The sequence below is a fragment of the Arachis stenosperma genome, chromosome 9 (genome assembly GCF_014773155.1).
Source record: "Arachis stenosperma cultivar V10309 chromosome 9, arast.V10309.gnm1.PFL2, whole genome shotgun sequence".
Taxonomy (NCBI): Eukaryota; Viridiplantae; Streptophyta; class Magnoliopsida; order Fabales; family Fabaceae; genus Arachis; species Arachis stenosperma.
Window position 1 is genome coordinate 43,586,056 of NC_080385.1, and position 70,348 is coordinate 43,656,403.

Below are 70,348 nucleotides of genomic sequence, written 5' to 3' on the forward strand. Positions count from 1 at the left end.
CGCCCACATGGTGCATGTTTTGGGCGTTCAACGCCCACAAGTTGCTTCTCCTGGGCGTTCAACGCCCATCTGGTGCTTCTTTCTGGCGTTGAACGCCAGAAAGTCCTTCGTCACTGGGCATTGTTCTGAACGCCCAGGATGCTAGCAGACTGGCGTTAAACGCCCAGAAGGTGCATCTTTCTGGCGTTTAACGCCCAGAAGATGCTCCTTTCTGGCGTTAAACGCCCAGTGGGAGCTTCTTTTGGGCGTTTAACGCCCAAAGTATTTCTTACTGGCTTTTTCACGCCAGTGAGCTTCCAAAATTTCCTGTAACTCTGTGACTTCAACCAATTGCTATTTCACCTTTGAAGATACTTGGACTCAAACCTGTAAAGAAAAGAAAATTTATTTAATTAGTAAATAAATTTTGTAAATGGCTGGGTTGCCTCCCAGCAAGCGCTTCTTTAATGTCATTAGCTGGACTGTCACTGATCTTCAATGAAGTCTCAGTCTTGAGCATTCTTGCTCGAAATTATCTTCAAGATAGTGTTTAACTCTTTGTCCATTAACAATGAACTTTTTGTTAGAGTCACTATCCTGAAGTTCTATGTATCCATATGGTGATACGCTTGTGATTACATATGGACCTCTCCACCGGGATTTTAATTTCCCAGGGAATAATTTGAGCCTAGAATTGAATAGTAGAACTTCCTGTCCTGGTTTAAAGACTCTGGATGACAATTTCTTATCATGCCATCTTTTTGCTTTCTCCTTGTAAATTTTTGTATTTTCAAAAGCATTGAGTCTAAATTCATCTAGCTCATTTAACTGGAGCAATCGTTTTTCTCCAGCTAACTTGGCATCAAGGTTTAAGAATCTGGTTGCCCAGTAGGCCTTGTGTTCCAGTTCCACTGGCAAGTGACATGCCTTTCCATACACAAGCTGGTATGGAGAGGTCCCTATAGGGGTCTTGAATGCTGTTCTGTATGCCCACAGAGCATCATCCAGGCTTCTTGCCCAATCCTTTCTACGGTTAATTACAGTCCGTTCCAGGATTCTTTTGAGTTCTCTATTTGAGACTTCAGCTTGCCCGTTAGTTTGTGGATGATATGGAGTAGCTATCCTGTGGCTAACTCCATAACGAACCAGAGCAGCATAAAGCTGTTTATTGCAGAAATGAGTGCCCCCATCACTGATTAACACTCTAGGGATACCAAATCTGCTGAAGATGTGTTTCTGGAGGAATTTTAACACTGTTTTAGTGTCATTGGTGGGTGTTGCAATAGCCTCCACCCATTTGGATACATAATCCACTGCCACCAGAATATAAGTGTTTGAGTATGATGGCGGGAAGGGTCCCATGAAGTCAATGCCCCATACATCAAACAACTCAATCTCCAAGATTCCTTGTTGAGGCATGGCATAGCTGTGAGGTAGGTTGCCTGATCTTTGGCAACTGTCACAATTAAGCACAAATGCACGGGAATCTTTATAGAGAGTAGGCCAGTAGAAGCCACTTTGGAGGACTCTTGTGGCTGTTCGCTCACTTCCAAAATGTCCTCCATACTGTGATCCATGGCAATGCCAAAGGATCTTCTGTGCTTCCTCTTTAGGCACACATCTACGGATTACTCCGTCTGCACATCTCTTGAAGAGATATGGTTCATCCCAAAGATAGTACTTTGCATCTGTGATTAATTTCTTTGATTGCACCCTGCTGTACTCTTTGGGTATGAATCTCACTGCCTTGTAGTTTGCAATGTCTGCAAACCATGGCACTTCCTGGATGGCAAACAGTTGCTCATCCGGAAAGGTTTCAGAGATCTCAGTGAGAGGGAGGGACGCCCCTTCTACTGGTTCTATTCGGGACAGGTGATCTGCTACTTGATTTTCTGTCCCTTTTCTATCTCTTATTTCTATATCAAACTCTTGCAGAAGCAACACCCATCTGATGAGTCTGGGTTTTGAATCCTGCTTTGTGAGTAGATATTTAAGAGCAGCATGATCAGTGTACACAATCACTTTTGATCCTACTAAATAGGATCTGAATTTGTCAATGGCGTAAACCACTGCAAGTAGCTCTTTTTCTGTGGTTGTGTAATTCTTCTGGGCATTATTTAGAACACGGCTGGCATAGTGAATGACGTGCAGAAGCTTGTCATGCCTTTGTCCCAACACTGCACCAATGGCATGGTCACTGGCATCACACATCAATTCAAATGGTAATGTCCAGTCTGGTGCAGAGATGATTGGTGCTGTAACCAATTTAGCCTTCAGAGTCTCAAACGCCTGCAGACACTCTTTATCAAAGATAAATGGCGTGTCAGCAGCTAGCAGGTTGCTCAGAGGTTTAGCAATTTTTGAAAAATCCTTTATATACCTCCTATAGAATCCTGCATGCCCCAGAAAGCTTCTGATTGCTTTAACATTAGCAGGTGGTGGTAATTTTTCAATTACTTCTACCTTAGCTTGATCCACCTCTATTCCCTTGTTCGAAATTTTGTGCCCAAGGACAATTCCTTCAGTCACCATAAAGTGACATTTTTCCCAGTTTAAAACCAGGTTAGTCTCTTGGCATCTTTTCAGAACAAGTGCTAAATGGTTAAGGCAGGAGCTGAATGAGTCTCCAAATACTGAAAAGTCATCCATGAAGACTTCCAGGAATTTTTCCACCATATCAGAGAAAATTGAGAGCATGCACCTCTGAAAAGTTGCAGGTGCATTGCACAGGCCAAATGGCATCCTTCTGTATGCAAATACTCCGGATGGGCATGTGAATGCCGTTTTCTCCTGATCCTGGGGATCTACTGCAATTTGATTATAACCTGAATATCCATCCAGGAAGCAGTAGTATTCATGACCTGCTAGTCTTTCTAGCATCTGGTCTATGAATGGTAAAGGAAAATGATCCTTTCTGGTGGCTGTATTGAGCCTTCTATAATCAATGCACATACGCCACCCTGTAACTGTTCTTGTAGGAACCAGTTCATTTTTTTCATTATGAATCACTGTCATGCCACCTTTCTTAGGGACAACTTGGACAGGGCTCACCCAGGGGCTGTCAGAAATAGGATAAATAATCCCAGCCTCTAGTAATTTAGTGACCTCTTTCTGCACTACTTCCTCCATTGCTGGGTTCAGCCGCCTTTGTGGTTGAACCACTGGTTTGGCGTCATCCTCCAGCAAGATCTTGTGCATGCATCTGGCTGGGCTAATGCCCTTAAGATCACTGATGGACCACCCAAGAGCTGTCTTGTGTGTCCTTAGCACTTGAATTAGTGCGTCCTCTTCCTGTGGCTCTAAGGTAGAGCTTATAATTACAGGAAAGGTATCACCTTCTCCCAGAAATGCATATTTCAGGGATGGTGGTAATGGTTTCAGCTCGGGTTTAGGAGGTTTCTCCTCTTCCTGAGGGATTTTCAGAGGTGCTATTATCTTCTCTGATTCCTCCAAATCAGGCTGAACATCTTTAAAGATGTCATCTAGCTCTGATTCGAGACTCTCAGCCATATTGACCTCTCTTACCAGAGAGTCAATAATATCAACACTCATGCAGTCATTTGGGGTGTCTGGATGTTGCATTGCTTTGACAACATTCAACTTGAACTCTTCCTCATTGACTCTCAAGGTTACTTCCCCTTTTTGGACATCAATGAGGGTTCGGCCAGTTGCTAGGAAAGGCCTTCCTAGAATGAGAGTTGCACTCTTGTGCTCCTCCATTTCCAGCACCACAAAGTCAGTAGGAAAGGCGAATGGCCCAACCTTGACAATCATGTCTTCAATCACGCCTGATGGGTATTTAATGGACCCATCAGCAAGTTGAAGACATATCCTGGTTGGTTTAATTTCTTCAGTTAAACCAAGCTTTCTGATAGTAGATGCAGGTATTAAGTTGATACTTGCCCCAAGATCACATAAAGCTTGCTTGGTACAATTACCTTCTAATGTGCATGGTATCATAAAGCTCCCAGGATCTTTAAGCTTCTCAGGTAAGCTTTTCAGAATGACTGCACTGCATTCTTCAGTGAGGTAGACTTTTTCAGTTTCCCTCCAATCCTTCTTATGACTTAAAATTTCCTTCATGAACTTAGCATAAGAAGGTATTTGCTCAAGTGCTTCTGCAAACGGAATCTTTATTTCAAGAGTCCTGAGATAGTCTGCAAAGCGGGCAAATTGCTTATCCTGTTCCGCTTGGCGGAGTTTTTGAGGATAAGGCATTTTGGCTTTGTATTCCTCAACCTTAGTTGCTGCAGGTTTATTACCTACAGAAGTGGGTTGGGAAGCCTTTTTAGAAGGGTTATCATCAGCACTCGTAGGTGACTGATCCCCCACTGGCATTTGAATGCCAGAGGTGGGAGCTGGAGTGGCGTTAGACGCCATTTCCTTGTTTGTTACTGGCGTTTGAACGCCAGAACCATGTTCCCTTTGGGCGTTCAACGCCAGATCCATGCTTGTTTCTGGCGTTGAACGCCAGGAATGAGCATGGGCTGGGCGTTCAACGCCAGCATTATTCCTCTTTGGGCTCTGATTGTCCTCAGAGGGATTTTTAGTATCCACCTGTTCATTTCTTGGTTTCCTGCTACTTTGAAGTGAGGTATTTAATGTTTTCCCACTTCTTAATTGAACTGCTTGGCATTCTTCTGTTATTTGTTTTGACAGTTGCTTTTCTGTCTGCTTTAATTGTACTTCCATGTTCCTGTTAGCCATTCTTGTTTCCTGTAATATTTCCTTGAATTCGGCTAGCTGCTGAGTTAGAAAATCTAATTGCTGATTGAATTCATTAGCCTGATCCACTGGGCTGAGTTCTGCAGTTACTGTTTTAGCTTCTTCTTTCATAGAGGATTCACTGCTTAGGTACAGATGCTGATTTCTGGCAACTGTATCAATAAGCTCTTGAGCTTCTTCAATTGTTTTTCTCATGTGTATAGATCCACCAGCTGAGTAGTCTAGAGAAATCTGAGCTTTTTCTGTAAGCCCATAGTAGAAGATGTCTAATTGCACCCATTCTGAAAACATTTCAGAGGGGCATTTTCTTAGCATCTCTCTGTATCTCTCCCAGGCATCATAAAGGGATTCCTTATCTCCTTGTTTGAAGCCTTGGATGTTTGGCCTTAGCTGTGTCATCCATTTGGGAGGGAAATAGTGATTCAGGAATTTTTCTGATAGCTGTTTCCATGTTTTTATGCTGTTCTTAGGTTGGTTATTTAACCACCTCTTAGCTTGATCTTTTACAGCAAATGGAAACAGTAATAATCTGTAGATATCCTGATCTACTTCCTTATCATGTACTGTATCAGCAATTTGCAGAAATTGTGCCAGAAACTCTGTAGGTTCTTCATGTGGAAGACCAGAATACTGACAATTTTGCTGCACCATGATAATGAGCTGAGGATTCAGCTCAAAGCTACTAACTCCAATGGAGGGTATACAAATACTACTCCCATATGAAGCAGTAGTGGGGTTAGCATATGACCCCAGAGTCCTCTTGTCTTGTCCATTCATACTTACTTCCATAATGGAATACAAGAGATAATTTATATGTTGATTTTATTTATTTTATAGTAGTGGAATAACAAAAAATGGAATATATGAAAAATATTTTGAAAATACTTTGTGAAAATTTTTCGAAAAATTTGAAATTGAAATTTGGATTTTATATTAAAAATTTCGAAAATGTAGTTTTAAAATTGGTTAGAAAATAAATTTTTTTTTTTTGAATTTTGAATTTTATGATGAAAGAGAAAAACACACAAAAGACACAAGATTTAAAATTTTTAGATCTAATGTTCCTTATTTTTGAAAATTTTTGGAGGGAAAACACCAAGGAACACCAAACTTAAAAATTTTAAGATCAAGACACAAGAAAAACTCAAGAACAACTTGAAGATTCACAAGAACACCAAGAACAAAAGAAAGAACACCAAACTTAAAATTTTTAGAAAACCAAGACAAATTTTCGAAAATTAAAGAAAACTTAACAGGAAAACACCAAACTTAGAGTTTGGTACAAGATTCAATCCAAGAAAAATTATTTTTGAAAAGGTTCCAAAGGGTATAACCAATTATCAAGAACAACTTGAAAATCAAGGAAGAACCAAGAACACTCAACACGAGAATTTTAGAGAAAATATAAAATATGCAATTAACACCAAACTTAGAATAAGACACTAAACTCACGAAAAATTAACAATTAATTAAGAAAAATAATATTTTTGACAAGAAATTTTTTTTTTGAAAATAAACTATCCTATCAGAATTTGATGACTCTATAACAACAAAAAGGAATTATTCCTAATCTAAGAAATAAAATAAGCCTTCAATTGTCCAAACTCAATAATCCCCGGCAACGGCGCCAAAAACTTGGTGCACGAATTTGTGATTCGCACAACTAACCAGCAAGTGCACTGGGTCGTCCAAGTAATACCTTACGTGAGTAAGGGTCGATCCCACGGAGATTATTGGCTTGAAGCAATCAATGTTTATTTTATTAATCTTAGTCAGGAAGCCAATAGGATTAAAAGTGAAATTACAAGATTTGATTATAAGAATAAAAGGGAATAACAGTGGTACTTGTTGTGCAGTAATGAGAAACATGTTGGAGTTTTGGAGATGCTTTGTCCTTTGACTTCAACTCTTCCTTGAAATCCTTCAACACACGCAAGGCTCCTTCCATGGCAAGCTCTATGTAGGGTGTCACCGTTGTCAATGGCTACTTCCCATCCTCTCAGTGAAAACGTTCCTATGCTCTGTCACAGCACGGCTAATCATCTGTCGGTTCTCAATCAGGTTGGAATAGAATCCATTGATTCTTTTGCGTCTGTCACTAACGCCCAGCCCTCAGGAGTTTGAAGCACGTCACAGTCATTCAATCCCGGAATCCTACTCGGAATACCACAGACAAGGTTTAGACTTTCCGGATTCTCATGAATGCCGCCATCAATCCGGCTTATACCACGAAGATTCTGATTAAGGAATCTAAGAGATATTCATTCAATCTGATGTAGAACGGAGGTGGTTGTCAGGCACACGTTCATGGATTGAGGAAGGTGATGAGTGTCACGGATCATCACCTTCTTCACAATTAAGCGCGAATAAACATCTTAGATAAGAACAAGCGTGTTTGAATGGAAAACAAAGGAATTGTATTAAATCATCGAGACGCTGCAGAGCTCCTCACCCCCAACAATGGAGTTTAGAGACTCATGTCATCAAAAGGTATGTAATTCAGATCTGAAAATGTCATTAGGTACAAGAAATGTCTGTAAAAGTTGTTTAAATAGTAAACTAGTAACCTAGGTTTACAGAAAATGAATAAACTAAGATAATTGGTGCAGAAATCCACTTCTGGGGCCCACTTGGTGTGTGCTGGGGCTGAGATTAAAGCTATCCACCAGTAGAGGCCTTTCTTGGCGTTAAACTCCAGGTTATGACGTGTTTTGGGCGTTCAACTCCGGATCATGACGTTTTTCTGGCGTTTAACTCCATACAGCAGCATGAACTTGGCGTTCAACGCCAAGTTACGTCGTTTATTCTCGCGCAAAGTATGGACTATTATATATTGCTGGAAAGCCTTGGATGTCTACTTTCCAACGCCGTTGAGAGCGCGCCAATTGGACTCTTGTAGCTCCAGAAAATCCATTCCGAGTGCAGGGAGGTCAGGATCCAACAGCATCAGCAGTCCTTTTTCAGCCTAAGTCAGATTTTTGCTCAGCTCCCTCAATTTCAGCCAGAAAATACCTGAAATCACAGAAAAATACACACACTCATAGTAAAGTCCAGAAATATGATTTTTGCCTAAAAACTAATAATATTTAACTAAAAACTAATTAAAACATGCTAAAATCTACAAGAAATTACCCCCAAAAAGCGTATAAAATATCCGCTCATCAACCATTCTGTAGGTGGATCTATTCACCTAAAGAAAATGCCTGAAGAGGCTCAAGAACTCATTGACATGGTTGCAAACAACCAATTCATGTACACTTCTGAGAGGAATCCCGTGAATAATGGGATACCTCAGAAGAAAGGAGTTCTTGAAATGGATGCTCTGAATGCCATATTGGCTCAGAACAAAGTGTTGACTCAACAGGTCAACATGATCTCTCAAAATCTGAATGGATGGCAACATGCATCCAACAGTACTAGAGAGGCAGCTTCTGAAGAAGCTTATGATCCTGAGAACCCTGCCATGGCAGAGGTTAATTACATGGGTGAACCTTATGGAAACACCTATAACTCATCATGGAGAAATCATCCAAATTTCTCATGGAAGGATCAACAAAAATGTCAACAAGGTTTTAACAATGGTGGACGCAATAGGCTGAGCAATAGCAAGCCATATCCATCATCTTCTCAGCAATAGACAGAGAATTCTGAACAAAACACTTCTAATTTAGCCAATCTAGTCTCTGATCTATCAAAGGCCACTTTCAGTTTCATGAGTGAAACAAGATCCTCCATTAGAAATCTGGAGGCACAAGTGGGCCAGCTGAGTAAGAAAATCATTGAAACTCTTCCCAGTATTCTCCCAAGCAATACAGAAGAGAATCCAAAAGGAGAGTGCAAGGCCATTGACATAGTCAATATGGCCGAATGCACAAAGGAGGAGGAGGACGAAAATCCTAGTGAGGAAGACCTCCTGGGACGTCCCTCAAGTAAGAAGGAGTTTCCTATTAAGGATCCAGAGGAATCTGAGGCTCATATAGAGACCATAGAGATTCCATTAAATCTCCTTCTGCCATTCATGAGCTCTGAAGACTATTCTTCCTCTGAAGAGGATGAAGATGTGTCTGGAGAGCAAGTTGCTCAATATTTAGGAGCTATCATGAAGCTGAATGCCAAGTTATTTGGTAATGAGACTTGGGAAAGTGAACCTCCCTTGCTCATTAATGAACTAGATACTTGGATTCAGAAAACTCTACCTCAAAAGAAACAAGACCCTGGCAAGTTCTTAATACCTTGTACCATAGGCACCATGACCTTTGAAAAAGCTCTGTGTGATCTGGGATCAGGGATAAATCTTATGCCACTCTCTGTAATGGAGAAGCTGGGGATCATTGAGGTACAACCTGCCCTGTTCTCATTACAATTGGCAGACAAGTCATTGAGACAAGCTTATGGAATAGTAGAGGACGTGATAGTAAAGGTTGAAGGCCTTTACATCCTTGCTAATTTCATAATCTTAGACACTAGGAAGGAAGAGGATGATTGCATCATCCTTGGAAGACCTTTCCTAGCCACAGCAGGAGCTGTGATAGATGTCAACAGAGGTGAATTAGTCCTTCAATTGAATGGGGACTACCTTGTGTTTAAGGCACATGGTCATCCCTCTGTGACAAAAGAGAGTAAGCATGAAGAGCTTCTCTCAGTTCAGAGTCAAGAAGAGCCCACACAGTCAAACTCTAAGTTTGGTGTTGTGAGGCCACAACCAAACTCTAAGTTTGGTGTTAAGATCCCATATCCAAACTCTAAGTTTGGTATTGGGACTACACAACATTGACCTGATCACCTTGTGGCTCCATGAGAGCCACTGTCAAGCTATTGACATTAAAGAAGCGCTTGTTGGGAGGCAACCCAATTTTATTTATCTAATTTTTATTTTTATTTTATTTTATTATTATTTTGTGTTTTATTAGGTACATGATCATGAGGAGTCACGAAAAAATAAAAAAAATTAAAAACAGAGTCAAAAACAGCAGAAAAAAATTCGCACCCTGGAGGAAGCATAGGCTGGCGTTCAACGCCAGTAAGATGCATCTGGCCGGCGTTCAACGCCATAACAGAGCATCATTCTGGCGCTGAACGCCAGAAACAAGCAACATTCTAGCGCTGAACGCCAGGAATGTGCCCAGAGAAGAAAAGCTGGCGCTAAACGCCAGTAACAAGCATGAAACTGGCGTTCAACGCCAGAAACATGCTTTACATGGGTGTTGAACGCCCAGAATGTGCACCACACGGCGTTTAAATGCCAGAATCGTGTGCAAAGGCAATTTACATGCCTATTTGGTGCAGGGATGGAATTCCTTGACACCTCAGGATCTGTGGACCCCACAGGATCACCTCAGGATCTGTGGACCCCACAGGATCCCCACCTACTATACTCCCACCTTACCTCCTAATCCTAGTTTTTGTGATCACACTTCCCAACACTCTTCACCAATCACCTCACTTCCTCTTCCCAATTACCCCCTTCACCACTCACATCCATCCACTTTTCCCCATAAACCCCACCTACCTTCAAAATTCAAAAACATTTTCCCACCCATTCCCACCCTAAATGGCCGAACATACACTCCCCCCCCTCTCCCTATAAATACCCTTCCATTCTACTTCATTTTCACACAACACAAACCCCTCTTCTCCCACTTAGCCGAACCACCCTCTCTCCCTCTCTACCATATTCTCTTCTTCTTCTTCTTCTTCTCTTCTTTCTTCTCTTGCTCGAGGGCGAGCAATATTTTAAGTTTGGTGTGGTAAAAGCATAAGCTTTTTGTTTTTCCATTACCATCAATGGCACCTAAGGTCGGAGTATCCTCTAGAAAAGGAAAAGGGAAGACAAAAGCTTCCACCTCCGAGTCATGGGAGATGGAAAGATTCATCTCCAAGAGCCATCAAGACCACTTCTATGATGTTGTGGCAAAGAAGAGGGTGATCCCTGAGGTCCCTTTCAAGCTCAAGAAAAATGAGTATCCGGAGATCCGACATGAAATCCGAAGAAGAGGTTGGGAAGTCCTAACCAACCCCATACAACAAGTCGAAATCTTAATGGTTCAAGAGTTCTATGCCAATGCATGGATCACTAGGAACCATGATCAAAGTATGAACCCGAGTCCAAAGAATTATCTCACAATGGTTCGGGGGAAATACTTAGATTTTAGTCCGGAAAATGTGAGGTTGGCATTCTACTTGCCCATGATGCAAGGAGATGAACGCCCCTACACTAGAAGGGTCAACTTTGATCAAAGGTTGGACCAAGTCCTTATGGACATATGTGTGGAAGGAGCTCAATGGAAGAGAGACTCCAAAGGCAAGCCAGTCCAACTAAGAAGACTGGACCTCAAGCCTGTAGCTAGATGATGGTTGGAGTTCATTCAACGCTCCATCATTCCCACTAGCAACCGATCTGAAGTTACTGTGGATCGGGCCATCATGATTCATGGCATCATGATTGGAGAGGAAGTAGAAGTTCATGAGGTCATCTCCAATGAACTCTACAAAATAGCCGACAAGCCCTCACCCATGGCACGGCTAGCTTTTCCTCACCTTATTTGCCATCTATGTTACTCAGCTGGAGTTATCATAGAAGGAGATGTCTCCATTGAAGAGGACAAGCCCATCACCAAGAAGAGGATGGAGCAAGAAAGAGAGACCCTTCACGGTTCTCAAGAGATGCATGAGGAAGCTCATCATCAAGAAATCCCTGAGATGCCTCAAGGGATGCACTTTCCTCCCAACAACTATTGGGAACAACTCAACACTTCCTTGGAAGATTTGAGCCACAATGTGGAACAATTAAGGGTGGAACATCATGAGCACTCCATCATTCTCCAAGAAATAAGAGAAGATCAAAGAGCAATGAGGGAGGAGCAACAAAGGCAAGGAAGGGACATAGAAGAGCTTATGAACATCATTGGTCCTTCAAGAAGAAGACGCCACTAAAGGTGGATTCATTCCTTGTTCTTTATTTCTTTCTGTTTTCGGTTTTTAATGTTGTGTTTATCTATGTTTTGTGTCTTTATTTCATGATCATTAGTATGTAACCATGCCTTAAAGCTATGAATAAAATCCATTAATCCTTCACCTCTCTTAAATGAAAAATGTTTTAATTCAAAAGAACAAGAAGTACATAAATTTCGAATTTATCCTTGAATTTAATTTAATTATATTGATGTGGTGACAACACTTCTTGTTTTCTGAATGAATGATTGAACAGTGCATATGTCTTTTGATCTTGTTGTTTATGAATGTTAAAATTGTTGGCTCTTGAAAGAATGATGAACAAGGAGAAATGTTATTGATGATCTGAAAAATCATGAAATTGATTCTTGAAGCAAGAAAAAGCAGTGAAAAAGAAGAAGCTTGCAAAAAAAAAAAAAGAAGTGGCGAAAAAAATAGAAAGAAAAAGAAAAAGCAAGCAGAAAAAGCCAATAGCCCTTAAAACCAAAAGGCAAGGGTAAAAAGGATCCAAGGCTTTGAGCATCAATGGATAGGAGGGCCCATGGAAATAAAATCCAGGCCTAAGCGGCTAAACCAAGCTGTCCCTAACCATGTGCTTGTGTCATGAAGGTCCAAGTGAAAAGCTTGAGACTGAGTGGTTAACGTCGTGATCCAAAGCAAAAAGAGTGTGCTTAAGAGCTCTGGACACCTCTAACTGGGGACTCTAGCAAAGCTAAGTCACAATCTGAAAAGGTTCACCCAGTTATGTGTCTGTGGCATTTATGTATCCGGTGGTAATACTGGAAAACAAAGTGCTTAGAACCACGGCCAAGACTCATAAGTAGCTGTGTTCAAGAATCAACATGCTTAACTAGGAAAGTCAATAACACTATCCGAAATTCGAAGTTCCTAGAGAAGCCAATTATTCTGAACTTCAAAGGAAAAAGTGAGATGCCAAAACTGTTCAGAAGCAAAAAGCCACAAGTCCCGCTCATCTGATTATAATTAATATTCATTGATATTTTAGAATTTATAGTATATTCTCTTCTTTTTATCCTATTTGATTTTCAGTTGCTTGGGGACAAGCAACAATTTAAGTTTGGTGTTGTGATGAGCGGATAATTTATACGCTTTTTGGCATTATTTTTAGGTAGTTTTTAGTAAGTTCAAGCTACTTTTAGGGATGTTTTCATTAGTTTTTATGTTAAATTCACATTTCTGGACTTTACTATGAGTTTGTGTGTTTTTCTGTGATTTCAGGTAATTTCTGACTGAAATTGAGGGACTTGAGCAAAACTCTGAAAAAGGCTGACAAAAGGACTGCTGATGCTGTTGGAATCTGACCTCCCTGCACTCGAAATGGATTTTCTGGAGCTACAGAACTCCAATTGGCGCGCTCTCAACGGCGTTGGAAAGTAGACATCTAGAGCTTTCCAGCAATATATAATAGTCCATACTTTATTCGGAAATTGATGACGTAACTTGGCGTTGAACGCCAAGTACATGCTGCTGTCTAGAGTTAAACGCCAGAAAAACGTCATGATCCGGAGTTGAACGCCCAAAACACGTCATAACTTGGAGTTCAACTCCAAGAGAAGCCTCAGCTCGTGGATAGATCAAGCTCAGCCCAAGCATACACCAAGTGGGCCCCAGAAGTGGATTTATGCATCAATTACTTACTCATGTAAACCCTAGAAGCTAGTTTACTATAAATAGAACATTTAACTATTGTATTAGAGGTCTTTTGACTGTTTAGTCTTTGATCATTCGGTCTCGTGACCACATGGGGGCTGGCCATTCGGCCATGCCTGAACCTTTCACTTATGTATTTTCAACGGTGGAGTTTCTGCACACCATAGATTAAGGGTGTGGAGCTCTGTTGTACCTCAAAGTTTCAATACAATTACTATTACTTTTTATTCAATTCTATTTTATTCTTATTCCAAGATATACGTTGCACAACACTTTGATGAATGTGATGATCCGTGACACTCATCATCATTCTCACCTATGAACGCGCGTGATTGACAACCACTTCCGTTCTACCTTAGGCCGGGCGCATATCTCTTAGATTCCCCAACAGAATCTTCGTGGTATAAGCTAGATAGATGGCGGCATTCATGAGGATCCGGAAAGTCTAACCTTGTCTGTGGTATTCCGAGTAGGATCCTGGGAATCCGGAAAGTCTAACCTTGTCTGTGGTATTCCGAGTAGGATTCCGGTATTGAATGACTGTGACGAGCTTCAAACTCCTGAAGGCTGGGCGTTAGTGACAGACGCGAAAGAATCAATGGATTCTACTCCAACCTGATTGAGAACCGACAGATGATTAGCCGTGCTGTGATAGAGCATTTGGACCATTTTCACTGAGAGGATGGGATGTAGCCATCAACCAAGGGTGATGCCTCCAGACGATTAGCCGTGCAGTGACAGCGCATAGGACCATTTTCCCAAGAGGATTGAAAGTAGCCATTGATGATGGTGATGCCCTACATACAGCTTGCCATGGAAAGGAGTAAGAAGGGTTGGATGAAAGCAATGAGAAAGTAGAGATTCAAGAGGAGCACAGCACCTCCATGCACTTATCTGAAACTCCCACTATTGATTTACATGAGTAATTCTATCCCTTTTATTTTCCTTTTTATTATTAATATTCGAAAATCCATAAACCAATTTAATCTGCCTAACTGAGATTTACAAGGTGACCATAGCTTGCTTCATACCAACAATCTCTGTGGGATCGACCCTTACTCACGTAAGGTATTACTTGGATGACCCAGTACACTTGCTGGTTAAGTTGAACGAAGTTGTGAACCATGGTATTGGCATCATGTTTTTGGCGCCATTGCCAGGGAATGAAAAGCAATGAATTTTGCAAAATGGAATAACACATGAATAACAATTTCGTCCACCAGTTTGTTAGCAAGTAATTTAGATAATTGGATAGAGATAAATTTCAGAAAAAGAATATGGATGGCTGTGGCAAAAGCAAAAGAAACATGTCCTTAGATGAAAGAGGCCTTAGATATATTAGTTCAAAGACAAATTCAGTTGTAGATTATAAAAATTGTAGGCATCACTTGCTTTTGGAATCTACAAAGGTGTGAAAGAGTAAGAAATTAGAAAGGGGATCTGAGATTTTTGGAACTGAATGAGTCAAAATTGATTATCAACTTGGAAAATTATAATTCATCATGGTTGCAACTTGCAATTTGTCCCCTGTAGTTTGTTTTCTTTTTGTATATATCTGTGTTGATATAGTCAAAATCAAAGATTGAAATTGAATATAAAATGTAGAAGTAGTTGAAAGATATAGTAAGTATGAGTGTATGAAATGTAATTCATTCTTTTATTCATTTGATTATTTTTGTAAGAATGACAAATAAATAACTAGAAGTGTAACAAAACACTTCTGTCAAGTCTGTTTGGCAAAAAGATATTGTATTTTTTATCATTTGTTACATGTTTAAACATTGAATTATATACACAATAACAACAAAATTTTTATTCTTATTACTTATGATTGGATTATAAGCATATCTTAAGATTTAGAGAAGAGTGTATGCTAGTTTAACAATGTTTTTCATTGCTCTTAGATTTTTAACAAAATATTGTAACAAATTTGAGTTTTAAAGTCACATTACGCTAGTGATTAGGAATAGGTCACAATTAGATACTTTTTTGCGTAGAAGCAACTCTATTATTTTCTTTTCATTTTATGTTTAAGAACTAACAAAAATCAACTACTAATTGTGAATAATTTTGATTCCATCATCAAAATAGAAGAATCAATGATGCCAAAAATCTGTGTGATTATTGTTAGTTAAATTGTAATTAATTTATACAAATCATCATTATTAATCATTCTATTAGAAAAAAATCATCATTAACTAACATGCATGTGATGTTCTGTGTTTTGGTTTTGTTTTTCACTTATGTGGGATAAGCTTTTTTAATTTGACATTCACATGCTTTTATTAAAGTAACATCCATTTAGTATAGAAAAAGAACATCCTAATACTTGACAGAAGTAACATCAACTTAGATATTTGCAAAAACAATATGTATCTACACGAAGAAACATGCCGAGTAGGACTTAAAAAAAAGGGTCATGCAATTTTTAAAGAAATACAGTCATCCACAACTACAACGTAAGAAAACTCGAAAAATGTATAAAGTAACATCCATTTAGTAAAAAAAAGAAACATCATAATGCTTAACAGAAGTAACATCTATTTAGATCTTTGCAAAAACAATCAAGTATCTGCACAGAGAAATATGCCAAGTAGGATTTTAAAAAAAGAGCTTATGCAATTCTAAAAGAAATATAGACATCCACAACTGCAACACAAGGAAACTCAAAAAACGTATAAAGTAATACCTAGTTAATATACAAAAGGAATATCCTGATGCTTAACAGAAGTAACATCTACTTAGATCTGTGCAAAAACAATCAAATACCTATTCGGAGAAACATGCCGAATAGAATTAAAAAAAAAAAAGAAAAATGCAACAGCCCCAAACTCAATAAAGAATCACCCACATACATAGCAAATCGAACATCCTTTTGATGTGAACAGAAACATCTACAAATTGAAAAGAAAAAAAAGGGTTCAGATTCACCATCTTTAGATAATTGAATCAATTGTGATTGACATACAACATAAAACCTAAGTGAGCATATACAAGTAGAGTCAAAATTATAGCCATTTCTAATAAATCTAAAACCATCCATACATGGAGAAAGCAATTACTTCTTAAAAAAAGCCTGTGCAATGTGTGCATGCAGAATCCACAAATTCATGGAACAAATAACAGTATGGAAAATAATTTAAATCATCAACATTTTGAATTGGAAAGAACAAAAATTTCTTCCTAAAAAAAGCTATACAATCTATAATAACAATAATATTCAATTTATAATTGCTTCTAATTCAGTATAATTAACCACAAATCAAATGAAAAAAACCCTATTTATTTCTTCCCTTCAATATAGGATTTGAAAAAGAAACAGATACATATTCAAACATGGTAAAAATAAGGATAGGGGACTCATGGTAGGAGGGTGGCGGTGCAGCGACAGGTAGCACGGCAAGGAGGAAGGTCGGCGACCACGGTGGGCACGGACGTCGCTCGAAACACGCGTGGAGGCGCCGGCAAAGACGACGCTTGGAATTGGGTGGAGGTGGCGGGTTGGTCGACGCGGCAACAACGTTGGTAGTGGAAGTCTCGGTAATGGTGGCCGTTCCACGTTGGTGGTGACTTCACCAGCGGATGGCGGTGGCGTAGCAGGGATGTCGAGTGAGGTAGGAAGAGGAAGGATTGTGTGGTGAATTTTTGAATTCTACTGAATGTAAACTTGAAAGGTGAGGTTAGGGTAACTAGTGGGTAAATATTTGGGGGTATTTCTTCAGTTGTTTGGGCTTTTTGTTAGGAAACCCATTTGAATTGGCTGGTAGTTGGCAGATACTGAATTGGTTCCCTAGTGGAATTGTTACAAAAATTGTAGATAAAACGACTCAAATGAGTAGCTTTCCCTGCAAGGTCAACTTCAGACAACATGAAAACTGCAAACTGTTGAACACTTTCATCCAATCTTAATCAATTGAGAGTAGGAATAAACCTTGAAGATTTTGCCATCAAATTGATAATTGCAAAATCTCTTCTAATAGATTCTCCCGCACCAGCTAAGTGAAAATTAAAAAAGAAAGATATATGAGAATGAATGAGCTAGGAGCGAAACTGAACCTGAGAAGGAGAGGCAGGACAACATGCTAGAAAATGAATGGAGATTTCAATCTATGGCTTCTCGAAATGGGGGCGGCGCCATTGTGCCTTTAACTTCTTAGTTCATATAGGAACAAAACCTCAGTGGTAAAAAAAATGCTTCAGATAGGAAGAAAATTGAAGAGGTCAAGGACTCATCACAAAACGACATTATTTTGAAGTCTAAGAATTTATCCGTCTTCGAACTCTTTTACAACGGACTACGTAAACACCGTAACGGATATATGGACGACACATCAGCTCAATTCGTTACGTTTTTATTAGGTAATTGTACAAAAAGATTTAAATGTCATGCATTTTGTAAGATGAGAGATGATTTTGTATTTTTCAATTTTAAAAGACAAATTTATCTTCGAATTAAAAAGTTAAACACCTATTTAGTTATAATAAGATACACATCATTTTTAATTCTAGTTACAAATTTTAAGTGGGGCAAGTACTTAGAATTCAGATAGCAATGAGACGGATATATACTATTCGATCTCCGTCCCAGTTTTATATCCGTTGGATATTCATTTTATTTTTATTCGTCCATGTCAAATGTAATTTACTCACTTTATTGACTTAAATTAATAAAATTTAATTTATATAAAAAAAATATATATCAATAAATGATAAAAATATGTATGTATTTTATTAGAATTATGCTAAGTATATATTAAAATTAATTATTAAAATTAGTTATTAATATAAAATATATATTAAAAATATTAAAATATGTATAAAAAATTAGCTAAATTACTTATATATAAATATATAATACTTAATTTAATAATTGATTTTTTTTGTACATATCACATTTTTTTTACTAAAACCTTAATATATAATAACTCAATATATTTTTAAATTTATTCATTCTATTTTTATATTTAATAATTATTGTAGCCGTATATTTATTTATATTTGTTGTGTGTAATAACTATGAATAATTGAATATATTATTGAGATTAGATATAGAAGGTTCTTTTATAGGCATAAAATTGATGAATAGAATTGATGTTATGACCGTTTGGTCATTAAGATAGAAATGATGGTCATTAAGTCGGTAATGAAGGTGTCAGTTACAAGCAAAAGAATGAATGATAGTTAACACCGAGTTATAACTCATAATGCATAATAAAGACTGAGTTATAAGGTGACGGATCACAGCCCCCAAGCTTTGTCCGCCGATCATATGATCCAGACTAAGCTTAGAAAATAAAATGAGTTATAACTCGATTAAAAGATGAGTGAATAATGATATGGTGAAAAGTATCCCCACACAACTATCTTGATTGAATGACTCTTATCACTCAATTATTGTTTGAATAAGTGCCGACATAATAACCCGGCTAAACTTGGGGGCTCACCATATCATTATTCACTCATCTTTTAATCGAGTTATAACTCATTTTATTTGCTAAGCTTAGTCTGGATCATATGATCGGCGGACAAAGCTTGGGGGCTGTGATCCGTCACCTTATAACCATAGTTGTAAAAATCGGACCGGACCGGCCGGTTCGACCAAAAAACCGGTGAACCGGACCATGTACCGGTCCGGTTTAGCATATTGACCGTTTGAGGAAATGAACCGGTCAAAACCGGTACGGACCGATCAAACCGGTCAAAACCGGCACGGATCAGAACCGAACCGGTCCAGTCAACGGTCAACCTGCGCGGCGATGACGTCACGCTGACGTCAGCACGCGGGTTGTTAAATTTGAAAAAACACAATGCAGAGAGTGGGAGTCGAACTTGGGTCTTCTGAATTGAAAACCAAGTTGACAACCACTACGCTACCTATTTCTTTAGTACTACTAATGCTTTTTATAATATATATTTCAATTTTTAATAACTAATACATATATATATATACATGAAAATACTTAACTCAATATTTTTTAAATTAATTATTTTTTAATTAAAGTATAAATTAATTAATTTTAAATTAAAAAATAATAATGAATATAAAAATAAAATAAAAATTATTTATTCTAAGAAAAAAATTAATTTATATAATCATTTAATTATACAAAAATATTTAGACCTTGAAATTATTCTTTGGATATAATTCATAGATTGTTATTCTTATTGTGTCTAATTAAGATACTATATAGTAGTATGAACTAATTATATGTCTATTTTTGTATTAGTTATTTATAGAATTCGACTTAATTATTCTTAAAATGTTAGTAAAAATATGTATTTTTCAAAATTTAATTTTAGGCTTTTGACTATTTTTATTTTTTATTTACATAGTACCGAGTCAACCAGTTCAACCAGTGACCCACCGGTTGAACCAATGACCCAGTGACCCAGTGACTTGACCGGTTCGATTACCGGTTCGGTTCTGACAACTATACTTATAACTCAATCTTTATTATGCATTATGAGTTATAACTCGGTGTTAACTATCATTCATTCTTTTGCTTGTAACTGACACCTTCATTACCGACTTAATGACCATCATTTCTATTTTAATGACCAAACGGTCATAACATCAATTCTATTCATCAATTTTATGCCTATAAAAGAACCTTCTATATCTAATCTCAATAATATATTCAATTATTCATAGTTATTACATACAACACATGATAATTTCTATTTCATGTCTTACATTCTATATTCATAGAATTATAGAATTATTCTTATATCTCTTAAACACTTACTGACTTGAGCGTCGGAGTGTCTTTTGCAGGTACCCACCCCTTGTTCTCTCTTTGTCGACGTATAACTCATCCCGACGAAAAATTTGAAAACATTTATCGATAGACGAGCTATACACCGGCCAAACTCAGCAAGAACAATATTATATATGTCCTGAGATAGATAAACGCCACTAAATATTAAGCTCGACTTTATTCGTCTCGTAACAAAACCCGCTACAGAGACAACACGCCTCGGTGCAAAGGGGTAAATTACTCACTCTAAATCTCCAATAGGGATGAAGTAAATATATGTGAGTAGGTGGTATTGTCATTCTTATTTCTTACCACTTTTGATTAAGTAATCGGTTCGTCTCTACGCGTACTTGATATGATTGGTTAAATTAAAAATTTTTATTAATATAATAAGAATTTCGTTAATAATACTAAAAATTAAAAATTTTAGTAAAAATAATATTTCTTTATTTTTAATATATTAAATTAATTTTTCCGATAATTGAAATATAAAACTCAAAGTAAAAGGATAAATATATAATAAAAGTACAAAGCAAGTCTATCAAAACTTATTACATGTACTGTATATCAAAACTGCATTCAAAATTGATATTTTAAAAAAATTTTTAACTTGTGTTTTAAAGTACTATTTAACTGTAAATTCATCATGATTTTGTGATTAATCCCAAGAAAAAGTAAAAGAAAACTCTCACTATACATATCAATCAAATTGAATTTTCGTTTTCATACTAATTAACAAATATGCACGACTGTTATTCAACGTATGCCAATATATTCCTAGTAAATACTTAGTATATAGGCACACAAAATACAGTTTTTTAGATTTTAGAAGCAGTGAAGTACTCATACTTTATTTAAAGTCAATGCAACTCTATATAGTTCAATATATATGATCAAAATTTTAACATGTGATGAGAGATTATATTATTGAAACCTCAAATTGAAAGAACTTATACACAGGAACATGATTATATTATGACGGCCCAGAAATCAAACCACAACTTTTGGAGCATATTGAAAGCAGCAAACTCATCAGGACGGAAATGCATGTGCAATGTTTTAACTAATTTATAATTAAGTAAAGTTTGTAAATGTTTTGTCAATATATTATGAAGTTAATCTTGATGCACCGTGAGTTTAAAACAATTTTACATAAATATTTAATTACGTATTATTACATAATAAGTAAAAATAATTATATTTTAAGATAATTATATAAATAATTATTTAAAAGATTGAATGTGATTGAATAAATATATAAAACGTTTTATTATTAATACATTAAAATTAAATTCATTAATTTTGCTGTATATGATACCGTAATTGTTTTTTATTTATTTTATACATTTTTAATGTAGAATAAAGTAATAATTTTGTTCTCCCAATGTTTAATATATCTAGCTAGTATCCTAGCTATTTCCATCCCAAAATATTTTAAATTAATATTGTCTTATTATTAAATTTGACACGAATAATTAATAAATTAATAAATATAAATATTAATATTATTAATTAAGTTATATCTTCTTATTTTCGTATGATAAAAAATATAACTAAAACTGTCTTATAACATTTTTTTTTGTTTTCCTTATAGTAAAAAATATCAAATCTTAATAATCAAATTTCAAAGCTCCAAACTAAAAAAATTATATTAGTAAGTTGATTTTATTTACATATTAAAATTGAATGTTATTAACTTTTTAATATACTAATTGTTTGTGTCAAATTTAATGTGAAACAAAATTTAACCTGTTTAAAATTTTTTGAATTAAAATAGAATGATTGAAATATTAAGAATTAAATTAAGATTTGATCTAAATATTGAAGACTAAAATAATATTTTTTCTTCAATAAAAAATAACGTATAAAATGTATATTTTTTAATATTTCCAATCATCTATTTTAATTAATTTTAAAATTATTTATATCAAATTTATAACTATATGAATAATAAAAATAAAAAATGATTCTTTTTAAAACAATAAAAAGACCGTATCTGTTGTTGAAGCGCTAATATATACAATTACACACGAAAAAATCTAATTTATTGATACCTTAAAGTTTGTAACTCCGGTTCTATAGACACGACACAAGAAAGGGATGATGAGATTATTATTAATTGGCATTTTGAAATGAACAGTGTTCCCATTGGCTCCGACCATGAAATTACGGCATCGAGATCCATAACCTGCCTGCATACATTCCTTTTGAGGGAATGGGACCCTCTCAAATTGTAGCAAACCGCGTCACATGTGCCTTTTTTTCAGGATATTAGACAAATTAAACCATGGCATGGATAATGATTCATGATTCATATTTTTCTCGTCAATAATATAATTTAACTTAAACAAATCTATCCTCAACGCATTAAAAGAAGAAAAAAAACCTAAAAACACTGTATATATAAAATAAATTATTATTTTTATCTTTAAATATTTAAAATCCTGATAAATTTATTAAAAAAATAAATTTTAATTAATAAAACTACTCGAATCTTAAAAAATTTAAAATTTTTAAATTATTCATCCTAACCTAACTTATGATCTCATCCTCTATTTTAATCTCTAATTTTTTATCGCCATTATCTAAATCCCTCCTCATCTAATATGTTATCTCAAATTTGTCAAGAAAAAATTCATGACAACTCAATTCAGACTCTATAATCACAAATATAGTGGGAAGAATGTAAAAATTTTTATCTTGGGCAACAACTATAAGCAATGCCCCACTATATTTCTCATACAAATGAATTTTGCTGCAACGCTAGCAATATTCTCGAAACCTTGTTATACGACCTAATTACGATAGATTTGGGACATTCTCTTTTACTTGTCTGTTGAGACTTTTCTGTACAAACTACAAAGTTTGAAATAGTATTTGTGTTGTGTTGCATTTTGCAAAATTGGAATGGAAACAAAAAATTAGCTAGCTTGTATGATGATGACATCACAAACAAGAGTGTTATTCAAGTGATGGGCATGGCCATGAGATATTGTGGATGTCAAACAAGTGAAGGTCCTCCATACTTATACACCTCAAAGCCAAGAACAAAATTTTGTGGACAATATTTATTAATAGACAAAATTAGGTCTTAACCAGTATTCAAAATTTTGTCTAAGTGCTACATGGAGGCACTGTAGGTGTCCTTATGAATATTGCTTATATTAATAATGGTATTTAATGGAAAACAGAGTATTTAGTGGAAGCAACAAGAAGAATAGAGAGATTTTTTGTGAAGTGTAGTGCACTTTTAACAAAAACTTAATCTGCTCAATAACAAAAAAGCCTAATTAGACTTGACAATAGAAAACATTCTTTATATAACACCTACTAATTACAACAGCTTAAAACTATTTTACAGTTAAACAGAGTACCAAGAAGTACCCTTTACTTGTTGAATTCCTCAATCTTGCTCTCTTGATGTGTGGTGTTAATACCACTCAGACTCGAGTAGGGCCATAGAAAAACTCGAAGTTTGGCTCTTAACCTCTCAAAGGTCTTGACAATGATTTAGTCAATACATCCACAATCTGATCAGAACCAGGAACGTGAACCACATGTTGAGACCGTTGCTGAAGTTTGTCACGAATTAGTTGCACCTTCAATTGAGAGTGCTTGGTCCTATCATGAAGGACAGGATTTGTCGTGAAAAGAACGGTACTCATGTTGTCATAGAAAATTGTAGGAGCGGTGTTGAGAGGAATGTATAACTTAAGAAGCAAGTTTTTCGGCCACTCCAACTCTGCTTCCCAGGATGCAATGCTTCGAAATTCAGCTTCAGTAGAGGATCAACTAATAGTGTGTTGTTTCTTGCAAGTCCAAGAGATCAAATTAGTGCCGAAAAAACACAAAAACAAGAAACAGATTTGCGATCTTTCAGATTAGCAACCAAGTCAAAATATGAAAAAGCCATATAATCTATCATCTTGACATCTATGGAACACAAGGCCATGCTCTTTAGTTCCTTGTAGATATCTCAGAACTTGTTTCGCAACTTTCTAGTGAGCAAGAAGAGGTGAATGTATAAATTGACTAATTTTACTCACTATATATGCCATATCAGGTCTTGTGATAGTTAAATATTGTAAAAAGCCAATCACTGTTCTAAAAATCTTTGGATCGTCAAACTTTTCTGAGTTTGTAGAGAGAAGTTGAAGAGAAGATATCATCGGAGTGGACATGGAACTGGATGCTGCCATCCCCAATATCGTCAATAGATCATTTATATATTTGGTTTGGGATAGATGCAGTTGTCCTGAATTGGTTTGTTGAACCTCAATACCCAAAAAGTAATTTAAAGTGCTAAGTCCTTTAAAGAAAACATGTTGTCTAGTTAAGAAATTAGAGTTTATACTTCAATAGCATTGTTCCTTGTAACGATTATATCATCGACATAGCACAAAAGGTAAACAACAGAACCACAATCTTACCTAACAAATAAAGATGTATCAGATTTTGTGTTACGAAAACTACAAGAGTGGAGTGTAGAACTTAATTTGGTAAACTATTGTCTAAGGGCCCGTTTTAATATATAAATGGACTTATGCAATTTACAAACATAATTGGAAGAGCCAACAGGTTGTTGCTTATGTAAGACCTGATTTAAATCCCCATTCAAAAAAACATTATTGAAATCAAATTGCCTCAAGACCTAGTTTTTAGATAAAGCTATACTCAAGACTAACCGAATTGTAGCTAGCCTAATCACAGGACTAAAAACTTGTTCAAAGTCAGCCTTCCTCTTGATAAAAGCTTTGAGCAACAAATCGTGCTTTGTACTTTTGTATAGTTCCATGTAGATGTTTCTTAATAGTGAAGACCCATTTACTACCTATAATTTCGGCATTATGTGGTGGTGGCACTACAGTCCAGGTATTAGCTTTCATAAGAGCTTGATATTCATATCTCATAGCTCTATGCCAGTGAGGAAGAGTAATAGCTAATTTAGCTAATTTTGGTGGTTGTTGTGTGTAATCAGGGGCTGCAACAATAGAATTTAAAACATTGGGAGTACGGGTTTGAGCCTTAGATTTAGTAACCATAAAATGTCTATTAGTATTGAGCAAGGTTGTAAGAATTGGACCAGTCATCAAACCGGTCAAGTGACTGGTTCAATAGTTTAATAGTTTAATTGAGATTGAACCGTGGTTGAACTGGTTAATTAAATATAGAGTAAAATTATAAAAAATAATACACAATTTTAAAAAGTTAAATTCAATAATTTTTACAATAATAAGATTCAAAATTTAACAATTTCACAAAATGAACAATACATAATTTATCATTTAAAGGTCATAAACAACTTCAAATATCAAAATTTATAACTAAAGAAATCAAAATGCACATAAATGACAAATACAATGTTTTGCAACCAAAAGACACAATATTCAACAATCAACTAAACAAAGACACTACTCATTAGAAGTCATAATCATCATTAAGTGTTCCGATGTCTCCATCATAAACAGGTAATCCAAAGCCAGCATCTTTATAAATACCACCAAAAGAAGTATTTGAGAATTCAATTACAACATCAGGCATATCTACTTCAACTTCCATGTCTCCTCCATCTAATAAAATAGAAAGAAAACTCAATAAGAAATCAATATTAATGACATGTATCTTTATGGAAGGAAACAAAGTTTGCTATGTCACTCACCATTAGGATACGAAAGCATAGCATTATCAGTGTATATTAAACTTTTAATGCCTTCAACATCTCCATTAGTAAATTCAGGATCATCCTCATTTGCCATACCCAAAAATCTACCGTGTCAATGCTTTGAATGTCAATTGGATCATAATTTCTCTTCTTTCGATGCAACCTAGATTGAAGGCGTAGGTTATAGGTGACATAAACAATGTCACTTAGCCTTTGATGCTCTAACCGGTTCCTCCTCTTTGAATGGATTTGTTCAAAAAGGCTCCAGTTCCTCTCACATCCAGATGAAGAAGAGGTTTGATGAAGAAGACGGACTGCAATTTTTTGCAAATTAGGAGCACTCCCACCGTGTAGCCTCCACCATTCACCTACGTAGATATAAAAATCAACTACTTTTTAATGTTTATCACCCAACATATTAAACTTTCAAACTAAACTGAACTTGGATATGAAATAACTTACCAGGTTCGAGTCTTGATGTCGCTCTCTTAGCACTTTCCCTCCCAAAACTTTCTTTACAATCTCGATACAGCTGTATCTCTTGCATTGCGACAATTGAGTCATCACAAAGTGTTTCAACATCAAGCAAATTAAGTAAAGATCTGAAAACGTTTGCCTTCTCAACAAAACCCTCACTATAGAAAATGCCTGGATTTAAAAAGTACACTGCCGCATGGAGATCACGCTTCAAATACTTATCCCACCCCATTTTCAAGATACTCGTGTATGGTGTATAAGCAGCTTTTCTATTTCTAAACATTATCTTGATAGTATTTTTGGCTCTTTGCATGCCTTCATACACGATTCTCAAAGAGGATTTTTCATCAGCATCAACAAGTCTCAACAGTACAACTTAATAAGAGGACCAACAATTTTCACAGTGGTAACACAATCTGGCCAAAACTTACTATCCAAGACAATTGAACTAACAATCTTTCCATTAGCACTTTTGGCTAACTTATGAGAAGTGAAATATTTGTCCACTATCAATGCCTGCAAATCTTCCTTGTGATCATATATGCTTTTCAAAGTAATGAAAACAGTGACAAAATGTGTGACTCGTGGTCGAACAATTTCTGTCCAACTTTTTCTTTTTCTAAGCCAAGACAATAGATCATATGATTGTAAACAAACACAGTCACTTTTGAAGCACGGGAAGCAAGGTCAACTATGTGAGGAATACTTGCAATATCTTTCAAAATAAGATTGATACAATGGGTAGCACAAGGAGACCAAAATATATTTGGGTATTTTTCATGAATAAGTTTTTCAGCAGACATAATTAACAGCATTATCAGTGACTACATGCACAATATTACTAGGCCCAACCCACTCAATAACATCAGCAAACAAATTAAACAATGCATCGACAGTTTTTATCATATCAGAAGCATCAACAGTCTTAACAAATGACATACCAGCAGGACAATAAACTACAAAGTTAATTAAAGTTCGTTGCCTTTGATCAGTCTACCCATCTGCCATCAGCGTACAACCGGTGCTTTTCCATGAGCTCCTATACTTTTCAACAAGCAACTGACACTCTCTCTTAAGATCGGCTAGCAAATGAGCTCTCATTTCATCATATAACGGTCCCTTGAAACCAGGTCCAATTGCAGCAATACCATCCAATGCAGGTTGAAAGTAAGGTGATTGAATTGCATTGAAAGGAATACGTGCATCAACGATCCATTTGGCAAGTCCCAACTTAGCCTTGTGCATAATTTCTTTACTAGCCAAAACACTTTTCAAAGTCGGTTGAGATCCTGGAGTAGTCCTTTCTTTAAAGTAACTTCTAATTTGTGTAGCTACTATAGCTCTTCTCTTTTCATTGTCTCTCGTTGTTGTAGGAACAGCAACTTGTACAGGGTTAGACGATTAAGCCTCTTGTGCATGTGTTTCCCCACTATAAGACTCCTCCTCAAATTTTCTTTTTTCCATCTTTTTTTTTTTGTTTTCCATCAGAATCCTTTTGAATTGAAGTTCAACTTCTTCAGTGACTTTGTTACATACTTTAATTTGTCAAGAAATTTTCGCAAGATGATATTTCATCCTATATATCCCCCCTCCATTATAAGTATTCAAACAAAAGATACATGTATATTGTGCCTTATGATTTTTATCATACTTAACATTGAAATATTCCCAAGCCGGGTCAGATTTTCTTCAAGAGGAACCTGTCTGAGATTCTTGTACAGAATTATGTTGTTGTTGCTGATCATTTTGTGACTGTTCCGTCTAAATTCAGAATTCTAGAAATCTAGATTCTAGACCAATATATCAATTTATGGTTCATACAATTCATATGGCATTCAACATAATTAAATTCAACAATTCATCTAGTTAATTCAACAGAGCATAATTGAAAAATAAAAAATTGAACCTACATCAACAGAGCAGAATTCTAAAATTGAACATATATCAAATTATTCAACATTATAGAATGATTAATCATATAATAAACAAAATAAAAAATTAAAAAACAGAACAAGAGAGCAGAAGAACTCTGCATCTGAAGAATATAAACCTACTTTAAATTTTCCTTAAATTCTTCACTGAATAAAAATTTAATTGAAAAAAAGTCAAACCACAGTACTCAAAATAAAAACTCAAAAAGATTGAAAAAATGAAAAATAAAAGAACAGAAGAAGAGCCAGAACTAAGTGCAGAAGGGCATAGAAGGCCCGAGCTAGACGACAACCCACGACGGTGAGGCTTCGACCCACGACGGTGAGGCAACAACCCGAGACGGTGAGGCGACGACCCGCGACGGTGAGGCTTTGATCCGCGATAGTAGCGCTTGGCTCCTGCGTCTGTTTCGTTTGACGGTGGCTGGTGTCCTTCGTAGGCAGAAGCTCAAAGAGATTAGGGTTGGGAGTGAGATTAGGGTTGGGAGTGGGAGGTGACCAAGTCCAGGAGTCTTTTTCGAAGAGATTAAAATTGCAACGCATTCAGAATTCACTTCACTTCAGCCTTCTTTTTTTTTTTCAACGCCAAACGACGCTGTTTCGTTACCTGGAGAGGGAACCGGTGCCTGCTGAAACCCGGTCAGTTCGCCCGGTTCGCTAGTTAACCACCGGTTAAGCCAGTTTTTTCCCAATTTTTTCAGAACAATTTTATAGGTGGACCAGAGCGGCTAGTTGACCGGTTCTCAATTAATCCAGTTAAACCGACCGGTCCGATCCAGTTTTCAGAACATTGGTATTGAGTGTTGAATGTTAAATAGAAGGTGAATGAGCTACAGTGACATGATTATCTAAGTGAGGGAGTTAAATTTTTATGCCTGAAATAGGGATAGAGGTGGAGTTAAGGGGTAAATCAGAACTCACGGTGGTATTAAGAGGCTCATGGACAAGCTTATCCAAACGATTAGAATTAAAAGAGAGAGTAGCACTAGCTGATTGAGAAGTGTTATTCTCAACAGGAACACGATTAGCTATATGTTGTAAGTTATGGCGGGTGAATAAAGGGGCAAAATCATGACTATTTATGGGATGAGCTAACTTCTTAACAGAAAAATTATTAGTGAATAATTCAGAATATGGGAAATGTGTTTCATCAAAATGAACGCTTCGAGAAACATAAATTTTGCTACTGGATGAAAGAGACCTATAACCCTTAAAATCTAGGGAATATCCAAGAAAAACACATTTTTTATACCTGTTTTCAAGTTTATGTCTATTGTAAGGTCTTAACCAAGGATAGCATGCACAACCAAATACTCTTAACATACTATAATCAGGAGTTTATGAAAATAACAATTCATAGGGAGATTTATTAGATAGAACCTAGGATGGAAGTTTATTAATCAAGTAAGTTTCTTGTGACAGCCTTATCCTAGTATAGTAGTGGCATTGACGCAGTAATACCTGTAATACCTGTAATGAATACCTTCTTTTGCTAAAAACTCATTAAAAACATGAGATGTATATTCGGTTTCATCATCAGTTTGAAATTGTTTTATTGTACAACCTTGTCAGATTTTCTATATAAGCTTTATATTGTTTGAATGCCTGAAAAACTTGTGATTTATTGAGCAATAGGTATATACAGACATAGCGAGAGTATGCATCGATAAATATAACATAATAACGAAAACCAAGATGAGATATTAAGGACGTTGGACCCCAAACATCTGAAAACACTAATTGCAAAGGAGATATACAGTTAATGGTTTAGAAAATGGAGTTTGATGCATTTTGGCATGAGCACAATTTTCACACACAGAATTAGAAGATACAGTATTATTCATACGTTTATCACAAAAATTACAATGATTCAGTATTAACTGAACTGTTCTATATGCTGAGTGGCCTAATCTTTTATGCCACAAGTCATGAGAAAAACATTGAACGGAATAAAGTGAAGGAGAGGGGGCTACAACTACAGGGTGTAGAACAGTGATATTAATAAATTGATAAAGTCCACCTTTTCTAAAACCCTGGAAAAGAACTTGGTGAGAAAATTTGCATTTAACAATGCAATGGAATGCATGAAATTGAAAATAGACGTTGTTATCTTCTGCAAACTTTGAAACCCTGATAATATTTTTTGTGATTCCTGGTGTGTGAATTAATTGTTGAAGTGAAAACCATCTTTTTGAATGCAATGCATAAAGATATGAATTTCAAACATGCAAAATCGGTATACCTGACCCATTTCCAATCTGAACCTGCTCCGGACCTGTATACTCAAGGCTAGAAGTCAGATTAGACTGATCAGGTGTCACATGATGTGAGCCATCTGAATCAGGATACCAAGCAGGATCAGCAATCGAAGATGGCACAGCAACATAAGTCGCAGGGTTGTGGAATGATGGCACGAGAGGTGGAGGTGTGGATGAACTTGAACCGGTTTGGGGCGTGATTGAAGAGGTAAAATTGGGTTGACTAAATCTTGAATTCTGAGATTATGGTTGAGAAAGAGGATGTATCTCTTGATTGAACCTTTAGAAGCAACGCCAAGCTATGTATCCAATGCGGCCACATACCTGACACTGCGATCTCGGTGACTAGTAGAAAGATCGACCTCCCCGTTGAAATCGACTTCCACCTCGACCTCTTCTACCCCCAGTACCTCTACCATTTGGAATTGAAGGAAATGAAGCATGTGTAAAGTGAGCATGAGGAACCAAAGTATGAGATTTTCGATGCTTATCCACCGACTCTTCATGAGTCAAGTTTAGATTTTCCACTTCTTGCGGAGAATAAATCTCCGATTTAAAATTCATAATGCTAACAATCCTTTGATAGTCTTCATCCAAGCCTTCCAAAAAAAATCAATGTGTTCTTCTGATGTTGTTAGGGGACTGCTAAGTACGGCAATGGAATCAGGAATAAACTTGATCTTGTAGATTAATCACTAGTAGAGAGACCATGTTTTTTTATTGACTTCAAATGATTCTTGAACTGCCTAACCCTAAATTTGGTGAATTTTTCAAAATATTCTTGTATCTTCGTATAGATTTCATGGGCAAATGCACAAGAAACCATCTTAGGCGTAAATTCCGAACTCATGGAGGCTAACATCCATGAAATCAGATTCTTATCATCTTGACACCATTGCTTGTTAGTTGTTACTGAGGGAGAAGCATGTAATACCCTACTACACAGAGCTTTACACCTAGGATATAAATCAAAGGTGACAAGAAGCTATAACCTTTAAAAGTAAAAATACGTAATAGATATATTGAAAAAGGGAAATATCTAGGAACTTTGGAAAAAAAGTTAAACGAAAAGCAAACAGAAAAGCGCATCACTCAAAACGTAGAAAAGTAGATAAGATCAGGCGAAAAAGATAAAGTATATATATAAGATCAGAATTCCAAAAATACAATTATCAAGCTTTAGGCTCGGCTTGCGAAGCAAAGACCAGCCAGAGTATATATATATATATATATATATGACAAAATACCTATTTCTCCAAAATACCTATTTCTCCAAGTAAGTCTCTAAGCGAGTCAAAACATAATATATACAAGGTGGAGAATCTATATACATATATAAACATAAACAAAACACAAACACTGAGTCCCAAGATTGTTCTTCACTTCCAAGAGTCTCCAGATTGCTTAGTGCGGTGTCTCGCATCCTACATCTGAAAAAAAATATATGTATGGAATGAGAACCGGAGATTCTAAGTATGGTAAAGGTGACAACGTACATAATGTATAAGGTCCTGGAAAAGTCAGACGCAATCCTAGAACTCCGACACTTAGATTTAAACTTAATGAAATATACTAAACCATAGTTGAATCTGAAATGAACCCTAGGCTATCCCCCCTTCCCCCATTGCCTCACTCACATCTCCCTAATGGCATCTGATCTGAGAGACTGAGACAGATCTCTTGAGAGTTGAGTGTTGAGTGTCGGAGACCAAAAACAAAAATTCATCAATCGGCCTCATCAGTCACCGCCTAACGTCGTCATCACTCTCCACGGCGTCGTCACTCTCTGCGGCGGCTCACTTCTCCCGGCCGTCACTGCTTCTCCCCTCACCTCGCTGTGTTCGTTGTTATATTGGTCGTTTGTGGGTTGTGCTTCTTCTGCTTCTACTTCGCTGCCTTTGCTTCTGTCGTTTGTCGGTGCCTCACATCGCCGAACCCTCATCAGACGAGGTCACTCTCCGTGGCGTCGTTACTTCTTCCGGCCGTCACTGCTTCTCCCCTCACCTCACCGTCAGAAAGCTCAGCAACAATTCATCTTCTGCCTCAGTGCCTCTGCTATTGACCTATTGTTATGGAATCTGTTGATAAATTTGATTTTTTAGAGTAGTTGTTGAAGCTAGTCGAATTTTAGTTAAAATTGTTTTTGAATTGTATTGTTGGTGCCTGGTGGTTGCTGGTTGGTATATTAGTTAAAATCTGTTCTATTGTTGTTGGTTAAAATCTATTGAATTGTTGCTGTTTGCTGTATTTTTAGTTGCTGGTTGTTACTGTTGCTCAGCAACAATTCATCTTCTTCCTGTTTGTTGCTGGTTGCTGTGTTGGTAATTTGGTATATAGTTTTTTAGTTGCTGGTTGCTGCTATTGTATTTTACTGTGGCTTTTTTAGAGCTATTGCTGGTTATTACTGGTTTGTTTAGAGTTACTGTTAGTTGAATTAGGGAACTTTGGTGAAATGGTGGTGGTTGTTGTGTTGCTTAAAAACTGATTTAAGCAAATCCTTTGTTGCTGAAAATATTTTTGGTTTCTTTGCTAGAATTTTAAAAATGGCTTCATCTCAAACACAATCAGAAACGCCACCATCTCAAGAACAAGCATCATCTACTCCTACCCCTGATGCCGACTTTGAGCTCACCCCTTGGACTTGATTTAATGATTGTGTTATCTTTAACTTGCTCTTGTTGATTTAAATTGAGAACATATTTGCCACTAGAGACTAATTTATTAACTCTTCTTTTAGATTATTAGTTATGTTTAAGACTTGATATTTGATTATTAATGTTTGTAAGACTCAAATTTGAAGTTTTAAGACATTATTTCAATATTTATTTATATAATTTTATATTTTTTTAGTTATGACCAGGTTAATCGGGTGAATTAGTAATCCACCGGTTGAACCAGTAATTCAGTGATCCGGTCATATGACCGGGTTGATTATCGGTTCGGTTTTGATAACTATGTACTAAACCATAAGTTAGGGTGGTTGTCTAAAGTAGTTAGGTCCTAACTCAATCTTTAACCGGACACCCCGCCTTCTGTCTCCTCCTAACCTTCCGAATCACCGGTGGAACAACTCTCGTCACACTTTCATCACACGAGGGATCTCTCAATTGCACACACATACAAAGCATACAAGGAAATCACAATTATGGATAGCAAGTACAGCATATAGAACAAGTAACAGTGCATTACAGATAAGCAATTATACAAACCAATACAAATACATACTCAAACAAATCACACAAATGCACGTGATGCATGTCTGCCCTATAACTGATGATATCATCTGTCTGGTTGGCTATATAACTGACTCAACTACTTATCCTCTTGCGTGTATTGGTCTCAACTACTTATTCCTCTTCCAACTCAGAGTCCTCCTCTATATAGTTGACTGGAGTAAGGTGCTAGATATGAGGTTGTGGTCGTGGTGCCGAACCTCTAGAACTATCGTCGTTTTTTAATGGGGAATGCTAGGGAGACAATGACTTTGTTGAACAATATGAACAACCACCAATCAAATAAAAACACACTACACCTCCAAATTAACCCTCTAAATTTTAATATTAAAATAACCATCCGTACACTAGTAAAATGAACATCCGATATATCTATTGTTTACATTGTTTAATATTTTCATTGTTCACCTATACTTTTCCTTTTTTAATAGAACATGCTGCCTGGAGTTTAAAGGTCCAACACACTCTCCGATATTCCCAACCTCAACATTGAGCTCCATCAATAAATATGAGGTTCTTAAACTCAACTAGAAAATTCATACAATGAGTTCGCATTAGTATAGAACGCACACAATCAAAGCATACATCATTCTCACCATCCTTCATGTGTGCATTTCGATATACACTCGCTTATGGCAATTTGTAAGAAGAAAAGAAAAGGATAGATATTGATGTGTGATATGGAATTTATGGATCTATACTTACATAAGCATAAATTTTTTTACTGTTACTATGATCCTTTTGTCACATGATATGCATATACATATTTTGTTAATATCGTAGATAAGTGATGTAGTTTTATTATTTATATTGTTTGCAGTATAAACGACAAAAATAATAGAATTTAAAAATGTAAATACTAAATAATCTGAAAATTGTATATAATGATAATTTTTTTATTTTATTTTATTTTATTTATTTAAAAATCCTATCATTTCCTCGTTTAATTTCCAATATTAGAGGCTTGGCATATTAAGCATGAGCATTGCAGAAGCAGCCATATATATATAGCACATTTATATTCTATATGCAGCGTAGCAACAAATCAATGGCGATTTGAAGTGTAGCATATTCGCACTAGACTGCAATCTATTGCGCTGTTAGTTACTGACAAGTATTCACCTAACTAAAATTTTTAATATTCCATGGAATTTAGTGAAGTACCTAGTACCTACCCTATTGAGACTAATCAGATTAGAATTGTTATAGTTATAGCACATGGTATCTCATTCTATCTCAATTACCTATATCTTAATTTAATGACCTAATTAGCATATTTGTTTCCACTTTTACATTTTCTGTAGTAATATTTTGCTACAGAGGTAATTTCCATGAACTTGCACATGAAATTAGCTTAATGAATTAATTTGATCAATGAGTTTGTAAAATGATAAACTAAATTCCTTATTTTTCAAAAACACAACTTTTAGTTCATGTATATAAATTTTTGTTTGAACAATTGTTAGTAGTGTTAATAAACACTTTTCTCAAATTTTTTAAATGAAAAAAAATAAAAATAAATTAAACTTTCATAATTTATCCTAATTTATCATTAAATAAAATACAAAAATACTCATTTTTTTGTCTTTATCATTTGTATCTTATTTTCAATATCTTGCATATTTTCAAAACCAAACAGAGTCTTAGAGTACCATAGTAACATTTAACCGCTCACATCAACACTACACTTACCAAAGTAATATATGTATTCTCTTATAGTGTCTTTTAGCAAAGCTGTTTAAGGCTTTAACCTGTAAACTCACAAATAAATAATAGTTGTACTCAGCTTCCTGGCTGTTACTAAAACATCTGATAATTGATATGAACGAAGCAAAATTGAGCTTACGGGAGAAAAAAAAAAGGAAGAAAAAGAAGAAATCAAACAAACAAAATCAAGTAATTTGATTAATCACAGCTTCCACAAATCCCCAACCATCATCATCATCAGGTCCTACCCAATAACCACATAAAAATATTTCCATGCAATGTACATTATTCATATTATAAGAGAAAGATTCATATATAAATCTTGTGCATGACATCAAGCAATGTTGAAACCTTCCTTTCAAGGATAAAATGTGACGATTTGAACTGCAAGCAACAAGAGTCTTTTGAGCTGAAAATAAAATATATCCTGTCATACAATAAATAAATAAATAAATAAATAAATAAATAAAACACCAAATGCAACCATGATGCTGCAAACTCTGCTTTAAATATAACTTCCAAATTTTGCCTGGTGTAATTCTGATGTTGACATTCAAGCTACCCATATACTTGCACCTGCTGCATGACTATGTTTAAGGCTTTTTGCAGCAACAAGCACAGAGAGAGAGGGGGGAGAGAGAGAGAGAGAGAAAGGGGGGGGGGGGGGGAGAGTGACAAAACTTTTCTGAGAAGCAAAGAAAGGTGGTGAGGATGGAGAATATTCAAGAGCAGAGTTTGGGAAGCTTCAATATGAATTCTGAATTCTTACCTAATCAGTGTTTAATCCTAGCTTATATACAAGTCAGCTTCCAAGTTTAACTTGTTAATTAACTTAGCACATAGACCTAACAAACTGAACCTGTTAGGAGCTACCACCTGTAACAACTAACTAATTAATCGTAAGTGACTTTAGCTACAATTGCACTCTGCCTGACAGAATATTTACCACACAAATAAAGAGGTAGAACAACCAATTTGGTCCTCAAAAGCTCATTACTCATCATTACAGATTACGATTGGGATACCATAAACTAAAAAATATTTTCCAAAGACTAATTTGCCAGCATTTAGAGATGCCCAAAGGGACAAAATTCCCAATCTAACCTGCAGCTTAGAACAATGTACTAATTTATTAAAACTAGGTACCAAAGTTATTATGCTACTTAAAATCCGAGTCCTACTTAACCAGCAGTAAACATATCTTCGGCAGTTCCACCCTTATAATAATGAGTAATTCTCATACAAAAATCCAACATGGGCATTCCAACAAATTAAAATTGAACACAATTTGTTAATTAACTAATGTTACCTGATAAATTTCAGATTGCATGAATTATTATTAGAGAAAAATAAAAAAACAAGCCATGAGCATTGCAATGTCAGTTAAACGCTCTATAAGCAAGATATAATCACAAACAGTTACAATGCATAGCCCTGAAAAGAAGAATCTAACCTGCAGTAACAGTTTCACTGCTTGAAAATCTAACCAGAGAAGATTCTAATCGCTGCACTTCCTGAAGACAAAAATCATTCAAAATTAAATTGAATAAATAAATAAATACATAAGCCGTTTTGAAAGAAAAGCTAGGGTTCGAAGAGACAGACAAGTTTACAAAGTGAAAGTACCTTGATTGGTGGTGGTGGCCGCGGCAGAGAAATACGTACCGGAAAAGCGAAGCTTGTGGAAACTAAGCACGTCATTTTGTTGAGACCGCCACTGCGGGAAGCAGCATTTGCTCTTGGGGGAATGGCAGAGCTGTCAAAATCACTCAAAACGAAAATTTTAAATGTTGGGGTCTTTTGATAATTGATGGAGTTGCTGCTGCGGAGGCGAAGCTGACGTGGCTTGAGTTTTAGGGTTAGGGTCGAGGGAATGACCGGATGAGGAGGAGACAGGGTTGTAGATGTGTCATGTCTGCGTATGGATTTTCTACTTTCTAGATTGGGTAATATGTCTCGAGGATATGAAATGGGTATGAAATTGCTGAAGTGAAAAATGAGTGTGTAATTATTTTAAGGCTAAAGGATAAATTTGTCCCTAATCTTTTAAATCGTGGACTTTTAACTTTTTTAGGATTGGAAAATACAAAACGATTCCTCACCAATCAAAATGTTGTACAAACCGGTTCTCCCATTCAATTTGGTATCCAACACGTAATGGATTCTATTCACCTAGCGCCTATGTGGCGTGGATATGCGCACATGTCTTCAGGATGGTGGTAACGGGACTGACGTGGTGCTAGTGGAGAAAGTAATGAGACATTGTAGTTCTTGGGCACTCGGACGACGTCGTTTTTGGTTAATGTTTTGCAGTGGTGAGTGCGACTTATGAAATATGCCAGTGCTGCCCATATCCGTGCCAAAGAATTACAAGAAGCCCACTAAGCTTTTCCCTCCAAAAAATACAACGCTTCGTCTTTGCATTGTCGTCGTTGCAGTTTCGTGGAGGAGTTCTATATTGAAGCTCCGTGATTATACCTGCGTTTGCCGTAAAGAGTGGTAAGTACATTGATGTTCAATCGTTCTGCTTATGGCCGTTATTTGCTATCAATGTTGTAGGATGAGACTAATAGGGATTGTAAGTGATTGTCATAGGTGATTAGTTGTGGGATCGGTCATTTGCCATGTGTTGTTTAGAGAGATTTTGGAGATTTAGATAATAAGGGGTGGTTTTGTATTTTGTTGTGGATTGAAAAATTTTGCAGATGGTTGATGTCTTTGGTGTTCCCGTGTTCCATTATGGGGGTAACTTTTCACGGAGGGCTAGCGGTGAGTTAGTGTATCTTAATGGTGAAGTTGAGAAGTTTCCTCCGATAGACTTGAATTTTGTCAATTTCGGCGATCTGGTCACGATGTTCAAAGGACTGGGATATCAATCCTATAAGGAGGCTTACTGGTATGATCCAAAAAGTAAAGATATGGAGTCAAGGTTGCATGTACTGAGGGGGGACGCAGGGATCAATCAAATGCGACAGGCTACGTTGAGGAACAAAGATACTGAAGAATTTTACATTTTTTTTACCATCCTGTTGACGAACCTGAGATCGCAGATGATAATTTTGAGAAAAATGCTGAGGTTGAGGAAGAAGTCGATCCAAATGACTTGGAGAAGTCAGATGCCTCGTCTACCGACGATGATAGCACTGATAGTGATGAAGATGAGCTGTATAAACCACCACCAGCTGGTTATGAAAGTGGGAGTGATACTAGAGAAGATGATGAAGGCAGAAGGGTTAGAGCTGCCAAAGGGGAGAGGAAATATGTGTCTCCATCGTCGAGGAAAGGGGTTAATCCCAATGAGAAGCCAAAAAAAAGCAACACATGAGTTTAAAAGGCAGAGATTTAAAGCAAGAAGGGTGAGCTCAGCTGGTGAAAGTTCTTCAAGGTCTACTGGGCATACTAAACAGCCCAGCACTAGTAGGCCTGGAAGTCAGCCGAACAGATCTAGGCCTGCTAGGGAGCCCAGCATGAGGCCAGCCGTTACAGATTATGTCAGTGATGTAGACACTGATAATGAAGACATTGTGTTTGAGTACGAGTCTGAAGAGCTGCATATCTCTATCTCATCAGAGGATGAAGGGAACAAACTACACTGGCTTGGACTAAAAATAATAAGGAAAGGGTTAGAGTTGGCTGCAAGAATGAGAATTGTCCCTGGATTGCTCATCGATCATATAATAAACAGCTGCAGTATTTCCAAGTGAAAACCTATAGGAGTGAACATACATGCGCAAGAGCTCTGGGAAGCAATGCGGCTGACCAACACTGGATCAGCAAAAAAGTGGAGAAAAGGATGACCACCCATCCCCATATAAACACATATGAGGCCATTGACTTTTTAAAAGAAGAGTTTGATCTAGTACTACACCCTAAAATGGTTTACAGAGCTATGAGGGAAGCCAAAGACAGGATCATGGGAAATGAGGTAGAACAGTATGGAAAACTTAGAGACTATCTAATGGAGATACATAGAAGCAATCCAAGGTCTACTGCCTTGTTGGACGTTATTCCCCAGCCACAAGCACCCCCAACATTCGACAAAATGTATATATGTTTCGATGCGTGCAAGAGGGGATTTAAGAGTGGATGCAGGCCGTTGGATGGAGCATTCCTCAAGACCTATCATGGAGGTCAATTGTTGTCTACTGTGGCACAGGACGCTAATAACCAGTTTTATGTCATTGCATTTGCTGTGGCAAGGTCTGAATCGAAAGAGTCATAGAAATGGTTTCTGACCCTATTACAAGAAGACATTGGAGATGTGCAACAACATGGTTGCCTGCATGCTGCTGTTGTTTCCTTACTTGCATATGTCCAATTGTTATCCTTAATGTGTATATGTCTAAGTTGTATATGTCTAATTGTTATCCTTAACTTGTTGGATTTACTGGGAAAGGGATGCCGTGCACTCATGCAGTTGCAGCAATTAGAAAAAGACATGACAACATGGAAGATTATGTGCATCCATGGTTATGCATGGAATCACTGAAGAAGACTTATGAGCACTTCATTCAACCTGTTATAAGTGAAGAGTTCTGGATACGGTCTGATCAGACTAGGCCTGCTGCACCTGTCATTAAGTGGCCAATTGGTCGTCCAAAGGTACATAACAGGCAGAAGGACACAGCAGAAACTGTTAATGAAGGTGAAAAACTGAGGAGAAGTTTCTATGTGACCTGCAGCAAGTGTGGTCAAACAGGGCACAACTATAAGACTTGCAAGAGTGCGCCATCCAACCCAAATTGAAAACCTAAGACCAGAAAATCAAAGAAGAAGACCCAAGACAACCTTTCTCTTGTGGTTATACCACTGTCACAATTAACACCTGAGGCAGAGGTACTTGGCTAGACTAAGGATCTTTATGTTCTCCCGATAACATGTTTAAGGATTTAGTTGTCCATTTTAAAAGTGTTACAGGACCTATTTGTATTTTTTAAATTTGCCTCATAACTTTATTGTCTTTCTTTATGTCAGGGTGAGGAGCATGACTCAACTACTCCAACCAACCAGAACCATTCTACCACTTCCACAACTCCAGCTGTGGCCCAGTAACAACCTGCTCCACAAGTTGCATCTGTGACCACTACTGCAGCCCCTGCAAGACAAGGTCAGGTTCCATCCAAACCTCCATCCAGAGTTTCAGCAAGGCCATCCAACAAAATATTCAGAGCAAAACAACCAATTAGAAGGAAGGGTGATGGCAAACAACAGGTTCAGAAATCACAGCAGCCAAGTGTGGAAGCAGTTGAAGGACCATCGAATAAGACTCTGGCTGTAGCAAGCAGTGAAACTAAAAGGATGTTTCAGTTCATCCCCACCCCAGGAGCCAACAATTCCAAAAAATGATGTTGATATTTCATGAGTCTGATGTAAAATTTGGATCAAACTTATTTTCATTTGTTATACATTGTAGTATCTTTTTGGCAAAATTATGATGTTAAGGTTGTGAGCTGTTATCAGACTGCATATCATGTTTTGTTAGGATTGTAATCCTTCAAACTTAAACTTTGGTTCAATGTTAAATGATCCAAACTATTTAATGTCTTTTTCATTCTAATCTCATCAATATCATATTACATATACCCACCCAACTCCAACATGTTACAGCAACAGCATATCATCATTCATCAAAGGATAATTTAATACAACACTTGTGTTCCAAAGGCATAATTTAAACTGATTTTTCACTTTTCAGCCAAGTTTGGCAATAACAGAACCCAAAATTATACTAACCACAACAACAATAAGCAAATACAAATTAACATTCTTCTTCCTCTCTAGATGCAACAGCTTCTTTTCCAAATCAGTGAGTCTCTGTTCCACTACCTTCTTCCCAAGATACAGTTTCAGATCATCAACCTCATTCTTAGTCATAAACTTGTCCATAACTCTTACTGTTAAAACATGGTCATCCAGCCACAAGAAGAACTTGCAGTGACTGAGATTTTTTAGCTGCATGTTCATCATGGCAAAACAAAAAATCACCAACTTATAATTAAAATAACTTCTTCTTACGCCCGTATAATCAAAACCAATCAAATAAAACCACCAACTTACCTTAAAGAATGGACATTCAAAGAACAATCTATTGGGGTTCGTTGTCGTTCTCGATTTGTACAATATGGCGTACACTCCATATCTAAACCTCGGAGCAATGTCGTCTTTCTCCTCTGCAGCTTCCACCCATTTCACGGTCGACGGTAGTGGAACGCGTCTTGCGCTGGATGAAGCTCCATCGCTGGCCATTTACCACTCCGTAGTACCACCACCCCTAACCTCTCACACAAATCACAACGGCTATGGCAACAGGGTTCCATTTGAAGAAATAGGGCACACACCAGAAACGACATTGTCCGAGTGCCCAGGGACTATAATGTCCCATTACTTTCTCCACTAGCACCACGTCAATCCCGTTACCACCATCCTGAAGACACGTGCGCATATCCACGCCACATAGGCCAGGTAAACAGAATCCTTTACGTGTTGGACACCAAATTGAACGGGAGGACCAGTTTGTACGGCGTTTTGATTGGTGAGGGGTTGTTTTGTATTTTCCAATCCTGAAGGAGTTAAAAGTCCACGATTTAAAAGGTCAGGGACGAATTTGTCCTTTACCCTTACTTTAAATTAGGTGTGGTGTAGGTTAGGGTAGAGTTTGAATTTTATTCTAATTTTATTCAGGTTTAAAAGTTTTTTTAAAATTTTAATTTATCCTATCTGCAAATTGAGAACTTTTTTACTCTAATTCTACCGGCAGGGATGGATCTACTTTAGAGGGTGTGGAGACAAGTGTCCCATTAAAATTTTATAGAGTTACATATAGTATATGGGATAAAAATTTATTTGCCCCACTTAATAAATAAATTTGATCCTACTATAATTTTTTTAATTTATCTCTGTTTTCATAATATATAGAAAAAAGATCTTACTATTTTATAATAATATTATATTGATTATAAAAATAATTAAATAATAATAATAATAAATTATTAAAAATTAAGTCAATAATTTAAATTTAAGTATTATAAATAATTTTTTATGCTCTTTAAAATTTTAATTTTCTGTTTTGTGGTTCTTTTTTGACTTCCTGTTCCTTAATAAAGCTCCTTAACTTCATTATATTTTTAATTCATTCAATTATTTTACATTTTATTTTGTAATTATATTATTGTATATTTTTTTATTACTTGGTTAAATATTATTGAATAATAAGATCCATTAATAATTTAAATTTTGAAATATAGTAATATTAACTAACAACAAAGAACACTTAAAATGAAAAGTAACATCCAAATATATAGATATCTATTGATATTTCTTATTTTAAAGTTAGTTCTAGTTTTTTTTAATAATAACAACATCAATTAATAAAAATTAATTATGAATATTATAAAGAGTCAATTTCGTAACCTTATAAGATATAAAATTTTAAATGATTATTTAGTAGTATATATAAAAAAATAAAATATTTAATTATATTAATAATAAAAAAATTATTCAATTTTTTTAAAATATCAAATTTAAAAGAATAAAATTCTAAATTTTATGTTATTATTTAAATTATTATATAGGTGTTTTAATTTATTAGTTAAATAGTTAGAAGATTTATTATATTTTATAATAATAAAATATAATTATAAAATTATTATCATGTTATATATATTTTGCCTCCACCAATAAAATTTTCTGGATCCATCACTGCTGCACCCTAAAGTAAATCCTATTCTACCCGTAGAAAAATAAAATTTTTTTAAGTAAACATAAAATTCAACTATTTCAAATTTTATACGTAATAATAAAATAGAAAATAAAAAACTAAGTTCAAATTAAAATTAAAAACAATAAAATCTTAAAAAAATCTAACATAAAATTATAAATAATATGATAATCAACTAGTTTAGTGATTATTACAAATTTTTATAAGAAGAAGATTATGAATTCAACACTCACTTTTTTCACTATATATATATATATATATATATATATATATATATATATATATATATATATATATATATATATATATATATAGAAGTGCAGGTAGGATAGGATAGGATATACCTGAACCCGTACCTTATCCTACTCGCAGGTAAACTCGCACCGTATCCTATCTTACCCGCAACGGATTACATAGACAATCCTACTCGAACGGATTGGATACGAGTAGGATATATATTATCAGTCCTACTTCAAAATAGTTCTTACTATTTTTTTTTAAAATAGATAAATACGATTGTTGAACCAAAAGACGAACATTTTGGTATAATGATAACTAATCAATAAATATTATTATTTTTAATTAGTATTTAATTAATAATAATTTATATTTATATTTATAAATATTTATACATATAAAATATATATTTTGTATATATATTAACTAAAAAATTTACGTATATAAATTAACATAGTTTATATTATATTTGTTAAAATTTATACATATAAATTAATAAAATTTATTTTTTAAAAGTAATTTAATATTTATACGGATGAAATATTAAATAAAATTACTAATAACTATCGATTCCTAAAGTTTTTTGGATTTTATTTTTGGTGAGATAATATGATTATTTTATCATTTCTATGGTTAACTTATAATGAAAAATGTGTAATTGCTAACTTAAAATGATGACTTGGTCATCAACATGTCACTTAACGGTCAATTCAAAACTTTAACATAACATCTATACGATTTTTATTATGAATGGCGGAATGACAAAGGAATGGTATGTCTCAGAAAATATAATTAGGGGTTGAAGTCTCCCTTTTTAATTTTTTTTATCAGGATTCACATTGTCTTTTGCGAAAATTGTCCAAATTTAAATTTGTACTGTGTTCACTCTTAAATCAAAGTAGTAGTAGAATTCATATATGATAGGTGAATGTACGTACTTTTAATGGAACGAATGAGATAGACATATATATATTTTATTTATATTGTAATCAAGATAAGTAATAATTTTTTTTTGTACATATCTCATTTATAAATGAGATATATGTTACATAAATTAAACCTTTCGTTTACATATTTGCTATCTCATTCTCACGATAAATGAAATATCTCCTAATTTATATTATTTATTACGTAAACGTGATATATATAAAATAACAAAACAGTGAACTTTATATAAATAGATCCATTCAGCCTAAATAATCAATTTTTTATTTTCTTCTTCTTCGTCTTAACAAAAATAGCTAGTAACAATTTATATTTATTAGTGTGTATCCAAATGCACGCAGATAAAAAAAAAAAAGGATGACGATGATCATCATATTTAGATGCACAACTCTTGCATTGATACACAATTAATGTGTGAGTTTTTTAGATGGGTTGAAGAATCTCATATTATTATTGATGAATATGAGGATACTTGGTCGAAAAGATATTAAAAATGTCGCGTATAAATTTCTCATAGATTTAAAAAATCAACATTTTCAATTTCAGATTTTTTGGCTTAAAAAATCATAAGACATATCAACAAATTCACGTTAGACATGTGCAAATAAACTAATAGGATGAAATTGAAAAATTAAACTCATAACTAACTTGATCCAGTTTCAAAATGTCTACCATGTGTCGCTATTTAAATAGTCTCTCTTCATGGTGATTCTTACTTGTTCCATACTAGCCAACTTTTTTTTTTTTTAAACGACAAAGTTAAATATACTAGCTGGAGCAAATGATTAATCAAAACAAATCAAAACAAAAATAAAAATATAATCAACTAAACTCTTATGTCATTTTTGACATAACCATCAACAACATAAATTAATTATTATACTATTTTTTAAAGCAATTAAATGATCTAGTGACACAATCTACTAAATTTGTTATTTTATTCTAAAATATTATATCATTTCGGTGTAACCAAATATTTCATGATAGAAAAGAACCCAACTAATCATTTTTTGCGCATGTCTTTTCTCAAAGGCATAGTCCTCAAACTCTCAAAGTGTTCTTTTATCGTTACTGAGATAGTCCAAGTACGTCCAAAATCAGTATACCATGCGCATCACATCTGTTAAGAAAATTCACAAGTAACAAACAAGTGTAAAACAGTTTCAACATCTTTCCTACATAGAACGCACACATTATCACTATAGTCAATGATACCCAATGTAGTCAATTGCTCCTTAGTATTGATGCGGCCTACAAGCACAAACCAGATAAACAACTTAACTCGAAGTGATACTAGTCCTTTCTAAATGCATTCACAAACCTATAGTTGATTACATCGTCCGCCAATGTCTCCCCTTCCAATACCAGAACAAATGAATTAGTAGAATAAATGCCTTCCTTGCTAAATCACCACACTACTCTGTCCTGCACTTCTGCTATCAATCTATCAAATTGTAAAATATCAAGCATTTGATTTACGATTTCAGTCTCCCATTGACGGAGTTTCCTCCTCCTTTGGAAATTCCAAACCCACTCTAACCCATCTTAAAACCCACAATCCCCAATTACAGATCCTTGTTGGTTTGAAATCAAGAAAATTCTCAGAAAGAGTCTTTCAACTTTTCAAGTTGTAGCCATATATCCTCCCAAAACCTGGTTGATCTACCATCTCCTATCTCCATAGCAAGACTATCAATCATCTTTTGTCTGACATGTTAATCCTTTATTTACAGATTACATATATCTTTCCATAGGCTTCCTTTAAGTAGTAATGTTTGAGTTGATAACATCCAATTTGGGTTCAAGTTGTTGCATGAGCATACAATCTTCTTTCACAGTGGACACTCCTCTTTAGAGAATCTCGACCACCATTTAAATAGTAAAGTAGTATTACATACCACCGCATCTTCCACTCTCAAACCTCCTAATTTCTTCGGTTCTTGTACCATCTCCCACCTTACCAGGGCCAAAATAGGTCGCCTGTCTTTCTTCCCCTAAAATAATATCCTCTCCAATGAGATTATCTTTTGCGTAATCACATTTGGCATCTTATACAAGCTCAGATAGTATATAAGTAAACTGTTGATAATTGGCTTAATAAGAACCAACTTTCCAACTTTATTAAGGACCTTTGTTTCCACAAGCTAAGTCTCTCCTCCAACTTATCTATTACTGGCTTCCATATTTTTACTAGCCTCAGATTCGCTCCCAGGCTAATGCCAAGATATTTCACCAGCAGCGCTGCTGCCTAACACCCTAGTAAGCGACACATCTGCCTAATCCACTCCTCATTACAATTTACTGGTATCAAGCTGGACTTCTCAAAATTAATTCTCAATCTTGACATAATTTCAAAATGCGTCAAAAGTCGCTGATAATTTTTAATTGTCTCCTCCTCTGGTGGATAGAATAATATAGTATCATCTGCAAACTATAATTGTGATAACTCTATATTATCCCTACCCACTAATAGTGGAGATATTCTCCCATTCCTTATTTCCTGCCAATCTTCCTATTCAACACATCTACCATAAGAACAAACAAAAATGGCAATAGTGGATCCCTTAGACGAAGCACTCTTTCCATCTTAAAAGGTTTTAATGGCGACCCGTTTACCAGAATAGAGATAGATAGTAACTTGATGCACTTTTGAATCCATGCCCTCCATCTACAACTGAACTCCATCCTTTCTAACACAATATCAACAAAGATCCATTTTACCCTATTATAAGCTTTCTGGAAGTCCAGTTTGATGATCGTTGAGGCTTTCTTCCTCAGTTTCAACCATTGCACAGTTTTGCAAGTAATCAAAGCTTCATCATATATTTTTCTTCCTTTAACAAAGGCACTTTGAGATTTCCTAACTAATCTTGGCATGATGCTCCTTATCCTTCTAGTCAACACTTTAGATATTATCTTATAATCACATCTAACCATACTAATAGGCCTGAGATCTTTTATCTCTTTTGCTCCAACAAACTTCATAGCCAAAGCTACCTACCTAACATTAGAGTCCATTGGTAACCTTGTCATTTGAAAAAATCTCATCACAACTATAGTAAACTTTGCTCCAATTGTCTCCCAGCATTTCTTGATAAAATTCATATTATATCCATCACTACCTAAGACTTTGGAAGATTTCACAATTCCATAATGCTTCTTTCACTTCCTCCACTATTGGCATCATCTCAAGCGCTTCAGCATCTTCCACTTCTATCCGATGAACCAGTCCATCTCAAAAGCTAATATTAGGAGAAGCTTTTTGATGGTATAGGTTTTTATAGAAATCCCTGATTGCAACCTCAATTCTTACCTGATTCCTCACTAGCCACCCATTAACCACCAATGTTTTAATTTGGTTATTCCTTCTTCTCGCCCATGCAATATTGTGAAAGTATCTTGTGTTCTTATCCATCTCCATAGCATGTCGAGATCAAGATATTTGCTTTTAGTGAATATTCTGTCTAACATACCACTTCTCACAACACTTAACTAACGTCTTTCTCCTTGATTCCACTATGCCATCATAGACTCCACTGCTAACTATATCATCTACCTTCTTTATCTCATTCTCAAATTTTTTTTATCTTCTCAATTATATCCCCGAAATGCTATTTATGTCATCTCCCCAATGTTGTTGACAATGCTTTCAACTTATCTAAGAATTGAATATCACCTAATCCCCTCCACTCCTCTTTTACCATTTTTAGGAACCTTTCGTGCGTAAACCATCTATAGCCGCTGCTGCATACCTCCGGCGTCCCACTGTTTCATCTTATGCCATACCCACCTCTTGTTGGGTATTATTTAATTTGCTTGTGCCTAGTTCAATCGCTTTTTGACTATGATGTTTTCCTTTGTTGGCGTTCAAGGTTCCGGCAGCGACAACACCGGCATCAGCCCCTCCATCCGCAACACCATTCTCCTCCATCATGTTGGCTTGTACCTGGACCATTATCAGTCCTCCATTTGACTTGCCCCCTGAGCCGCTTGGACGTCGTGCGTCTCCATTCCTTACGCCCCTTTTGCCGTTCGGCTGCGGTGTAATTTCTGCCCTAGTAACATCGCTGCACATTGTCTTCTACCCCAAAGGGGTCATGTCTTAATGCCAGTTACATTCAACCCAGTTGGGGAGCCCAGTCTCAGCTTCACTCATATGGGATTTTCCTTCCAAATGCTTATTAGTTCTCAGTCTTAAGTTATTGGGTTTATTCGCTCTCAGCCCAATAGTGAATCTTCTATTTGTTTCTAATTGTTCCCTTCTATATTCCTCATAATCACAAGATATAATGCAATCTAAATTCTCTAGCTGATTGATTTCAACAAATCCCTCAAAACTCTCTCTTTCCTTCGTTGCCACAGTTGCCACACGTTGATTATTATTTTTTGAATGATTAAAATTCCATTCATTCAAGTCAATGTATGAGATTACATTTCTATCCTTGTCTTTTTATCCTCCCTGCGTTCTTCTGCCATTAGCACTGCCGCTTGATCCCATTTATTCACCTGTTGCTCCACTCTATGGTTTTATATGCTAATCATGTTATCGTGCTGCAAAACTTCTCTAGTCTCTATGTGTCTGCTGCCTTCATCAACCATTATCTCTGAAAAGCATTCTTCCTGATACACATTTCCATCCATCTCTTTCAAGATATCAAATCTAATTTTATCTATTGTAATGTGAATCTACTCATGAATCATATCAAATACACACGTATCAATCAGAATTCGACCAACATTGAATGAATTGCTTGACTTCGTTAAAGTATCAAATTTTACTACCTCCTCCCACTGCTCCCCTATGATTTGAATAGTCTCCAATGACCATGCATGTATTGGTACTCCATAGCACCCTAACGATACTCTTTTAGACTCACTCTATTCATTCTCGTCCCATCGCGACACTATACAGAACAATTTTAATAATTCATTCTGAAAGTGAATGCTGTAACACCCTACCAGACTCATCTTTACGCTTAAGCCGTAAAACAGAGGTGATGTGGTATTACGACCTCTAAAATAAAAAGTGTACATATAATAGCAGAAAGAATAGAATAAACTAGGAGCCTTAAAGAACCGTTGAAATAAAAATTGCGGAATAAAAGCACAATGTTCAGAAAACGAGTTAACTTGCATACAAAGAAAACTAAAGCTATGAAGCATAATATAACGAAAGTAGGAATAGAGGGCCAAGGATACAAAATAACAAGCTTCTAACTCAGCCCGCGAAGTCAAGGCTGGCCGGAGAATATATACACATATATATACATATCCAAAACCTAAATTTAAATAAACAAAATCCTGTTTCTTCATAAGCCTCTAAGAGGGTCAAAAAGAAAGGATCAAGTCTTGCGGAGAGGAAACTAAGTACGTATATATACATAACTGTACAACAAAATAACTCGATAACCACTTCACTTTAGAAGTCTAGACGCCTAACGAGGTGCCTCTCAACTTGCATCTGAAAAACAACAACATAGTATGGGATGAGAACCAGAGGTTCTCAGCATGGTAAATGTGCCACACATATAAGATATAAGGTCCTAGGAATACCAGAGGCAATCCTAGAACACCAACACATAGATTATAAACCTTAAAGTATTAAACAGAAGGCATAAAAGGTGGTCTTTTAAGAGTATCTATGCCTAACTTAACTTAATCTTAAATCTAGTCTTACCGCCTTTCCACCATACCTCCATCTCGGACAACATATCATAGACAAATAAGAAGATAAAGGAAAACACAAGAAGGTTACAAGTACTGCAGGTAGCAAATATACATTTAACATAGCAAATACACTTAGGCACACCCAGTCAATGCACAAATAAGTAATTCAAGTAATGTGCACATGATGCATGACTATCCTATGACTGATGAGTCTCATCTGTTGGTTATCAAGCCAACCCGACAAATCCGGTTTGCTAAACCTTTGGACTGTCCCTCGATGTGCATCCCTAAGAGTCTATGCATAGCTTTTTCTCAAATAATCAATATTGCTCAATGGGGGTAACATTCTCTGGAATTTATAAGTGTCCGGTCACACTTACATCATAGGGTCAACAGAGTATTGAGTTTTTGACTTGGTACACGTGGTGGCAAGCCATGGTACTTTACCCAGAGAATCTCGTATCTCAGATCATTTAATTTATCAAGCCAAGTATTATACATAATCATTCATAACATTTCATAATTCAATTCTTCACTTTCTCAGCTTTACTTCACTTCCAAGTTATTCCCACTTCCTAACTTCATCTTATTATCAGGTTTAGTATTATTATTTATGACTAAAAGAATAAAAATAGAGGTTTAGAAGTTTGAAATAGGGTTTAAAACTCTGAAAACTAAGGGTGTGCAAAAAAACTGGTAACACTGAACTGAATTGAAACAGAACTGAAACTGTTTTAAATAAACCAGTTTTTTTAAATAAAAAACTGAACTGAAACCATAGTTTTTATGAAAAACCAGTTTATTAAAAACCAGTTTTTATGGTTCAGTTTAGTTTTAAACCAAATTAAAACTGGTTTTATTTAAACTCCAAAATTAGTTTTTACATACTCTTTTTTTCTCTTTCTCCCTTCACTCTCTCTCCCCCCTTCCTCTCTCTCTCTCTCTCTCTCTCTCTCTTTCTCTATCTCTTTTCCCTTTCTTCCTTCTCTCCCTCTCTCTCTCTCATCCTCTCCCTCCTTCTCTCTCTTATCCTCTCCCTCTCTCTTTCTCCCCCTTCTCTCTCTCACTCTCTCTCCCTCCTTTCCCTTTCTCTTTTTCCCCTTTCTTTCTCTCTCTCTCTCTCCTCTCCCTCCTCTCTCTCTTCTTTTCCCCCTCTCCCTCCCCCTTCCTTCCCCTCTCTCTTCCTCTCTCTCTCCCCATTCCTCTCTCTCTCTCTCTCTCCCCTCCTCTTTCTCGCTTTCTCATTTTCCTCTCTTTCCCTCTCTCTCTCCCCCTTCCTTCTTCTCTCTCCTCCCCTCTCTCTCTCCTCTTTCTCCTCGTCCTCTCTCTCTCACCCTATTTTTCCTTTTCTCCCCCATCTCTCTCTCACCCCTCCCATCTCCCTTCTCTCTCTCTCTCTCTCTCTCTCTCTCTCCCCATTCCCCCCTCTCTTCTCTTTTGTTTCTCTCCTCTCCCTCCTCTCTCTCCCCTTCTCCTCTTTCTCCCCGTCTTCTCTCTCTCTCTCTCTCACCCTCTCTTTCCTTTTCTCCCCTCTCCCTCTCTCATCCCATCCCATCCCCATTCTCTCTCTCTCTCTCTCTCTCTCTCTCTCTCTCTCTCTCCCTCCATCACTCCCTTCCCCTCTTCTCTATCTCTTTTCCTCTTTTCCCTCTCCCCTCTTTTGTTTCTCTCCTCTCCCTCCCCTCTCTCTCCCCCTCCCGTCTCTCTTTCTATTTCTCTCTTTCTCATTTTTTCTCTTTTTTCTTTCTCTCTCCTTCCCTTTTTCTCTCTCCTTTACTCTCTCTTCTCCTTCCTCTCTCTCGTTCTTCTCTTTGTCTTCTTTCTTTCTCTCTTTTTTTCTCTCTCAGCCTTCTCTCACTCTATATCCCTCTTCTCTCTCCTCCTCCTCTTTTCTCCAAAATAAGAGAGAGAAGGAAAGAGAAAAAAGTAGAGGAGGAGAGACAGAAAAAGGAGAGAGAGAAGAGGAGGAGGAGGAGAGTGGAAGAGAGAGAAGAGAGGGGGAAAAGAGCACAAGAAGAGAGAGAAAAAGAGAGAGAGGGAGAGAAAGTGAGAGAGATAGAGAGAAGAAGAGAGGGAGAAAAAAAGAGAGGAGGGGGAGAGGGAAGGAGAGAGAGAGAGAGATAGAGAGAAAGAGGGATAGGGGAGAGAGAGAAATGGGAGAAAGGGATAGAGAGGGAGAAAAAGGAAAGAGAAAGAAATGGGAGAGGGAGAGAGAGAAGGAGATAAGGAGAGAGATGGGGAGAGAGAAAAGGAAAATGCGGAAAGAGAGAGAGGAAGACAAAGAGAGGGGAGGGGGAAAAAGAGGGGGAGCGATAGAGAAGAGAAAGAGAGAGGAGTGAGAGAGAGAGAGAGAGAGAGAGAGAGAGGAGGGAGAGAGAGTGGGAGAAGGAGAGAGGATGGGGAGAGAGAGGGAGAGAAGGAGAGAGAGGGGGAAGAGAGAGAATGAGAGAGGGAGAGAAGGAGGAGAGAAAAGGAGAGAGAGGGAGAGAGAGAGAGAGAGATGAAGAGGGATAGAGGAGAGAAAGAATGAGAGAAAGGAATAGAGAGAGAGAAAATGGAGAGAGAGAAAGAGATAGGAAGAGAGGGGAGAGAGAGAGAAGAAGACAAAGAGAGGGGAGAGGAGAAAGAGTGGAAGGGGAAGAGAGAGAGAAAAGGAAAAGAGAGATAAAGGAGAGAGGGAGATAAGAAGAGAGAGAAAGGAAGAGGGGAAGGAGAGAGAGTGGGAGAGAGAGAGAAAAAAGGGGGAGAGAGGGAGGGAAGAAGAGAGAGAAAAAGAGGAAAAGGAGAGAGAGAGGAGGGGGAGAGAGAGAAAGAGGAGGGGAGAAAGAGGCAGAGAAGGAGAGAGAGAGTGTGTGTGGGAGAGAGAGGGGGAGAGAGAAAAAATGTAAAAACTAATTTTATATATGTTAAAAGTTAAAACTAGTTTTAGCCTATAAACCAGTTTAAACTGGTTTTTTTAATTAAAATTGGTTTTATTTTTATGAACTGGTTTAATCTGGTGCACTGTATTGTAAATTGGTTTAAAACCAGTTTCTTATGTGACAAAGCAGTTTGGCTTAGTTTTTAAACCATTTAAAATGGTTTAGTGCAGTTTCAGTTCAGTTTATGAAAAAAACTGAACCATGAACACCCCTACTGAAAACCATGGTTGCTGGAATAGGGGCCACGCGTACGAGTGGTTCACGCGTACGCATGGTAGTGTAAAAAAGCAACTCGCGCGTGCATCCCCTTATCATGCATAGGCGTAAATGAATACTTCGTGTCACGCGTACACGTGAGCCATGCGTACGCGTGGACATGCATGTGGGTCCATTACGCGTACGCATAGGGCTACTTGCATACGCATAGTTAAAAATTCCATGTCACGCGTACATGTAGACGTATGTTTTTCCAAAGACCTGATTAGGCAGAAAGCTGCAGAATTACATAATTTTTAACCAAACTTCCAACGCACATAACTTAATCATTTTAAATCGTTTTTCATCCGTTCTTTGAACGACATAAACTTCGCGAACACAATTTTAATTTAAAACAAGTTGGAAACAAATTGAGGGTCTAAAAGCCAAGTTATAGTTCACCGAAGTTCGGCCCAAAACAAAATTTTGCAAAACTCCTTAAACCTTATTTTCATTCAAAATCTGCATTCTAGTCATCACCAAACCTGCCAATACCAACACAATATGCCAGCAACAAAACTTTACACCATTTTATCAACCATCATTCATTAACTTTACACAATCTCACATTTCAACAACTCCATCATGCTCTCGTTGATTATGTATGTAATCATATAATCGCAAACTCAACCATGTTCCATATTAACATCAATATAACAACAATCTTCATCACATAACCAAATCACATCATAAATATCAAGGATACTAAGTATTGTACATTTTCGTGCGTTTCAGCTTATCCTATGGTCATCTAGCCTTATTTTTCACAGAACATTATATATTAAATGCACAAAACCTAACCATACCTTGGCCAGTTTCCTCGTAATGATCAAGGCAACTTATTAAAACAAACACAGCCCCAAAAACTTTAACAAAACACTAGTGTTCAGCTTCCTCCAAGTTCCAATATCCACAATTTCAAGGTCCAATTATTTATTCACAACCTAATACACATTCACAACACATATATACCCAATTTAATACCCAAGGCATAAATTCAGTAAATTAAATAGGATTTATAATATCCTCACCTTACCCAAGCTTCGTATAAGCAAGAGTAAACGTTTTTTTCAAGCTAATTGGATCCTAAAATACCAAAGAGCAAAGAAATTAAATACCTCCAAATAATTTTCAAAAATTGGAGGAAGGACTAGCTGAGAACAATAAAGTGAGTTACCTATGAAATTATTCCAATAGAAATATAGAGCTCGGTGCAGTGGTCGCGTGGTCACAAACAGTGGGGCGAATGGAACTCGGACGGAGGAGATACGGGGATTTGAATTTACCGTAAGGGTTTGGAAGTGTTTTCCGTTTCTCCTTTCCCCTATTGTGTTTCAGTGCTGCATCTGCTGAATTGGTGGAAGAAGAGAGGCTTGGGTTCATTTAAGTGTTGGGCCGGTTGGGCCCACAGGCTCGGTTTGGATCCGGTTCAACCAGTTTGGCCCGTTCGGTCTAATCTTGGGTCGAATTCTTCGAAATTTGTGTCAAAATTCTCGTTTTGATGAGCTCTATCTTAATTTAATATAATATTTACATTTCTAATTTTCTTTATTGAAAATTAATTTATTGACTAATTATTTACTAATTTAACGGGGTTTACATCCTACCCACCTAACAAAGAATTTTGCCCTCAAAATTCAAATTTAGTTACTTGAGAAGAGGTGTGGGTAGTCTTTTTGCATATCTGATTCGAGTTCCCAAGTATGTTCCTCAATACCAGCTCAACTCCAAGCTACTTTTACCAATGATACTTCCTTCCCGCGCAATCGTTTAATGCTAGTGTCATCAATCCTCACCGGGATTATTGAAAGTGTTAGATCTTCTCTCACTTGAATCGGTTCCGGTTCCAGAACATGACTTACGTCAGGAGTATACTTTCGAAGTTGTGATACATGAAACATGTCGTGCAGGTTTGAAAGATATGGCGGTAAAGCAATCCTATAAGCCACCGGCCCAATTCTTTTCAGGATCTCGAATGGTCCAATATAACAGGGATTCTATTTCTTAGTCTTAATGGCTCTTCCCACTCCAGTGGTTGGTGTAACCTTCAGAAATACATGCTCTCCTTCTTCAAACTCCAAAGGCTTTTGCCTTTGGTCAGTATAGCTCTTTTGACGGCTTTGGACTATAAGCATTTGGTTACGAATCTTCTTTATCTGCTCAGTAGTTTCAGCTATCATCTCAGACCCTAATAAACTTCTTTCTCCAATTTCATACCAACATAGTGGGGATTGACATTTCCTACCATATAGAGCCTCATACGAAGCCATTCCAATGCTCGCATGGTAGCTGTTGTTATAAGCAAACTCCACTAGTGACATATACGGATTCTACCTTGCCAACTGGTCCAAAACACAAGCCCTTAGCATATCCTCCAATTTCTAGATAGTTCTCTCCGATTGACCATCTATTTGGGGGTGATATGCAGTACTCAAACTTAACTGAATTCCAAATGCATACTGAAAGGCTCCCCAAAACCTTGATGTGAAATGAGGATCTCTGTCAGATATAATGGTAGATGGCACGCCGTGCAATCTGACAATCTCTTTGATGAACATTCAAGCCAATTCTTCCGTTGTGCAACTTATCCGGATGGGGAGAAAGTGAGCTGATTTTGTTAGTCGATCCACAACCACCCAAATAGTGTCATAACTAGTTCGAGTCATAGGCAAACCTGTCACAAAATCCATTGCGATACTCTCCCATTTCCATTGTGGAATCTCTAAAGGCTGAAGGGTTCCCGATGGTCTTTGATGCTCAATTTTAACTTTCTGACATGTTAAACATTTAGATACATACAATGCCACATCATTCTTCATTCCTAGCCACCAGAACATCAATTTCAAATCTTGATACATTTTGGTGCTTCCTGGATGGATTGAAAACCTGCTCTTATGAGCTTCCTTTAAGATACCTTGTTGCAGGTCTCTGACATCTGGCACAATAATCCGATTCTTGACTCTCAATAAACCATCCTTATCTTCTGACACTATCCACTATTTTCCTTGCTCAATTGCCGGCAATACCTTACGTAACGCTTCACCGTCTTGATGAGCCTTCTGAAGTTCTGATTTAAAATCACTTGAAATTTACAACTGACTTAAACACAAAATTCCGGATTCTTCCCTAACTCGCGGTTTCAAACCTTGAAATGCCTTAAGTAACCCTTCTTCTCGTAGCATCATCCAAGCTACATATAAAGATTTCTAACTTAAGACGTTCGCCACAACGTTCGCTTTTCCAGGATGGTAATTCAATTCAAAATCATAGTCTTTCAGAAGCTCCATCCACTTCCTCTGACGCATATTCAACTTTTTCTGCTCAAAGAGATACTTCAAACTCTTATGGTCTGAGAAAACGTGGAACTTAACGCCATAGAGATAATGCCTCCAGATATTCAGAGCAAATACAATAGCAGCAAGTTCTAAGTCGTGAGTCGGATAGTTCATCTCATGCGGCCTTAATTGTCGTGAGGCGTATGCTACAACATTTCGGTGCTACATCAGAACACACCCCAAACCCTTTAATGATGCATCACAGTACACTTCAAACAGTTCACTTGGCTCAAGCAATACCAACACGGGTGCAGTAGTCAACCTTTGCTTCTATACTTGAAAACTCTCTTCGCACTCCGAAGTCTAGACAAAAGGTATATCCTCCCTAGTCAACTTAGTTAAAGGTAAGGCGAGCTGTGAAAATCCCTTAATGAATCTCCGATAATACCCCACCAATCCTAAGAAACTCTTGATCTCTGTCACTAAAGTTGGTCGCTCCCAATTCATCACTGCTTCTACCTTAGTAGGACCTACAGCTATTCCTTGCTTGCTCACTATGTGACCGAGAAACTTCACCTCACTCTTTCAAAACTCGCATTTAGATAACTTAGCATATAACTTCCTGTCTTTCAGAATTTGCATCACAGTTTGCAAGTGATCAACATGCTCTTCTTCAGTCTTAGAGTAAACAAGGATATCATTAATGAAGACAATAACAAACTTGTCTAGGTACTGCCGGAAAATCCTGTTCATATAATCCATGAATACTGCAGGGGCATTGGTTAACCCAGAAACATCACATATACTCATAATGATCATAACGTGTCCTAAAAGCAGTTTTCGGAATATCTTCATCTCTATCCCTTATCTGATGATACCCGGATCGTAAATCAATGTTAGAGAACACACCAGCACCTTGTAATTGATCCATTAGGTCGTTGATTCTAGGTAATGGATATTTATTCTTCACAGTAATTTTATTCAGTTGCCGATAATCAACACACAAGCGCATACTTCCGTCCTTTTTCTTTACCAGTAAAACTGGCGCTCCCCACAAAAAAACACTTGGTTGAATAAAATACTTACCCAATAGATCTTCCAGTTAAGCCTTCAATTCAACCATTTCTAAAGGTAACATCCTGTAAGGAGTAATCGAAATCAGACCGGCTCCAGGCAGCAACTCAATTGCGAATTCAACCTCCCAGTTAGGTTGAAATTCATTAATATCATCCGAAAACACGTCAGGAAATTCACATACAACCAGAATCTGCTCTAAACTCTAATCATCACCTGATACTCCTGAAGTTAATAACATAATACCCTGACATTCAGTTCCAGAACAATTTACTATTATAGAGTTTAAATAGTAACTATTCACCACAACCGGCGCTTCTGACCCTTCCGGCATAAAATGTATTGACTTCTCATAACAATCAAGCAAAACATGATTCTTGGATAACCAATGCAATCCCAAGATGAGACCTAGACCATTCATCGGCGAACAAATCAAATCATGCACAAATTCACGTTGTTGTACTCGAAATGGAACTTGTGGACATCCTAACCTAGTCACCATAGCTTCATGAGTAGCATTATGCACTTTCAAATCATAACCTAAAACTACCATCCTCAATCCTAATTCATTAGCCTTTTCAAATGCAATAAATGAATGAGTTGCTCCTGAATTAAATAAAGCATTTAAGATTGTACCAGCCATTTCACTGTTACTTCTAATCAGTGTCTCAGATCCCTCAGCACCTGCTGCAGTAGTGGTGTACACTCTCCTTGGCTACTGTGCTCTACCAGTCTCATACTTCTTTTTCTTCGGACAATTACTGGCCAAGTGCCCGGGCTGTCCACAAAAATAACATACCCCAAGTCCTGATCTGCACAGAACTCCAAGATGATACTTCTCGCGCCTCTGAGAGTTCAAATCCTGCTGTGCTGCTGATAAACCACTATTTTATGATATTTCTTGTACTCAATTGAGTGGTTTTTTATCAAGTCTTTGCTCACTTATTCATATAAATTGCTTGGTTTTACAATTCCTTCCTTATTCTTTGATGTATGTGAAAACATGTTTCCTGGACCTTAAAACTGTTAATTTAATTATCCTTTATCACCATTCGATGCTGTAATCTGTGTGTTAAGTATTTTTAGAGATTAAAGGGCAGGAATGGCTTAGAGGATGGAGAGGAAGCTTGCAAAAAAAATAGAAGGAACACAAGAAACTAAGAAAATAACCAGCAAGTAGCGACGCGCACGCATGGCTCACGCGTGCGCGCGACATGGAGAAAATTGCAATGATGCGTGCGCGTGCCTGACGCGTACGCATGGATTGGAGTTCTATAATATGACGCGAGCATGTGCTTGACGCGAATGCGTGACACGCCAAAATGACCAGCGACACGAACACGTGACTGATGTGTACGCGTGACATGCGCGATCTGCAGAATTAACAGAAAATGCTGGGGGCGATTTCTGGACTGTTTCTGACCCAATTTTCGGCCCAAAAAAAATAGATTAGAGGCTATAAAGTGGGAGAATCAATTCATTAATATATACAACTTTTCATTCACATAATTTTAGGTTTTAAATGTAGTTCTCTAGAGAGAGAGGCTCTCTCCTCTCTCTTAGGTTTTAGGATTAGGATTTCTTCTTTTCAATTCCAAGTTCAATGTTCTTTTAATTTAGTTTCTCTTTTATTTGTTTATGAACTCCATGTTAGATTTGATTTCTTTATTTAATGCAATTTGAGATATTTCATATTTATGATTTTAATTTAGCTTTTTACATTCTTAGCTTGTGTTGAGTAATTGGAGACACTTGAGTTATCAAACTCCTTGTTGATTAAAAATTGGAATTCTTTGCTGATTGATTTGAATTCCTCTAACTCTAGTCTTTTCTTAGGAATTGACTAGGACCTGAGGAATCAAATTGATTTATCCACTTAAGATACCTTCATAGTTAGAGGTTGACCAAGTGGAAGCAAAAGCCAATTCTTATCACAATTGATAAGGATAACTAGGATAGGACGTCCAGTTCTTATACCTTGCAAGGGTTTTCATGATAATTAGTTTACTTCCTTGTCATTTACATTCCTTGTTCAAACCTTTCAAAAACCCAAAAAGATACTTTTCTCATAACCAATAATAACACACCTCCCTGCAATTTCTTGAGAGACGACCTGAGCTTTAAATACTTCGGTTATTAATTTTTATTGGGTTTGCTTTAGTGACAAACAAGTTTTTGTACAAAAGGATTCTTGTTGGTTTAGAAGCTATACTTTCAACGAGAACTTATTGTGAAATTCTAGACCACACAAGAATCCGTTCGTCAGCTGCTTTCCAAACCTTCTTCCTTGATTAACATTAGTATTCGGCCTTCTGTAATTGCCCTGACCTTGATTCTGCTGCGAAACAAAGCCTCCACGCTTGAAATTCCTACTTCTCAGAGCAAAGTTTCTCCCTGAAGTCCTTTGAAAAGGCACCCTCAAACTTCCTTTCTCTACTGCCGCCTTCCTCACACATTCCTCAGCCACCCTACTCTTATTCACCAATTCAGAAAACACTCTGATCTCCATCGGTGTAACAAAGCTCATAATATCGCTCCGAAGACCTCCCTCATACTTAATACATTTCCACTCAACAAAATCTTCAGACGCACCTTGACAGATATGAGAAAAGCGACATAACTCTTCAAACCTGCTAGTATACTCAGTAACGGTCATTTGGCCTTGCTTTAATTGCATTAATTCAAGTTCCTTGGCATTTCTGAGTGAATCAGGAAAGTATTTCGTATAGAACTTTGTTCGAAAGACTTCCCAAGGAATCACAACGCCATCTGGCTGCAGGATACGTCGTGTTTTCTGCCACCAATATTGAGCCTCGCCTTGCAGCTGATAAGTTCTAAACTCAACCCATTGTTCCTCAGGAACTTGTTGAGCTTGCATTGCCCGTTCCATAGCCTGAATCCAATTATCTGCATCAGTGGGATTTGAGGTTCCCCTGAAGGTCAGAGGGTGAACTTTCAGAAATGTTGCAAGTGTCATAGGGCCTTTTTCATCATTATTGTTTCCGTGATTACCCTGGTTTATTGGATTACCTAGTGCCTCGGCTATCGCCTGTATAGCTGTAGCCATATTTCCCAGGGCAGCCATAAACTCTATTGGGTCATTCCCAGCCAGGCCAGGAGTAACGGTGCCTATCCTACCTCTACCTCGCCCGTGACCGTGTCTGCGAGTCGACATCTGGTCTCTATACACACCAAACAAGTGATGTTAAGTTGATCAGTCTCAATATCGCAGGTCTAATGCTTTAAGTTCCAAATGCATGCTCACAAATGTTTAGGCCATATATATCAGTCAGATATCCTAATAGCACATAAAAACATATACAGAAAATGCACAGAAGAATAATCAGTCCGTCTTTCAGGCTCTATAGGAACGAAATGCTCTGATACCATAATATAACACCCTACCACATTCAGCTTTACGCTTAAGCCATAAAACAGAGGTGATGTGGTATTACGACCTCTAAAATGAAAAGTATACATATAATAGCAGAAAGAATAGAATAAACTAGGAGCCTTGAAGAACCGTTGAAATAAAAATCGTGGAATAAAAGCGCAATGTTCAGAAAACGAGTTAACTTACGTACAAAGAAAACTATAGCTATGAAGCATAATATAACAAAAGTAGGAATAGAGGGCCAAGGATACAAAATAACAAGCTCTTAACTCAGCTTACGATGTCAAGGCTGGCCGGAGAATATATACACATATATATACATATCCAAAATCCAAATTTACATAAACAAAATCCTGTTTCTCCATAAGCCTCTAAAAGGGTCAAAAGGAAAGGATCAAGTCTTGCGGAGAGGAAACTAAGTACGTATATATACATAATTGTACAACAAAATAACCCGATAACCACTTCACTTCAGAAGTCCATACGTCTAACGAGGTGCCTCTCGACCTGTATCTGAAAAATAACAACATAGTATGGGGTGAGAACAAGAGGTTCTCAGCATGGTACAGGTGCCACAAATATAAGATATAAGGTCCTGAGAATGCCAGAGGCAATCCTAGAACACCGACACTCAGAATACAAAGCTTAAAGTATTAAATAGAAGCCACAAAAGGTGGTTTTCTAAGAGTATCTAAGCCTAACTTAACTTCATCTTAAATCTAGTCTTACTGCCTTTTCACCATACCTCCATCTCTAACAACATATCACAGACAAATAAGCAGATAAAGCCAAACACAAGAAGGTTACAAGTACTGTAGGTAGCAAATATACATTTAACATAGCAAATACACTTAGGCACACCCAGTTAATGCACAAACAAGTAATTCAAGTAATATGCACATGATGTATGCTTGTCCTATTGTTGATGAGTCTCATCTGTCGGTTATCAGGCCAAGCTGATAAGTCTGGTTTGCTAAACCTTTAGACTGTTCCTCGACGTGCATCCCCAAGAGTCTATGCATAGCTTTTTCTCAAATAATCAATATTGCTCAATGGGGGTAATATTTCCAGGAATTTATAAGTGTCCGGTCACCCTTACGTCGTAGGGTCAACAGAGTATCGAGTTTTCGACTTGGTACACGTGGTGGCAAGCCACGGTACTTTACCCAGGGAATAACGTATCTCAAATCATTTAATTAATCAAGCCAAGTATTATACATAATCATTCATAACATTTCATAATTCAATTCTTCACTTTCTCAGCTTTACTTCACCTCCAAGTTATTCCCACTTCCTAACTTCATCTGATTATCAGGTTTGGTACTATTATTTATGACTAAAGGAATGAAAATAGAGGTTTAGAAGTTTGAAATAGGGTTTAAAAGTCAGAAAACCATGTTTGCTGGAATAGGGGCCACGCGTACACGTGTGAGTGTATAAAAGCAGCTCGCGCACATCCCCATATCATGCGTATGCATAAATGAATATTTTGTGTCACGCGTACGCGTGAGCTATGCATACGCATGGACATGCATGCTAGTCCATTACGCGTACGCATAGGGCTACTTGCATATGCACAGTTAAAAATTCCATGCCACGCGTACGCGTAGACATACATTTTTCCAAAAACCTGATTAGGCAGAAAGCTGCAGAATTACATAATTTTTAACCAAACTTCTGATACACGTAACTTAATCATTTTAAATTATTTTTCATCCATTTTTCAAATGACATAAACTTCACAAAGCCAATTTTCATTGGAAACAAGTTGGAAACAGATTGAGGGCAGAAGCGAAGTTATAGCTCGCCGAAATTCGGCCCAAAACCAAATTTTGCAAAACTCCTTAAACTTTATTTTCATTCAAAATCTCCATTCTATTCATCACCAAACCTGCCAATACCAACACAATATTCCCGCAACAAAACTCCACCATTTTATCAACCATTATTCATTAACATCAACAACTTCTTCATGCTCTCATTGAATATGTATGTAATCATATAATCACCAACTCAACCATGTTCCATATTAACATCAATATAACAACAATTTTTATCACATAACCAAATCATATCATAAATATCAAGGATACTAAGCATTGTACATTTCCGTGCATTCTAGCTTATCTTATGGTCATCTAGCCTAAGTTTTCACAGAACATTATATATTAAATGCACGAAACCTAAACCATACCTTGGCTGCTTTCCTCGTAGTGATCAAGACAACTTATTAAAATAGACACAATCCCAAAAACTTCAACAAAATACTAGTGTTCAGCTTTTTCCAAGTTCCAATATCCACAATTTCAAGCTCCAATTATTTATTCACAACTTAATACACATTCATAACACATATATACCCAATTTAATATCCAAGGCATAAATTCAGTAAATTAAATAGGATTTATGGGATTCTCACCTTACCCAAGCTTCGTATAAGCAAGAATAAATATTTTCCTCAAGCTAATTGGATCCTAAAATACCAAAGAGCAAAGAAATTCAATACCTCCACATAATTTTTGAAAATTGGGGAAAGGAGTGGCTGAGAAAAATAAAGTGAGTTACCTATAAAATTTTTCCAATAGAAATGTAGAGCTCAACGCAGTGGTCGCATGGCCGTAAACGGTGCGACGATCGGAGCTCGGATGGAAGAGATACAAGGATTTGAATTTACCGTAAGGGTTTGGAAGTGTTTTTCGTTTCTCCTTTCCCCTATTGTGTTTCAGCACTGCATCTGCTGAATTGGGGAAAGAAGAGAGGCTTGGGTTCACTTAAGTGTTGGGCTGGTTGGGCCCACGAGTCTGGTTTGGGTCACGGTTCAACCGATTCAACTCGTTCGGTCCAATCTTGGGCCGAATTCTTCGATATTAGTGTCAAAATTTTCGTTTTGATGAGCTCTATCCTAATTTAATATAATATTCACATTTATAATTTTTTATTAAAAATAAATTTATTGACTAATTATATACTAATTTAACGGGGTTTACAAATGCAGTGTCAGCACTAAGCATCGCTTTGTACGCTCCCAATTCCTATACATGTGTTATGCATGGCCACATATTATGAATCTTATGCCGCAGTGCCGAAAAGTTGATTGCCTTCTTTGTACCTCCCACAATGCTTTGTTGCAGCCATACCACATTCTCATTCACTACTGATGCTTCTACCTTCTTAGTCCATCCATTCTTATTTGGGTCTTTATCCAGTGCAACCCTTTTAGGAGACTATACACTCTCCTCTATTACTCTTTGTCTCCTTTCAATCTGAATTCTTCTTCCACCACCATTTCTACTTGTTTCCTCTTTGTTGCTCTTCGTGTTCTTCATATCGCTCCCTTCTGTACTTCGCTTCTCCAACAAAAATCCGTCTTCCTCTCAATACTATACTATTCATATCTGCAATAGCCTTTAAAGCTCCATCCTTCATAGTATATCGTATAAACACAAACAAGTAAATCTGTCCATTCTTATTTTTTTGTGACAAATAGATATCTATAATTCTGTCAGTCCATTTAAACATGCTAAAGAGTTCTCATTTTGATATATCTTCCAAAAGATTGTCCACAAAAACTGAAAAAGAATCAAGTTTCAATCAATGATACTCCTTTTTGTTCCAAACCTTAGGATCTTTACCATGATGTTTTATGTTCCCAGCCCGATCCCCCTCAGTGTTTTCCCACCTCGCTCTCTCGCGCTTTCTTATCAGTTATGTTTACTTTCATAGTAATATTATCCTATAATTCATACTGGCCAACTCAATAATAAATATGTCAGCATAAATCAATTTTATGAACCAAAAATTAAATTAGCACAAATATATTAAATTTTCATACTTAATAGCCAATGAAAACATGGGTATATTCCTGATGCTTGAGCTCTAGAAAACTTGTGGTATATCTAGGACACCAATAAAAAATACATCTGGTAGTATGTGTCATGTTGCGATGGGTCGCACTTAACATAAAGAGTGTTATATTCATGCAAGAACGTAACAATCGAACTCCAAGATAGCTAATGACATCTATCAAAGTTAGTTAATAAAAAAAACTATCTCACACAGTGATAAATCCAGAAGTTTTAAGTTGTGGGGTCACAGATATAACATATAAGAATAACAAAAATTTTTACATAAACATATCAAATTATATATAATAAAATAATATAAAATTATTAAATATTCAATAATTTTTATTATTCATATTTAATATATTATTCATATTTAAAATTTAATATTATTAAATGTTAAATACATATAATAATAGTAAGCGTGAGATTTTTTAACCAATAGATTTTTTATTTAGTGAAGCATGTATTTTATAAATTATTTGTTATGAACGATATTTTAGAAAAAAGATGCATCAACTTTCTTATATATATGTTATATATTTTAGATATTACTTAATAATTATTTAATTATTTAATAAAAAGTTAAATTTGATTTCTAATAATAATAATAATAATAAAGACGTTGGATAGAGACACATAGATAGATAGATAGAAGTACAAAATTTTTTATTAACAAATTTTTTAAATAATTTTTATTCAACTTATGTTTGAGAATTAATTATCAAAATACATATGTAGTTTATTAGTAAATATTGAAGTTGAGTAAACAAAATATAAACTTCAACTAAAAATTTATTATTATTACAATGTTCTATTTTTTATTAAATTAGTTTAATATATAGGGTCTTGATAATATGTATTCTAAAGACATATTTTAAAAATAAACTATGATAAGTGTATGCCAAAATTAATTATTAGTATAAAATATATATTAAAATATAAAATACATACTAAAAATTAATTAAACTATACACATATTTATACACAATATACTAGTGAATGATTTTGGTGTACATAATATTTAAAAAAATTATAAATTTTGTTACTAAAAGTAATTAAAAAGATAAGCTATTTTATAGTTTCAATATATTGAATACATTAAAAAATTTAAAAATTTTATTATTACAATTTTAAAATATTCTTTAAAATACAAACTAGTTAAATTCATTAAATAAAATAATTTTTTGACACAAATTTTAATAAAATAAATTTTATTTTAATATGGGGACAAACACAATTTTATAATGGGCACATGTATATATAAAAGTATATTTCTTTGTACATTTTAAAAATACTAATAGGGGACACTTGTCCCTACAAACTCAAATGTAGATCCATCCCTGTCTGGCATGAATAAGATTATTTGAATTGTTCATCATAAAGTAACCCAATTAGCATCATAATGTAGCGTCTTGCATATTGCCACAAAATATGCGCATCAAATCCAAAATAAAATGTGTTAAACTTTATCTCTAAAATATATCAACTTGATAATGAACATCTCCTTCTTTCATATGGTTATATGAAAGACCTGACATTGAGTAGGTCCTCTATCCGCGGCCATGTCAGATGTTGGTGCCATGTTTAAAAATCTCTCGTGCACCGTCAACTAGCTCTTCATTAATATATAGGCTGAGGTGATATGCCATATTTTGTAGGGTGACAATGCACTCACTCTAAGATAAATGGAAGATACAAATTTGCAAGTTCTATCGCCTAACAAATGCAGAGATCATGATATTATCAAACAAGAAGTACTTGAACTATACTATATAGTCAAAATTGGCCTTCCTAAGGAGGCACTTCTAGTGGAGCAAGAGTGTAGTTAACATGCTTAGGTAGCAACAGACAAGATGTTTACATTGATAAAATAAAATTAGTAAAATTCAAACAAAAAAAATAAAACTATTAAAAAAAATTAGTTCCCATTATAATCTCTTTCGTCGGCCTATTGATATCTACAAGTGAACCATAAAATTTTCTTTTTAAAGAAAACTAACAATAATTTAGAGAAAACTATAAACTCACAAAAAATTTACTAAAATCCAAGATTTTTAACTAATGCTTGTTCTGATCTCATTTGCAGTAATATATAACGGACTTTAACATTTACATCATTCACATTGTGATCTAGATATATATACACATTTACAACGATATACACATTTACAATGTAATATTACAAGAAAAATACTGAGTACCGTCGAATTTATTGTCGAAAAAATAATTAAAATCTGACGGTAATTAAATTGCTGTCGAATTTACCATCGAAATGAATTAGACGGTATAAACCTCATCGGTAAATGGTTACCATCAGATTTTTTTTGTCCGACGGTAATTACTGTCGAATTCTGCGATGGAATATAGTTAGTACAAAAACAAAATTTGATGAATGGTACCGGCAAAAAATTTCCGACGGTAATGTTGGTACCAAGTCACACGTCACCCGCCAACTTATTTACATTAATTCTATTCATATTCATAATCTTCTTCCTCTGGTTCACCATCCTCCTCTTCCGAGGTAGTTTCCTGATTATCATCGAACTCGTCTTTCTCTTCTTCGTCACTATCGACCCCGTCTTCTTCTTGAAGATCATCGTTCACTACTGGAAGTGCGTCGACATCTATTCCAAGGTCAATGATGTCATCATCCATAACAGCAGACCTAAAGGTGATTGGCTCACCGGTATCAACCACTATTTTCGTAGGAGATGTGTCGTCAATCTGGTAAGGTTCTTGACCCTCTGTCCTATCATTAGAATCGATGCGGCATCTTGGCTTAGTCTTAATTATAACCACCCAACTAGACTTACATGAACCCGGATAAGACAAATAGTATACATGTCGTGCATTTTGAGGTAGAATAAAAGGATCGTAATATCTATATTTTATTTTTACATTAACTTCAGTAATATTGTAGCACTTGTGCTTTCATGTTTCTTGTCGCGAACTTAGATCATACCATTCACATTTAAACATGCACACCTTGTAAGTAGTACGACAGAAATACTTTAATTCAATTATGTTGTGCAACACACCAAACCAATCTGAGTGACTCCCGCGTAAATACCTGCGAACCCAGACTCTGGTGTTATCTTTTTTCTTTCCAATTGATCATTGTAAGGTATGAAATCGATATCCATTAACAATGTACATCGGGTAGCTAGTGCCCTTATTCATTGGACCCCAACTAAGTGCAACTAGTTCCGAATTTGTTGTATCAGTTAGCTGCACACTGATATATTCTCTAAACCAACATGAAAAATTGTTCAATGAGTTATCAGAATTTACCTCTTGGAATAACCAATATGATTCATCATAGGATAAAGAAATTTTAATTAGATAAAGAAGTTAGTATATTACTGATTGCAATATTTACCAAGACTTAAAAAACTCACATGAGGTAGGGTGAAATTTGGTCCTAGTTAAGCAACACATGTAGATGTGCAGCATCGATTTCCTTCTGCTCTAACCAATAGTCACTGCCCGCACCCATTACAGCTCCTTCCAAAAAAAAGATTGGGTATGTTGTTCCACTTGGCGAGGATTCTCCCCTCTCATCGTTCCTTGCAACATTTCTTCTATGTAACTCAACATGAGACTGAAAATAGAATGAGCAAAATGTAGATGTTTTCTTAGTTAGGAATGCTTCGCAGATGATGCCCTCAATCCAAGCTTTGTTTTTCATGGTGTGCTTGAATGAACCAATCATCCTCTCGAATAGGTACATCCACCTAAATTGGACCGACCTACAGTTTCTTTCTTCGTATGATAGGTCGACTGCTACGTGTCATAACATCAAAATAGGGTGGAGGGAATATCCTCTCTAGCTTACAAAGTATGATGGGAAAGTTCTTGTCCACGATTGTGAAGTTATTAATGCTAGGTTTTGTAGCACATAACTTCCTAAAGAACTCACTTATTTTTGTGAGGGGTTTCCAGATGTTGGTTGAAAGTTCTCTGAACGCGAAAGAAAGTAAAGATTTCATGAAGACGTGACAATCACTACAAGAAAAAGGCGTATTTGTAACAAAAAATATTGTTACAAAACGTCAAAATTTTGAAACAAAACTTTTTTGTAACAAAAAAAGGGTCCATTGCAGTAAGTCCCGTTACAAAAAGTTTTTGTAACGAAAAATGGAACTGTTACAGTTCAATACCATATTTTGTAACAATTTTTTCTGATACAAAAAATCAGAAGCCGTTACAAAAGTGGTAACAAATTTTGATCTTGAAGGTATTTTTCGTGACAGTCAATTTTTTTCCTATTAAAAAATTTTGTTACAAAATGTAACATGATTTTGTAACATTTTTTTTCTTTAGTTACGAAAGCAAATTAATTATTTTGTAACAACTTTTTTTAATTACAAATTACATGCATAATTTACTAAATTATTTTTTAAATTAACTAGTATATTAACGATTTTAATAAGCAAGTTTACATGTATATAATATGCAAAAACATACATAAGTCAAACAAGATCCTTTTAGCTAAAATTGTCTTGAAACAAAATAACATTACCTAGTAAGTACATTGATTAGTTCAACCAAAACATAAAAGTTCTAACATAAAAGTTCAACCAAAACATAAAAGTTCTAACATAGATTAGTGTCTCTATGCATCAAAACATTCTTGAGCCCTCAAGGTAGCATATGGTCACCATTTTAACACTCCTGTAAATAAGAAAAGCCGAAACAAAAAAGTTATAAACAAGATATAACACTAATTATAATTTTTCCACTAAGTTTTATCCAAAATGTTTAGAAAAATTTCGGCAGAACCTCCCCTAAAACTTGGATATTTCCACCGTCCACGGTTCCAACAAACACAACCAATTCACAACTTATGTCTCAGTCATACCCAACCAAATTTATCAAACCAAATAATAGGACATTTGTCATTTTTCAACCATGACACAAGTAAAATGTGATAAATAGATCCATATACAAATTGAAGAGGGTAACAGTGAAATACCTTCTATTATAAGATAATTGAACGTGATAATAAAAAGATAGTTAGTATAAAATTGTTGTTAATCTGATATTTACACAACACTGAATGATGTTCAAATGAGTGATGATCATGTAACATTTTCTTTTGCCTCGGAAAGCTGAAAAGCCATTGCCACAAGTGATATTCAGAAACAAAACATATAATTTTATTCATAATGATATCAAAATCTAATACTTAAATACTCAAACCAGGAAACTAATTATTGAATAATTAATAGATCTTATGTCATAGATAATTAGAGAATTAAATAAAAGCTCATGAATAAGAAGCATCTAATAAAAGTGTACATCAGTTGAATAATAGCTCTTAACAATATGATAACTTTCTCTTTGTGATAAAATCTCATGAATAAAAGCTCACCTTCCAAACCCATGCTTGACAATGTTCTGAAATGATAGCAAGTTAATCTCTTAGCAGTAAATTCAAGAGGAGGAAGCAACTAAGTGTGAAATCTCATATTCTTAGGGAGGTTTTTGGTAAAGTTCCAAAATCTATGTTGAAAGCTTGGTTTAGTGGAAGGCCGTGTGAAATGAAAATTGAAGCTGTAGAGCAACAATATCCAGAAATTCAAATGAAAATGCAACAACAAAGCCAAAGTCCAGGTTCAAAATCAGCAACAATATCAACCCAGCCAAAGCATTCCAAATTTTAA

The 70,348-nt window shown here is 36.0% G+C and overlaps 3 protein-coding genes across 3 annotated transcripts; all 3 read right to left on the bottom strand.

Annotated features, from left to right (window-relative positions):
• Positions 1-24,814: 24,814 nt before the first annotated feature.
• Positions 24,815-25,174, bottom strand: LOC130949462 (uncharacterized mitochondrial protein AtMg00820-like). Its single transcript, XM_057878174.1, has one exon. It carries the CDS (start codon positions 25,172-25,174, stop codon positions 24,815-24,817), a length of 360 nt encoding a protein of 119 aa, XP_057734157.1.
• A 10,287-nt stretch (positions 25,175-35,461) lies between these two features.
• On the bottom strand, positions 35,462-37,310 carry LOC130950546 (uncharacterized). The gene is made up of 3 exons (XM_057879070.1): positions 36,979-37,310; positions 36,806-36,866; positions 35,462-35,779 (listed from the first exon to the last, which is right to left on the bottom strand). Exons 1-3 carry the CDS (start codon positions 37,051-37,053, stop codon positions 35,538-35,540), a joined length of 378 nt encoding a protein of 125 aa, XP_057735053.1. The 5' UTR covers positions 37,054-37,310; the 3' UTR covers positions 35,462-35,537.
• A 20,161-nt stretch (positions 37,311-57,471) lies between these two features.
• LOC130949463 (uncharacterized) lies at positions 57,472-60,618 on the bottom strand. Its single transcript, XM_057878175.1, has 3 exons — positions 59,772-60,618; positions 57,748-58,049; positions 57,472-57,648 (listed from the first exon to the last, which is right to left on the bottom strand). The coding sequence occupies exons 1-3, from the start codon at positions 60,616-60,618 to the stop codon at positions 57,472-57,474; spliced, it is 1,326 nt and encodes a 441-aa protein (XP_057734158.1).
• Between the last annotated feature and the right edge of the window lie 9,730 nt (positions 60,619-70,348).

Excerpts from the sequence above, each read along its gene's own strand:
- LOC130949462 (XM_057878174.1), bottom strand. The coding sequence starts at position 25,174 with ATGACTGGTCCAATTCTTACAACCTTGCTCAATACTAATAGACATTTT.
- LOC130950546 (XM_057879070.1), bottom strand. The coding sequence starts at position 37,053 with ATGACGTGCTTAGTTTCCACAAGCTTCGCTTTTCCGGTACGTATTTCT. Across the intron at positions 36,867-36,978 it reads GGCCACCACCACCAATCAAG|GAAGTGCAGCGATTAGAATC; the intron begins GTACTTTCACTT and ends TTTTGTCTTCAG. Across the intron at positions 35,780-36,805 it reads CAGTGAAACTGTTACTGCAG|GATATATTTTATTTTCAGCT; the intron begins GTTAGATTCTTC and ends ATTGTATGACAG.
- LOC130949463 (XM_057878175.1), bottom strand. The coding sequence starts at position 60,618 with ATGTCGACTCGCAGACACGGTCACGGGCGAGGTAGAGGTAGGATAGGC. Across the intron at positions 58,050-59,771 it reads TGTTTCGCAGCAGAATCAAG|GAGCAACTCATTCATTTATT; the intron begins GTCAGGGCAATT and ends TATTTAATTCAG. Across the intron at positions 57,649-57,747 it reads GGTCAGAAGCGCCGGTTGTG|AGTTTAGAGCAGATTCTGGT; the intron begins GTGAATAGTTAC and ends GGTGATGATTAG.